At 42.3% G+C, this 71,039-nt stretch overlaps 3 protein-coding genes across 3 annotated transcripts; 2 read left to right on the top strand and 1 right to left on the bottom strand.

Moving 5' to 3' along the window:
- The first annotated feature begins 11,089 nt into the window (after window positions 1-11,089).
- spega (striated muscle enriched protein kinase a) lies at window positions 11,090-32,083 on the top strand. The gene is made up of 35 exons (XM_041966102.1): window positions 11,090-11,121; window positions 12,134-12,297; window positions 12,971-13,059; window positions 13,225-13,400; window positions 13,484-13,673; window positions 13,944-14,017; window positions 14,157-14,315; window positions 14,419-14,608; window positions 14,839-15,068; window positions 15,154-15,273; window positions 15,364-15,468; window positions 15,806-16,012; window positions 16,128-16,251; window positions 16,922-17,094; window positions 17,574-17,686; window positions 17,861-18,029; window positions 18,381-18,480; window positions 19,507-19,707; window positions 20,140-20,197; window positions 20,278-20,355; window positions 20,462-20,634; window positions 20,787-20,813; window positions 20,920-21,072; window positions 21,208-21,250; window positions 21,352-21,417; window positions 21,510-24,249; window positions 24,329-24,496; window positions 25,756-25,878; window positions 26,994-27,158; window positions 27,244-27,928; window positions 28,329-28,568; window positions 29,604-29,827; window positions 29,956-30,031; window positions 30,269-30,418; window positions 30,502-32,083. Exons 2-35 carry the CDS (start codon window positions 12,145-12,147, stop codon window positions 30,737-30,739), a joined length of 7,980 nt encoding a protein of 2,659 aa, XP_041822036.1. The 5' UTR covers window positions 11,090-11,121; window positions 12,134-12,144; the 3' UTR covers window positions 30,740-32,083.
- Window positions 32,084-33,092: 1,009 nt separating this feature from the next.
- Window positions 33,093-46,156, top strand: LOC121627336 (carboxy-terminal domain RNA polymerase II polypeptide A small phosphatase 1-like). The gene is made up of 7 exons (XM_041966190.1): window positions 33,093-33,988; window positions 40,830-40,978; window positions 41,146-41,247; window positions 41,769-41,825; window positions 42,451-42,543; window positions 42,823-43,008; window positions 43,255-46,156. Exons 1-7 carry the CDS (start codon window positions 33,916-33,918, stop codon window positions 43,381-43,383), a joined length of 789 nt encoding a protein of 262 aa, XP_041822124.1. The 5' UTR covers window positions 33,093-33,915; the 3' UTR covers window positions 43,384-46,156.
- Window positions 46,157-47,562: 1,406 nt separating this feature from the next.
- obsl1a (obscurin like cytoskeletal adaptor 1a) lies at window positions 47,563-62,740 on the bottom strand. The gene is made up of 24 exons (XM_041966280.1): window positions 62,624-62,740; window positions 61,152-61,558; window positions 60,273-61,061; window positions 58,800-59,069; window positions 58,194-58,454; window positions 57,464-57,769; window positions 56,743-57,009; window positions 56,381-56,656; window positions 55,846-55,960; window positions 55,314-55,474; window positions 54,918-55,190; window positions 54,549-54,824; window positions 54,135-54,410; window positions 53,751-54,026; window positions 53,384-53,659; window positions 52,288-52,557; window positions 51,925-52,191; window positions 50,302-50,568; window positions 50,004-50,116; window positions 49,721-49,874; window positions 49,291-49,452; window positions 48,663-48,767; window positions 48,283-48,549; window positions 47,563-48,111 (listed from the first exon to the last, which is right to left on the bottom strand). Exons 2-24 carry the CDS (start codon window positions 61,465-61,467, stop codon window positions 47,831-47,833), a joined length of 6,024 nt encoding a protein of 2,007 aa, XP_041822214.1. The 5' UTR covers window positions 61,468-61,558; window positions 62,624-62,740; the 3' UTR covers window positions 47,563-47,830.
- Between the last annotated feature and the right edge of the window lie 8,299 nt (window positions 62,741-71,039).

Genomic DNA, 71,039 nt, shown 5'->3' with positions numbered 1-71,039 from the left:
TCATGTTACAGTGGCTTTCTTATCATTAGGCGGAACCTTCTGGAATTATCTAATCAGGATCTGACTTGATGTGAGGCGCAATGAGGTGCAACCTATTTTGTGGTTGCCGTCCTCCTCCTCCACGAGCTCTCTAACCAGTAAACATATCTGTCAGCCACCCAGCAGTTTGGCTGGTGATTTTAGACACTAATGGGTACGAAGAGGATTGGTCGTGTGGGTGAGAGAGATGCTGGTTTCCATAGTAACGGTGCTCTCCCGTCTGCCCTCTCTTGCTGCCACTATGGAAGCGAAGTTTTCCGCTCCTGCCGAAAGCAAAGCTATGGTAAACCTGCCTGTCTTGATTCATCTTTAGTTTGCTTGTCTTTTTCTTTTCCCATCCCATCCGTCCGTCCACAGCTTCCTGTGTTCACCCTGCTGATGTAATATGATCTCACAGAGATGTTTCAGGCAGGTTGTTTTGACCCTTTCTGTGGTTTCTGTTTCTCCATCCTTTTCCTTTTATTGTGCTTTCACCCTCCTCAAGAAATTAGCACTCCTCATCATATTTTATTTGTCTGCACTGCCACCACAGCCCCACATTTGTCTCTTTGTGTTCCTTATAAAATCAAGACCACAGTCAAATGACTGTGGTCCATCTTTCTTTTTGCTGGCACATGTTACATTTTTGTGGTCTTTCTGTGACTGTGTCTCCCATTCAGAAGTTCACTTTCTAAGTGGTTGGTTTCTCCACTGCTGCACAGAAACATCAGTTCATGTTGTTTCATGTTTGCTCATCCTTTGAAAAGGTCAACTCATAATTTTGAAAGCTAGTCAAATTTTAGTTTAGGTTTGGAGTTATAATGTGAAGATCTTTTCCAAAAAGAAAGATAAATCAGTCTTAGTTTTCTGACATCATTCGAATTTTCTGATTCTTTTGTGCTGTTCGAAAAGTTGAATTGTAAATCTGCTTTGTTTAAGAAGCGTTGTGATTTTGTTCGGTGACATGGGTCATATTTATTGTTATTCCAAATGGAATAAAGTAAAAATAAAAGGAACAAAGCGACCAGTCTAAATATAGAAACTAAGCTCACCCTGCTTCTTTGTGACCAAAGTCAAATGGATCAAAACTCGAGGGAGAGAGTGTCTATACATACCCCTCCCCTCCATGTCAGCCATGTATTTTTATAAGCCGCAGCTGGCTTCATGTCACGCTTGAGCTTCAGCCCATTTATTTCACTCCAGGGGCTCTCCGCGGCTCTTTTCAAGGACCCATCAAACTCTGTGCTGCTAAGTAAATGTGAAATGTCATTTTCACCGGGACTCTGATGTTGTTTTCAGCCTGCTCTTCTCCTAAACCTCAATTTCTTTTTCCTGAATTTCCAACTTCGTTCTCCTTCTTTACTCACCTCTGTGTTTGACATCTCTTTATTTCAGACTCTGAGACCACAGAGGATGAGACCACAGAACCTCAGATGGAAACCAAAGAAGGGCCCGGGAGGCACCAAGACAAGGCTGGACGGAGAGGACCTTCAGGTAGTACATCTAAAAACATGCACAGTGTTGCACTCCACAGATTAGCTCACATTTCAGCTTCTCTTTAAATGTATATTTTTACAGTTGCAAAAACATTATACAGCAAAAAGAAAAGAGTGCAGCATGCACATACTCAGCAGCTCTTTAAACCTTATTTATGAGGTGATAGTATGATTTACTGCAGCACCAACATTGCTGCCAAAAACATACTTCTACAACATTATGATTCAATGTGCATTGATATATTTAATGGAGGGCTGCTATTAGCTTGGCCCAAGACGTGCCTTGGATAAAATCCGATATGGCAGAAAGCATGAATCCCTCATGGTGTGATGCAACTGTGTGACACACTGCCCTAGTTTCCAGCAGGGAACCTGTCTCAGGTCTGGATCTGACTGTGTGGCTCCACAGGGAACATGCAGCGTAGAAAAGTGAGGCTGGATAAACGATGCTGAAGCTAATGGCACCAGTCACTTCACTATATATATGTTTTGTGCTTTGCCAGAATTCAATTAGGATATAAATGTGGAGCATTAAGTTTGAATTGAGCTGTGTTGATCAGCTGACATTGAGCTTCAGTAAATTCAGTAAGTGGATGGACTCAGTGATTAGTTATTATATGAGACTTGTCATGCCATGTTGTTCGCTAGATTTCATTTCCACACAATTTGGATTGTTGACTTGCAGGTCTGGAGAGCTGAAACGATCAGTCGGCTCATTGATTAATTGATTGACCAAGAAAATCAAAGGCTGCTTATTTGGTGATTCATCATTTGAGTCATTTTTTAAAGGAAAGTGTCAAACATTTGCTTCTCCAGTGTGAGGACTTTTTTGTAAACTGAGCATTTTTGCAGTTTGGACTGTTGGTCAGACAAAGATTTTTAACAAGATTATTCAAACAAGATATTGAAGGACGTCACCTGAGATTAAATATTTTTTATGGAAGCAGAATTGGTCGAAGCCTGATCCAAATTTCCTACAATGTGAGACAATGAAATGAATCTTGTGTGTGTTTACGTATGTATTCCTGTAACAGGCCATTGTATTGATAGGGTTTAGACACAAGCTCACATCTCATGAGTGTGAATATTTGCTCCATTGGTCCACTGTGACACGACAGAATATACCCTGTTCAGTATTTCTTCAACAAATCATTATTTGTTTGATTAATCTGTTGACTATTTTTGCATTAAGCAGTTGATAATTCCCTCACAAAAGCATCATTCTGTCTTTGTTTTCATTCATTAATTTCACTTTTTGGATTTGTATGTTTGCTTTCTATTGGATTTTCTGGTCTTGATGCAGAATTGGTGTCTTTTTTTTTATTGTTGTTGTTTGTTTGTGGGCCTCAGGAAGAGTGCTTTGTGGAAGCTAATGGGGATCCAGGTTTAGAATAAAGAAATAAAACAGCGAAAAGGTTTAAAGAACAGAATGAGATTGGAGTGTGAGGTAATTTCACTGGCCTAAAGGCCAATGTGATGAAGCCTAAAGACAAGAAGGGGGCCAAAGAAATGTCATATTCACTCACTCATGATCTCTTGATGCATTTCCTTGACTGGCAGATGTTAACCAATCATAAGCTAGTGAGCCTTTTCCTGTCAGCGTTGCACAGGAAAGAATTCCTGAAAGAGCATTTACTTATTTGCTAAAGTGGTGTTGCTGCATTGGCGTCAGAGAGCCTGCATGCCCTCACCACCCATTCCTAACCAGGCAACAGGATGTCTCAATATAGATCAGAAATATTGACACCCTTCTCCCGTACCACAAAGAAATTTTATATTCTTCCCTCGCTCGTACACGGTGTTTGCACTTTCTAAGCTTTCGTGTTGGCGGACTGACTACACCCTCATCACGCCCCTCCAGAGACAAGCAACAAAAAAAAAAAAAACACAGAAAGAGAATATCAAATGAGGGAGAGATGAGGTGATACATCATTTGTTCTCTTCAAGGATGCCTCAGCTGCATACACAAACCAGAATGAAACCAGAAATACATTTTCTTCCTATGAAGAACCTTCAGTCCTGGGTTCTTTCCAGATGGATGTCGTTTAGATCCTGTGGACATGTTTGAGAACCCAGCACTAAAAGCCCGCTCTGTATTCTGTAAGTAAAAATGAAAGGTGCGACTAAGTTGGCTGGCAGAGAAATGAAAGCAGCATTTTGAAGCTCAATATGTCAAGGCCCTGAAGTGTGTGATAGTTTGCTTGGTGGCCCCTCAGAAACGCCTGAACTGATGTACGTTGTTTTCAGATTGTGGCGCTGAGTCAGTATCCTTTGTGATTGCAATAGGAGTCTGTCGTTTTATATCCTCAACACCATCGCTGTTTCAAGGTTTCCGTCGTTAGCGCAAGATGCTGACTGCTCTTTCTTTTCGCTGCCGAAGCATTCCTGTCTCCGTTGCTCATCACTAAAACGTCAGTCATTACCTGATTTGCGATCGGGGAGGATCTAAGTGGTGCACGCTCCACAACGTAGCCCTTACACTTTCTGTTTCATTTCCTGTTGTCAAGCAATCAATACACTCTTTATCCATCCTGCCCTTTTTTTGATGCTAACGATGTTCCTGCTGTCCGTTTTACATCAGTTAATTTTCTACCAGCTCAGGATTCTTCCTCCTTTAATTGATTAATCTTTCAGTTAATTAGGTAATCTTCTCTAACATGCTTTTTAGTTAGCAAGCATAAACCTTGATTATCCATGCTTTCCTATATATTTTATGCTTCAAAAATAAAAATGTAATTAAAAGGAGAAAAGAACAGTCATAGAAGAAAGTCCAGAAATTAAATTTAGAGCTTAATGGAGTTAAGCTATAACATATTCAATTGACAAAAGGTGTGACATTAAACAAATATAGACTTAAAGGTTTAATACTGATGTTCCACCTTTCCATAATTAATTAAAAATATGACAATTAATTGACCTTTTAATTAACACGATTTAAACGCTCTCTTAAGGTTTATCTGTCTCTTACCATCTGTCTCTCACATAGAACATCACCAGATTTATCCTTTAAGACCAAAACCAACAATGAGTCAGTCCTAAAGTACTGCCTCCGGAGCCTGATTTTTCTTGTTCTTCTGTGCCACAGAGCTCCATTGTTGCACAAAAACAATTAAAAACACATCAGTGAGTCACACTGTTGCACTGGATGACATGTTCCTTCATTCGAATGATCGCAGGCACTGTAGTTTATTTTGAGTCAATCCTACATGCTCTGTCCTGCTGTCCAATAAAACAGCTTTCTCAAAAATATCAGGACGAGTGGTCAGTAGTGTAGGAACCAGTGGGCTCGGGTCTGAGAGGAACAGATGAGGAAGCTCATGCGGACAGACGAACACATTTTTGGTTTTCATCTTTTTATTGGATTTAATTCCAAACAACCTTGACCTACAGTTAGAAGGAATTGGAGTTGTTGTCTTTGTCATACGTGATGGCCAAACTTTAATAAAGCATCTCCCTCCTCTCTCTCTTCTCTCTCTTGTCTTCCTCCAGGTGAAGGAGGCGGGATGATGGATTATAACCCAGATGCTTCAGATCGCAGGGCGACCCTCCCTGGGGCCTATGACCCTGTGGTGGAGCGAGAGCTCCGCGCCCTGGGCTCCCGCCCTCCGGGGCCCCACTTGGACCCCACAAACCCAGCCAGGCAAGCCCTCGGCGGGGCTCCCGCCGAGGGGGCCCCCCCTGTCCGTCACCTGGGTGTGGAGCCGCTGATCCGGGCTTCTCACGCTAACCTGGCCCGGCCTGTTCAGGGGTCAGAGGAAAGTGTTTCTGTAGGCAGCGACTACTATGGGAGCATGTTCAGCCTCTACAGAGGGAGAACATTTTCCATGCCGTTATAGCACATGACATCTCACTTTTAGGATTCCGCTAAAAACAAGAAAGACTGGCCACAAACCCCAAATTGCAAAGAAAACTGACACATCAGACAAGACATTATATCCTCCATAGACCCAACTTGCAAAAATTGTACTCCATATGTTCTAAGTTGCAAAAGTGACTCATTATTTACTTATTTCATATATTCCAGCTTTTTTCATGCTTTTATTTTGATATCACACTTTCCTTTGACTCATTGTTTTTTTTTTGCTGTGAGTGTGGTTTGCTTTCAAGTCTTATCAATTGTCATTAATATTTCTTATAGCCATTAGAGAGGACACAATGGTACAATCTGCTAATATGTATTATTCAGCACTTCTGAAAACTGTGATTACTCTTTTTACCCACTGCATGTTTTCTAGAGCAGCCCCTCACTTTTGGATTAACACCATGTCTTTATAGGTTTGCTGTGGCATGCATGGGTTGCTGGCTTTGATCCAAGCTAATATTAGCATGAATGTTCTCACAAATTAATGATCATGTGATGCGCAGTTTCTTTTTAGGCATGATGTTTTTGTATTTGAAGTTAAAGCAGGGGTATTTTTCTGCCATTTTGTAAGAGCTCATGTTGTAAATATGCACTTTTGTTGCTGCAACATGCCGCCAATTTATAATTCTTACTGTTATTAGAGTGTCTTCCACTTCACTACAGTTAGATTAAGTTCCTTTGTGGACAACATTATTTTATTTCTGTTCCTTTCTCTGCCATTTAATTTTACACTGTCTACTATGTTGCTCTCTGAAAATGAGACACAAAGAGCACAGACAAAACACAAGGAACTCACTGGTGAACATGAAAAAATAACAAGACAAAGTGACTCAAACAGAGTTTCTTCTGCTTCTTTATTACTCGTTCAACACCTACAGCAACTGGACTAGAGCTCTAACTTCACTCCTCCATTTCCCCTCAATCCTCACACCTCTAGGACTCAAACAGCTGACGAATCACAGAGGCCCTCCCCCCATGCCTCCCTGTCTGCTCCCCAGCCACCTCCCAGTACACACAAAAACAACATCAATACCCCAAACCAAGAACTGGATAAAACCAAACCTTCAGATCTCCAGTCTTATAAGACAGACCAGGCATCAACTGTTAACAGTGTTGTCATGACACCCAAACTAGCTCGTGCTGGGCCCAAGATCTTTGACAAGGTCCGTGCTTTTGAGGAGCGAAGGGCTAGTGTGGATCTTCCCGGGGGAGTCGGATCTGTACTAGGATCTGGATTTGGACGCCCGGCTTCCTTCGACTTGGATGACAGCGGGAAGAAGAAAGAAGGCCCTAGCAAAGAGGAAGGCCATATCCTGCAGGGCGCAGCCCAGAAAAGGGCAGCGTTCAAGCAACGGGCCTCTTCTTTAGAGGACAAGACGAGCTACTCCCAGAGGGTCCAGAGCTACCAGAGCAAGTTCGCCGAAGAGCTACAGAGGATCAAGAAACTCGTGGGGAAGCCAAGCTTGAAGAAGGCGTATTCCACTGAGCAGCTGTCACAGAAAGAGGGGCTGACCAGGGGGAAACTAGAGCCCATCCCTCCCCAAGTGGTTAAAAAGTTGGAGGCAAGGGAGCGAGCTGAGCATGGCAGAAAAGATGGGGAGGGGGACCGGAGCAGCACATTGCAGATTTCTCTGCAGGCCCAAGGCAAAGGTCTGGGGAGTCAAAGTAACGACTCTGAAAAGCATAAGATGACACAGCCAGATTCACAGGGGAACCCAATGGACAGCTCATCACGGCGAAGCACGGGGAAAATCTTTGTTACCATGGAGACGGCACCAGTTCACCAGTTACCAGGACAACCATTGCCAACAGCCACTAGGACAAGCCTCACCAGGTTTGGAGAATTATCTTTACTGATGAATTTGTGTGCTTTCAAAATCATAATTTCGTGTGTCTTGTGTATTTTTCTTTGTGAGGTTAGTTATTTCACCACAAATATGGATGCAACGTTGAAATTCATGTTACACTACTTTGAATATTTATTCCAAGATTATCGGTATTACATAACAGTTTTCTTGTCTTTGCACACAGGGAAACCCAACAAAGCTCTCTGGCAGCTGACAAAGACACAGTTGTTGCCACATCTCAAAAATCCTCCTTCAGACATGTAGGGACGGACTCAAAGACGGACACAAAGACGGACAACAAAGCAGACCCTCGATCACCAAGCCCACATGGGAAGAGAGCATCCCCAGTTACTGTGAGGGAAGCAGTATCCCAGTATCCGCCCAAGCCCCCCCGGCTCAGCCCATCACCCACTCCTTTCATCAGCCCTCTCCTGAAAAGGAGGAAGGCGGAGGTTGGTCGGACGTCTCCAGCCTTGAAATTGAACATCCCCACTATCCTGGTGGAGGATGAACCCATGGAGACAGAATGTGTGGCAGACAGGGATGAGGGGACCAAGACCAGAAGAAAAGAGGGCAAATTTCGTAAGAGCAAGAAGGGCCGTTCTGTTCAACCCGGATCTCCAGAGGAAGGTAGGACATATCTCATGATGACTGTTGATTAGTGCTTTTGCAAAAATCTTACATTCAGCCAAAACAGGCAGCAGCCACCAGAGATGAATGTTGAAGCCGATGCACAACTGCATTATGGTGCAGTTCCCTTAATGGCCACATTTAACTCACATGACAGCTGTTTCCGCTCTGAGATAAGAGGAAAAAGGTGTTTCCACAGATTAAAACATCTCCTCATCACTCCATGCAAATCTGATGCAACCTTCCTCTCCTTAATGCATGAAACAAACAGAAATGTCTTATTTCTATCGTGTTTTCTGCATTTTTTTTCACAGTTTGAGGTTTGACTTAATTCTTTTAATTACATCATCTTGTCGTGCCCTCCTCCACTGTAATTATGTAATAGTTTTCCAACTGCAGAATTTGCACCACCTGCTGCTTATCTTGATGAAGCAACTCCTTATAATCATGATGATGTAGTGGATGGAAACAAGCATTGTCATTTGCCCATTTTCTCGAAATTTGGTTAAAATTTGGGATACATTTGGCAAGAAAACCAGCTAAAGTCAAAGAGGAAACTGTGAAATGTCTGTCAATGTGTTATATGGAAGTATATTTTGGGGTATGCTTGCCTTAATTGATAGGCGTCTTTTGCTCTATTAGTCGAAGCAAGTGTTTCCCAACCTACTGTAGGGGTGGGATCCTCCAAGGTTAAGGGGTCAGGATAATGATTAACAAATGAGTAAAAGCATTAGATTTTTTTTTTTTACACACAAATACAAGACGTACAACATTCTGACGCCATGCACAGTATATCAGTCTCAAAACAAAGGTTTTAGTAGCATCTTTGTGATGGGTTTTATAAGCAGTGAAACGAATAACCGTAGTATACCTATGTAAACTCTAATCCCAATGAACTTTCAACACTTTTTGCAACAGAGTTTTAAAGAACTGGAACAAATAAATACTGTATACTGCACTACAAATAGCAACTGTAGAGTTAGCACTTAAAGAAGGAGATATGGATCTAAAACTGGACAAAGCAATTGAATGTCATGTTGTCCACGATGAAAAATAAATCCAATACACAGATTTGCTGCAGGGCACAGACTCATTGATAGAACTCATTTCACATGAGGACCTGAAAAAAGAAACTAGCCCGTGACTAATTTTAGGGGCTGACCCATTTAGGAGACCAGGTAACAGAGTACAGACCAAATAAACCTGACCTGTGGTTTTCAGGGGGCTCATCTGATGACTCCTACCTGTCATCTGATGAGGAGCGAGCTGAGGGCCCAAGGTTTGACAGGCCCCTTGAAGACACCACAGCATCCAGCGGCACCGAGGCCATACTGACATGCTTCATCACTGGGAGCCCACCCCCAACAGGTACAACTGAGAACATGCTGAAAACAGTAGGTTTTGAAATTAAGGAGAAATTGCATAATAACAAACACTTGACAAAAACAGAGTTTGGGGGGGGGGGGGGTTTGTATTTACTGTGTTCTTCGGACCTTGTCTACTGAATAAATACTGCGAGTGGTGAATTCCTGCAGCAGGAAACACAACAGTTTTTGTCTAGGCAAATCAAACCCAGTTGAAAATCTGTTTAAAAACCATCTTTTAAAAAATCTAGGTGTTTTTCAGTCATAATCTGCAGGAAAACCAAAACCAGTGAGCTTTATTCATGACACATCTTTGCAAGGTGGATTGTGCTAAATCTGCTTTTTCTGTGGGAGGTTTTAATGGGTGTTTGTCATCTGTTTGAATGTGTTTTTTTTTCTCTGCCTCCTCAGTGACATGGAGGAAGAACAATGTGGAGATACGGAGCGATGCCCTCCATGTGGTTAAGGCCGAGGGTGAGAAACACAGTCTGGTGATAAAGCAGATGAGGCCGAACAACGCAGGGTCATACTGCGTTACAGCTGTCAACCCGGCGGGCAGAGCATCTTGCAGCACCATGCTCTCTATCCAATCAGGTGAGACGAGGTCCGAGATGCAAGGATATCCCTGCACGTAATGGGATTTGCTTTTTGGATTTGGTGCTGCAGCGACACATTTACAAGCATGTGGCACAAATTTAAATGAGGACAGAGACGCTGAGGCACATGGAAACAACGCTCTCCTCGAAATACATGAACATGTTGACTCACACGCAAACTCGCTTTAATCCACTGCCAGCCCTCCTCCGCCTGACATTCTGTCTTAATGACTACAAAGGCCTGCTGGAGCTCAGCATCCCGACCGGGGCTCCTCGCTTGCAGCGATATCGTTGCCATGGCAACCCATTAATTCTTAAAGGCACTGAGCTCCCCTCAGTGCGGATTCAAAACGCAGGCCTGCCCCGTCACACAAAGGTCTCCTGAGTCTTAAAGGCAGGCATGGCATTCAGAATCGGGAGAAAGCAAAATAAATATTCCTTTTGGAAAAGATTTCAGTTACAAATGTGCCTGCGGTGGAAGTGTGTGTTTATATCGTGCGGTGAGTGTGAAAAGCTTTTACCTCTCTCACAGTGTTGATTCAGCTCATGTAAATGCAACCTGCACTTCACTGGTTTTGTCAACAAATGTGAGCGAACACTCTGGTACGGTCTCACCAGCAGCATGGGCCCTGTGTTTCCATATTAGGCCAGCGGAGTCTAACTTGCAGGAGTATTTTTAGCCGCCCTCTTGTTCGCTCAAGTAATTGCAGTCTGCTTTATGTCCCTGTGTGAGATTACTGCTGCAATCATGGAGGTTTTCATCTGTCCAGATTTCACGCTGCAGGCCTCGGAGCTGCATTTGTCAAAATGTGGTGGGAGATTATGTGAGTTATTTTAGCTGGTTTATCTGGGAACAGAGTAGAGTTTTGGCAGGGCACGCCATAATAGAGAGAGAGAGAATGATGTATCGGCAACAAAGAATGTCAAAGCTCAATTTGGTGAAGGAGATTAACTCTGTATTCTCTTTTATTTTCTGCATAAAACATCAAATAAGATTTCCCAGCTGTTTATTCATTTCACAATACTGTCATACCCTGTGGAGGTTGCTTAAAGAAATCAAAATTCAATGAAGCTACACAATATTTACCTTCCCAGATGCTATTGTGTGATCATCAGGATGTCAGTAATGTTAGGGAATATGGACACGAGAGTGATGGTAAGCAGAGGAGAGAGTAGAGGATAAGGCTGAAAAGCAAGGTTAGCCGGCTTGGACAGTGCAGTGCGGTGTGTAAGAGTTGGCAGGTTTACGTAAATACTCTCGGGAGCTATCCCCTGGTGCACAGACGCTGCTCAGAGATGTGATTCTAGGTAGGTTATTTTACAATTTTCTTTTTTAAAACAGTGCTAACCTCCCTGCTTAAGCATAGTAATTTGTGTTTTTGTGCAAAGAAGAGATCTCACGTTTCATCGCTACAAGTCAGTTCTCGCATACATGCTTAGGTTTACATGTGTTTTTGGCATCTGTGCATGTGGACAAGCCTGCTTTTGACTTCTTTCACTTTTAGTTTACAGCAGATTACCGTGTTTCCTTTTTTAGACTGAGTGAGTTTAATAGCAGCACTTAAGCACATTCATCTGTCCACTCTGCTTTTGTTTTCTCCTCAAAGAAGGACATGGTTTAATTCTGTTCCACTGATGGATATTATTCATGTCCAGTTGTCGCGGTGTTATCTACATATGTCTGAGTATTGGGTTTTACAGAAAAAGTGAGAAGCAGAGTTGAAAAGAAAGCAGCAAGGCAAAGAGAGAAAGATAGAGGAGTTTAAAGAGAGGTACTGTGCGGCAGCGGCGCTTTATACTCCTCTATACAGCAGTGAATTAATTCTGACTTTAGTAGAAGCTGCCAAGAGTCCAGACACAGCGTCTGCTCTGGAACTCCATGGGAATAAGCGAATGATTGGGTCAGGGATTAAGGGATTAATTCATTATCTGTTCAGTTACGGTCACTTCAGAGAGGTCCCTATGCTGTGCATGTGTGCCTGTGTGTGTGTGTGTGTGTGTGTGTGGGTGCACATGGCAAACTCATATCTAACTCCTCGCTCTATGTTGCCAACTGCTCAACTTGGCAAAGATACTAATCTCGAGAAAAGCAAGCAAAGACTGTAAACATCAGAGCCCTGACAGATTGTTCCCATCTAAAGGTTTAAGGAGCTGCCCTGGTGCTGTGTTAACCGTATTTCAAACTGATTGCCACTTAATTACACAAATTAAGAAGTGTGCAAATCAGAGTTGACTTTATCATGAACCCAAGTAATGGTGAATTCGGTATAGCTGGTGTGTGCTTATACATATGTCCAACATCACTCTCCGTTTCTTCCAGAGCCAACCCACATGCAATGTGGGAGACCGGCCGGGGCCTTGGAAGTCAGTAGTCCAACCCAGTCAGACGAGGAGTATCTGAGCCCTCAGGAGGAGGCGATGGAGCTCGGGGTCTCACCTGCTCAGAGTAAAAGAGTCCACTTCAAAGAACCTCCTTCATTTCAGGTGGGAGGGTCTCACAACCAAAAGCTAGACTTGTTTCTCAAATCTGATCTCTCGGTCCGACTGTCCAGCAGCATTATTGATGCAGGTCACCCAAAAGCATCTTCAATTTCCAATACTGACTTTTGCACCGTAGAAATATGCAGCTCTTCATCACACCATTGTCAGAAAAGGAAGAGGAGGTTGATGAAGACACTTTGGGCGATGTCATGATGTAATGTGACTTGAAGGACAGTTTTGAATCCAATTCAATCGCCTGACTGAAAGACACCCTTGAAATCCAGGCTTTCCTCTTTTTTTGTGGTCACTTGTGTTTATGTTTGAAATTGTTTTTATGTTGGAATTAGGGTTTTAGCCAACAATTATTAATGTCAGTGATTTATGTTCCATTATCAATCAATTTCTAAGTTATTATCTCAGTTAAACAATCAATTATTTTATCTTTGTCAGAGAATTGTGAAATAATACCATAACAATTTCCCACAGCCTCTGGTGACAAATTCATTTTGCTTGTTTTGTCTGACCGAAACCCAAATACATTCAGCTGAAACTGAGGAACTGGCGCCAGCAAATGTTTGGCATTCAAACAATCCATTGTCAAAATAGTTGTATGTAAATGTTCTGCTAGCCTCAAACCTTAAACCTTCATGCATCTCTCTGTTGTGATTCTTTAAAGGTGGCACCATGTGACCAGAGGGGAACTGAGGGTCAAGATGTCGTCATCTCGGCGAGGGTCAGCGGGCAGCCCAAACCCATGGTTTACTGGTAAGACACCTTTCCTGAAAGCCTTATTGCCAACAAATGTCTTCATAGAGAGCTGAAGCTATTACCTCAACCCAAGGTCACTGTTCACTGTCTCACACACACACACACACACACATCCTCTTTTAAACAACTGAGTACTGTGACAGCCACTTCATACTGACCCAGGTTGAGGGACAGAGTTGCGGTGAAGACAGCGGGGCGCTTCACAGTGCAAGAGACAGATGACGGCACCACTGAAATGACAATCGGCTCAGCTCAGAGGTCGGATGCAGGCCTTTACGTCTGCAAGATCGTCAACGAGTACGGAAGCAAGCAAGCGGAGTGCAGAGTGGAGGTCAAAGGTGAGCGATGAAGAACTGAATCTGTCTAGTAGAAACACATTGTAACAAGTATCTTGCAAATGATTCTTTGTTGCTGTTTTTAGCAGCGGCTGCAGCACAAACGACACTGAAAATCAGCAGGGAGGTCAAAGATGTGGCGGTGAGGGCTGGAGAGACGGCCATGTTCGAGTGTCACATCACAGGACCTCCAGATGTCGATGTGGACTGGCTGTCCAATGGGAGGCTGATTCAGCCGGCGCTGCTCAACTGCAAAATGCACTTTGATGGAAAGAGGTGGGTTCGTGTGTGTTGTGAAATCTCTGTTCTGTTTGTTTTGACCTCTTCATTGCATTAGTTTTGTTAAACAGTGCACATAAAGGCCTTTTCGAGTGGATGAGAACAATGTGTCCAGGCTGGGAAAATGTTGCTTAATGAAATCCCTTTGTCTGTTCATCTTAGATCTCCAAAATCCATGGCTGTAGCTTGCTTTACTGTTGGTGAAGGGGTAATTTTGTAAGATTATCTTTCAGATTTTCACATGAGTTATTTTGTTTGATCTGTCAGGTGCCGTCTGCTGCTGAATTCGGTCCATGAGGATGACAGTGGAATATACACTTGCAAGCTTAGCACTGCCAAAGGTGAACGACAAATATTTTTAACCTTGTTGTTTAAGAGAAAAAGGAAACTATATATTCATCCATCTGTTATTATATGAGTTGTGCTGAGGAGGTTATGGATGTGTTTCTTTCTGTTTGTTTGTTTATTGTTTGTTCACAGAGGAGTTGACCTCAAGTGCAACCCTGAAGGTCACCCCATCCAAGGAGCCACTGTTCACCCGTAAGCTGGACATTCTGGAGGTCATCGAAGGTCGCACTGCCCGGTTTGACTGTAAGGTGAGCGGCTCACCTGCTCCACGTGTCACATGGATGCATTTTGGTAAGAATCTCCAGTGTGGTGTGGTTTTTTAGACAACTCACAGCTATGAACTCCTCAGGGGAAATGCATTGCCTGATCATATTTCACTTCAATGTCCCTTCAGAGACGAGAGTAGAGGAGAGTGATAATGTTCGCATCCTTCAAGAGGGGGGTCGCCACTCGCTTCTCATCACCCACGTTAGCAGCGACACAGAGGGCTTCTACACAGTGGTCGCTCAAAACATCCACGGAAAGTCTGAGTGCACGGCGGAGCTCTACATGCAAGAGCCTCGGGCTGCCATCTCCTCTCACATGTAAGAGAAGTGATTCATATGGAAAACATCTCTTTGAGGCGTTGTGTCATTTTTAAGGCTTTGAAAACAAAACCAAGCTTTCAGTATAAAAGTCAGAGGAGACATTTTTTGTTTCAAAGGGAAAATCCTTCAGGAAAAGTGAAGGCACATGACAAAAATAAAATAAGCCCATCAATCCCTCAGTGTATGTTCTCAGATTTTTAAAATCAGCCTCTCCTTCCTTCCTCCAGGTCCAAGCTGGAGAAGATGCCATCCATCCCAGAGGAGCCAGAGGTGCTGGAGAGCGAGGTGGAGAAGAGGACCATGCCGGACTTTGTCAAACCTCTGGCCGATGTGGAGGTGATCGAAGGCAAAGAGGCGGTGCTGAAATGCAAGGTGGCGGGCCTGCCCTACCCAACCATCGGCTGGTACCACAACGGCAAGCGCATCGAGAGCAGCGAAGAGCGCAAAATGACCCAGTGTAAGAAAAGAGCCCCATTACAAACCAAGCTAAGCTAGCACAGCGAGGAGATAGTCAATGAGAAACTTGTGCGTCTGTTCTTCAGACAGGGATGTCCACAGTCTGGTCATTCGGAGCGCATGTCACGCTCATGGGGGCGTCTACAAGGCCGTCATCTCCAATAAAGTGGGCAAAGCAGCCTGCTATGCACATCTATATGTCACAGGTAGAGATGGAGACTTAATCTTTGATGCTACAGTTGACAAAATCAAATAATTTTGATGTAATGTCTATGTATTTATTCATTTGGAAACAGACATTGTTCCTGACCCCCCTGATGGTCCTCCCATGATAGAGGCTATTACAGGGAAAACTATAAGCCTCAGCTGGAAGAGACCAAAGAGGCTTGACTCTCCATTTGGTAGGTTCATTCAGTTCCTATGATGTCAGTTTGATTTTTTCTTTGGCCTAAATATTACACATTCATTTTGCAATCTCGAGGAAGGCTTTTTTTTTAAAAGTTAAATCTCCATCAAACACTTACAGGGAAACACTATTTATAGCATGCACATCGTAGATGTTTATTTGCTTTCTTTTCATTCTGAGATGTTTTTAAGCCCCTTTGGATTTCATAGCTCATCAGCACATATTTGAAAACAAAACAAAATCTTTTTCTCTTTACATCTTCACTATCTTCACCTCACGATGTGTTTTACTGTCACCCAGATTATGTAGCTAAGCACCATATGTATCTGCAGATTCTGGCTCCTTGCTGTATGTGGTCCAGCAGCAGCCTCTGGGCTCTATCCAGTGGTCTGTTGTGGCGTCCAACCTGAGGGAGACCAGCTACACCGTCACCTCCCTGTCCAAGGGAGTCCGCTATGCTTTCAGAGTCCTGACATCCACCGGGAAGACATTGAGCAAACCATCACCCTCTACTGACCTGGTCCAGCTGCTGGACAGAGGTAATAAGGCTGCTAAAGGCTTTAAGTTGCTACGACTGCTCCAAAAAAAAATTTAAGGAGATAATATTCAAAAGATGAATGAGATTAAATCTTTTTTTGTCCTTTACCCCTGTAGGACCCTATCTGCGGAAAGCACCGGTCATTTTGGACAAACCAGACATTGTTTATGTGGTTGAGAACCAACCTGTAGGTGTCACCATCACGCTGAACCATGTACATGCAGTTGTCACCTGGAAAAGGTTCGTCTGTCTATCTTTAGTGACACACGACACATCTGAATGTGAAGGATAGTGTGCAGAGAGAATAAAACAGGCAGTAATGCACCAGCCTGCACAATAACATGCAAGCTTGTGACTGAGGTTGTGCATGAATGTGTTGTGTTGAATCTTTGTTTAAATAGTGAGACAGTGTCTGATTTATTGCTCATTTCAAATAAAGAAAGCCTGGCAGAGGAAGTCTCTCGGGAGCCGGAGCACTGCTGGTTTTCATCCCACTTCTATTCTCATCAGGGACTGTTTTATAAATTGGAATAGAACATGTGAAGCAGAGAACTGGGACTGAGAAGAACTGCTGTGCAGTGGTTCACATTGCTTTGACTGAATTTAATTCATTTTGATATTAACATGTTGTCTGTGGAGCTCTGCAGTTTCTTGGTGGAACGCTTTGTTCTCTGTCTGCTGGCTCTACGAGATGCTCTTTGCAACCTGCTGGTTTATTTTGTGCTACCTTTGTGTCAAAAACATAACTTTTACTTGTCTTTTAACACGTGCCTCCACTTTTAAGTCAGTGAGCGTCAAGATATTTGCTTGTTTGTAGACTCCGATGCATGTGCAAAATCACTCCAATGCAAAATCTCATCTGGTCTGGTGTGGAGCTCCATCTGTGATGTATTACCTCTGTCTTCACCAGGAGGGGGGTGGCGTTGGTCAACAGACCGGGGATGTATGAGATGAGCATGCCAGACGACGATCAGCACTCCCTGAAGCTTCAGAGAGTCAGGAGCACAGACGTCGGCCAGTTGGTGGTCACAGCCAGCAACCAGTTTGGCAGCGACCTCTGCACGCTTCAGCTGGCCATGGCAGGTGAGTGTAGTTCAGCAGAGCACCACGTGATAAATTTAGCATTTCAGCTTGAATCCCAAGAACCTACTGCTTAACTCTTGGCAGCAGTAAATTCCAACAAGGGGAAGCTCTGTGTAATTTAAGTTCAGCTTTTGCTGTTATTGAAGTTAAGGATCATGATTTTAGAATAGCTTCTCTGGATATGGCTTTACTGTTTTAAAATGAAGGCTGCCTCATCAATTTTGGGATTAACGTCATTTTAGATGTGTCTAAGAAAATTTTATTTCTATTTACTTTGACTAAAATAACATAAAAATAAGAATATATCTTATGGTTATACAGAATATACAGGAAATTAAACTGCAAAAAAACAGCAAGTAAGTCCAGTCCGGAGTGTTCTAGTTCCCGCATTTAAATATGAGACCACCTGCAATGTTTAGTGTTTAAGATGTATTTTCAGGTATTTTTGGTTCTATGTTTTACTTCTTGTTCTTTCGTAGTGCCTCCTAAGTTTGAAACCATCATGGAGGATGTGGACGTGCACATTGGGGAGACATCCCGTCTGGCTGTTGTGGTTGAAGGGAAACCAGATCCAGATATTCTGTGGTATAAGGTATGATGTTTGAGAGTGGTGCCAGAATATCTATGAAATTGTTTGAAGACAGTGTGATAGCAGATGTCATTTTGCAGAGGTGCAGCGAAAAAAAGGAAATTATAATTTCAAGAGAAAATATGACACTGAAATTAGCTACAGCAACCGAATGAATAGTTGCTTGTTCTGTTGCAGGATGATGAGCTTCTCTCTGAGAGCAGTCACTTCACGTTTGTGTACGATGACCCAGAATATTCCCTGGTTGTCCTCAACGCCCACCCCGAACACTCCGGCGTGTACACCTGCACTGCGAAGAACCTGGCCGGCTCCAACTCCTGCAAGGCTGAACTCACAGTTCATACAGGTCTGCGCTCCAACAAAACATCAGCATGTAGACAGATTCATCCCACTAAAAAATATTATTTTTCTGAGAGATTCAAAATTAAGAAAACGAACATTGTTTCATGATAAATTCTAAATCAGTTTCAGTTTATTTACCATTTAGGCGAGATTTTATTCATTTGCTGGACACACCAGCAAAAGCTAGTTGCTGTTGAAAATTACGCCTCTATATCTACACCATATGGGCGGGACCACAAGGTGTTTTGAGACTACAATATCAAACCATCTGTCACTATGCTGGCACACATGTACATCCAAACACACACACACACACACACACACACACACATAAAAATGTTGGTGCTCCCTGCAGAGCGAAAAGAAGCTGCAGAGCCAATGGAGGACGAGGGAACCATTCTGAGGAAGATGAGGCGTTTGACGGATTACTACGATAGCCACAAAGAGATAGGGAGGTGAGTGTGCATGACTGGCCGCATGCTCCTGCTGTCTCGCATCCCTTTACACAAGTACATCGGCCTTAATGGCTGTTTGAGCGCTAGGGGTCGGGCAGTGTGAGGGCGGGGAGTCGCACCTGCTGAACAACAGCAGACAGAAATGAGGGATGAGTCACCAGCCTGAGTGGAGTGAATGCATTAGCCCACAGATGAATCGCTTCGGTCTGACTCGGCGGAGACAGACATTTACTGTGGATTGTAATCGGAACGTCAGAATAGGAAGATGGGAAAATCTGTTTTCCAATAGAGGATGCATTTTGGTTATTAAGCAGAGCGGCAAACTCAAATGAAATTCAGATTTATTCGACCAAACACCAGAGAGGAGAATGAAAGTTAATTATACACAATGTCCCCAGTCCCCTGTAGGAGCTCTACCTTATCATTAAATTAAAGGGAAAAGGCAAACCATCAGTAATTCATTGGTAAAAACTTTTTCATTTTATTTCAGATCAGTCTCACTTCAATGAGCACTTCCAACACAAAAAATTGCCCTTGTGTTGTTCCTTTTCCTTTTTCTCGTTCCTTCCCTTCATAATCCTTCATTCCAATTGGCTGACAGATTTGCGTTCTTTTCAGATGCACAGCCAGCAGCCTCACACCTGTCCCAAAATGATACATCTTAAAGCATATTTGTTGCAAAGCCGAATACCCTTAAGTCAAACTTTTCAGCCTAGTGTTAGATGATTCTCTTAAGAATATAATGGCCAGAAATTGCAATACATGAGCCTCAAAAAATAATCTAAAATCAGAGGTCAGCCACAGTGATTTGCTGAGGGTTGCAAGCTGAGAAAAGCTAATTATTAAACGTAATGAACTTTCAGACAGATCACACTGGCTGGTATGATTATTAAATAAAAAGCGGCAGGTGCCCCTTAAAAGTGTTTTTTGGCATTATTTTTAGATTCTGGTCCAGTATAAAATGAAAGTTTTCAACAGTTATTGGTAGTTCATTAAACCCTAAATGTTCCTCGCTGTTTGATGCAGGGGTGCCTTCTCCTATGTGAAGAGGGTGACTCAGAAGAAGGGAAAGGCCGAGTTTGCTGCCAAGTTCATTTCTGCGCGAGGAAAGAGGAAAGCCTTGGCCCTCAGAGAGATGGACCTGCTGTCTGAGCTGGACAACGAGAGGATTCTCTATTTCCACGATGCCTTTGAGAAGAAGAACGTGGTGGTGCTCATCACAGAGTTGTATCCTTTCAATGATAGAAACATTGCTGTTTCTAGTAGCCACCTGTTACTGACCTTTGACTCTTTGACAACAGAAGCTCTTGTTGCAAACATGTTCATATCTTTAAAGTGGAAAAAGCATTACCTTTTGTGCACGACTGTTTCAAATTTCATCCACTTTATTGCTGAACAGAAGTGCACTTAAATGCATCTCAAGGACACTAAAGATCTGAAGCATTAATCCTAATGTCTTCTGCAGTCCCCTGGAGGCATGAATGAAGCACAGCACAGCTTTTTCTCTCTGACTCATCGCCGATGAGTGGAATTAGCAAGAGATAGGATGTGTGGGAGTTTTGCTCATTTATAATTCATATCTCATGCACCTACCACTTGGACTGTGCAGTCAAGTCGCAGCTCTCTCTTTTCTTTTTTTCCCTCAACTGTTGTGTGAAGATGTCACGAGGAGTTGCTGGAAAGAATGGCCAAAAAAACAACCGTCAAGGAACTGGAGGTTTGTGTGTTTCTGCTGACTGCACTGCGCTACCATTATGTAACATGACTTTTAAGTTCATTCCTTGTCTTTCTCTCCAGATCCGCTCTAGTATCCAGCAGGTTTTGGAAGGTCTTTGTTATCTACACCAAAAAAACATTGCCCAACTTGATATTAAGGTAACTGTCCATCCCACCTCTGGTATTGATTTGATCTGATTTTTGATTTATTTTATTCTTTTACAAGTACCTAACATTGCTATGTTTGGACACACCCTTCCTCTAGCCTGAAAACATTTTAATGGCAAGTCCCGGGACTGACCAGATCCGCATTTGTGACTTTGGCAATGCCATAAAGTTGGAGGCTTCTGAGGAGTACTACTGCAAATACGGCACGCCGGAATATGTTGCACCAGAGATTGTTAACCAAACTCCCGTCTCCACAGCAACAGACATATGGTGAGCCACCTGTTCTCCAGCATGGAGAAGTGACTACACACTGCAGGCTCCTGCCTTCTTATCTGCAACACAATAACATCTTTTGTCTTTCCTGTGCTTTCATTTTGTTCCTGGAAATCCACTTGTCATCCATCTGCCCTGCTCTCCCACAGGCCTGTTGGTGTCATCACTTACCTCTGGTATGTTACATAGATCCATTACCAGAGTATGTACTATGATTGTTTCAATCTTAACCAAAAGAATTATATGTTTCATTTGTTGACAATTGTGTCTATTTGCTTTCAGCCTGACAGGTGTGTCTCCTTTTGCTGGTGAGAATGACAGAGCCACTGCCTTAAACATCCGTAATTACAATGTGGCGTTTGAGGAGAGCATGTTTTCTGACCTCTGCAAAGAAGCCAAGGGATTTGTCATCAAGCTTTTGGTGGTGGACAGACTGTAAGCATCTTGATTACTGGCCTATTTTTTTTTTTATCATATTCATATAAATATATGTATAATTTACCATCACCTCATTTCGTTGAAGAGCAGCAGCACACTCCATCCTCATATGCATAATTTTCCCTCTCCTAGGAGGCCCAGTGCCATCGAGTGCCTTCGTCATCCTTGGTTCAAGGTGAGTTATAATTGAGAAAATATATCATCCAGCCATGTCATGACATTTGTATTTATGTCTCCACTAAGGTTAATGACAACTCCCCTCTTTTTGTCTTGCAGTCACCAACGAACAAGAGCATCAGCACAGCTATGCTGAAGCAAGTTTTGTCTAGAAGGCGATGGCAGGTAAGCTCCTGTGAAAATTGGTAGACATGCAGTTAGTATGTGAAAATGAAACGCAGCATAGTAACAAGCTCTCTCACGTCGTCCTCTTTCAGCGTTCCCTTATCAGCTACAAGTCCAAGATGGTGATGCGGTCGATCCCAGAGCTTTTGAATGACTCATCCAGCCACGTCTCCATTGCTGTGGCACGGCATTTAAAAGAAGGCTCCCCACCACCCTCTTCTTCCTCTGACTCGGATGCAGACGTGGATGAGCTTCCCTTTATTCCTATGCCCCTGTCCATGGTCTTTTCAGGGTCCAGGGTCTCCCTTAATGAGATCCCCGGGGATGAAGGTGTCACTGTATGGCCCAGTGTTGCTGCTGATGGGACAAGGAAAAAGGACGACATGGAGGTAGCAGGTACGAGAGTAGGGACTAACAAAAGTGTGAAAAATGAAGTGGAACCCCCAAATGAGGAGAAAATGGAAAAGACAAGACGAGCTCCCCTTAAAAAGGGATCGAGTGTGGAGTCTGAGGATTCACAGACGAAAGCCAGGCGGGCTACCATGAGGAGAGGCAGCTCTGCTGATTCAGCACTGCTTCTCCACATTGACCCAGAAGAGGAAAATTCCAGCAACGAAGAAGCAAGTAGCAAGAGCCTGAAAAAGGCCGTCTCTATGGAACTACCCAATCGCAGTCCAAGCCCTGGAGCAACGAAGTTAAGCCAAGAGGATTATGCCCTAAAACTGGAACTGATGAGACAGCGATTGCTCAGGGGAGGAAGCATGGACAAAAAGATGAGCGGCCTGCGGGGGCCCTTGTTTGAAACACTCGGCATGGAAGATGAGAGGCGGACAGGATCTCTTGATCGCAATTTGAGGAGGTCTAGAGCAGGGCCATCAGCACTCGTCAGAGCAGCGTCTTCTGAGAGTCCTGGGGAGGACGTGCCACAGATCAAAGTTTTTCGGAAAAGTGCCTCCTTCACTCAGGGGGATTCTGAGCCCATGCCCCTGCACCGCAGGTTTGGAGCCCCCTTAGAGATCCCATCAGTGGGCAACGGCAGCATTGAGGGGAAGAAACTTCAGGAGGCGACATCAATGTCCGCACTAACAGAACAAACAACACTGGAGTCTACATCTGTCTCGCCTACAAAGAGGACTTCCTTTATACTCCCAACATCAGGGAGACTGGACCAACAGCAAAAACAGAACACTGTGAAAGAACGTGAGGATATGCAAAGTATGAATGAGAGGCACAGGGATGGGATAACAGAGAAAAGGACCAAAACCCAGTTAGAAAAGGCAGACAAAGAAGAATCTGAGTCGAGATCACCCTCTGTTATTACTCCTATAATTGTGATTGAGGAGGATGATGAAGAAGAAGAGAGGAAAGAAAATCAGGAGTTGCATATTCATGAAAAGGACACGAAGGCACACGAAGAATTACCACAAAACGGTAAACCATCATCTGCATATGCAAGTGCCATTCAAGCTGCTGCCTTGTCTCAAACACCTGACAAGGCTCAATCCAAACATCCCACTGCTGCAGCCAAACCAGATGATACAAAATCCACAGATACGCCCACATTACCGGAACACGCAGCAGTATTTGCCAAAGTAGCAACTGCCGACCGATCTCCTGGTTCTGTCTCCACATCATCAAACCCTGATCTTCCTGCCGTCGCCCACCAGCCTGTACTCAGAACAGACATCAAAGACATCGACTCAGAGGAGGTCTTCGAAGCCAGGTTTAAGAAGCGGGAGTCATCTTTGACCCGTGGCCTCCGAAAACTGACCCGAAACAAATCAGAGGAGAAATCACCTGTACTGAGCCGGAAGGGGGTCGAAGGAGGTGAAGAGGTTTACAGGCCGGGGCCTAGGGGGGCACCTCTTGAAATGGTATCCAAAGGACTGCAGGAGAAATCCAAATCTGTTCAAGATTTGAGAGAGGAAGAGAAGGAAACAGGCCTTGGTCTAATTGGGAGGTTTTCGCTGCGGGCCAAGAGGTCAACATCCGCTGATAAGAAGGGTGAGAAACCAAAGGAGGAAAAGCATCAGGATGTGCAGGAAACTGCTGCAAGCAAGAGGGTTTCGTGGGCTATTGGCCGCAGTAAGTCCCTGGATACTAAAGAGCTGAGCAGTGCACAGAGGCAGCTGGATGAGAGAGAACAAAGAAAAGCAGACGAGTCATCGGTTTCTGCTATGAGGCGCAGGTTTGAGTCCAAAGTGGCAGGAATCTCCGCCAAAATACGGACCCAGTCAGAGGAGAGGAAGGATAAAGAGGGGAGTCAGAAAGAGCCGGCGCAAAAGGACTCAAAGAAAGTCACAGATTCCCCTGTCGTGGCAATGCGACAGAAGTTTGAGAACAAAGTGGCAGGAATGTCCACCAAAACCCGCAGTCAGTCTGAGGAGAGAAAAGGAGAAGCAGAGGGAAAGAGGACCCCCCTGTTCACCCGCCATCGTCATTCCCAGTCCGAGGGGCGAGGACTCAAAGGAATGGGCATCCCAGAAAATCAGCTGGCAAAACAGGCCGGTGCCGGTGCATCCAAGGAATCACTTGAATCCTCTTCTAGCATCCATTCCGAAAAGGCCTCAGAGAGTGACAGGCGATCGAGGTGGGACAGGTGGGGTCTGACAAGGGGCAAGAAAGACAAAACCCCCTCCCAGTCTGATCTGCCCTCATCCTGCCCCAAAGAGGAAGGTCTGTCAAAAAGCCAGCAGTTTATCCGCTCTGCTTCGGATTTCGCCCCTGTGTTCCACATCAAACTGAAAGACCACATCCTGTTGGAGGGGGAACCGGTCACTCTCAGCTGCCTTCCAGCTGGAAGTCCACATCCAGAAATCACATGGATGAAAGGTACCCAATATGTTGTCTAGTGTTATTGTGGTTTTTATCCAGAAGCTGATGATTCACTAAATTTTTTTGTGGATTCCAGATCGGAAACTGCTGGCGGTGGATGACAGACTCAACCTGATCTCCCACCCAGATGGCAGGCAGCTTCTTATGATCATGAAGTCCAGCCGGAGGGACGCTGGAGTTTATGAGTGTGTAGCCACCAACCCCATAGCTACCATCACCACCTCCTGCACATTGACCATAGCTTGTGAGTAGCTTGTTCAGCCCATAGCCGCTTGAAAAGCGTTGTTTTGTGGTTAATGTGTTATTTTATCAAATGGGGAAAATGTCAGCGCTGCCGATTGCGATATGGCGAGAGTTTTTTTTACCAGAGGTCTAACTGCTCTTTTGCCTTTCACACAGAACATACAGTAGTTATCATCATAATGTGATGTATTTTACATAATTTAATTTTAATAGCAGGAAAATGGTATGAATATTAATGTCAACAGATTAACTTTACAGTAGATTATCTTAATGGATTTTTGGCTTTTCTCATATTCATTGTGTAATGGGAACAAATGATGCTTTGAAATCGGCCGTGGCAGGTCACATTGAAGACTGCAGTCATGCCTTTGCACATATAGTTTGAAATGAGAACAACAGTGCTTAGATTCTGCCCATGCTGCTCACAATTGTAGCAATAATAATGGGACTTTTGAGGCCCAGACGTCAGTTGCAATCGATTGCATTTGAGCTTTATTTTTTATGGCTATGGACATGTTGTATTACTAATCTCAGCCACTGATACTATTTGTCTTCTCTTAACAATCCATCAGCAGTGTGAAAAATTTTTCAGACAGCTTATCTCGCCTGAAGCACTGGCTCCATTGTTCATGCCGGTGCACAGGCCTAATGGGAAATTCGTTTTGAAATGAAAGAATGACTATTTGTGTCACGTTTGGTTTGGTGTAACGACAAAACTGAAAGCATCGTTTGGATCATTTTTGTGCCCCGGGCTTGAGAAAATGAACATCTTGTCTTCTCCTCTTTTTCATCTTAAACATGCTTAAATTGTGACATTTTCATGTCAATAAATGACATACTCTCTTATCGATTGTAATGTAAACTATGCCCAATTCATACTGTTCTAAACACACTTACAACACGGAGAGGTCTCTTACTTCCCAGTAAGACTTACAGGAAACAATCTGGCAGATGTTTGTTTGGAAAAAACTGAGCATTAAGAATGAGACAAACAACCCCCAGCTGCAGAAAGTCAAACATTACCAACATAATGTCAATCGCAAAAGACATCTGAACATTGTTGATTGACAGTTAACCTCTGGGAAGTGCAGTGAATGACCAATGAGTAATAGTGGAAAAAAGAAATCCAAAAATTAATGTACAGATTGCACTTTAAAAATCACAACTGGCCACTGAAGAGCTTCACCACACGCTGCTATTATCTGTTATATGTTCCACCATGCCAGTGCTCACGCTCCTCCTTTTCCACCCCTCCTTCAGGTGTCCCAAAAAGGCCAGGAACCCCTGAGGTCCCCCAGACTTACAACAACACAGCCCTGGTGCTCTGGAAGCCAGCAGACACCAAACCTCCCTGCAGCTACACCCTGGAAAGAAAGACAGAAGGTGAGTGGGTACTGACTTGAGCCACGAAAGTTCCCCTCACATTTTGTTATTCATCATTGAGCAGCATTCAGATCATCCAAAGACATACCCAAATGTTTGTTTAAAATAAGCTTGCTTTGCTGTTATTTGTTTTTGAGGTAGTTTTGGTGCTTTAAAAATCCCTTCCTGTGCAGTTGTTAGTATGATGTGATATAGCCACATGAGGAAAAATCAAATTAAATTCAAGTTTTCAAGCTCCAGGGAGGTATCAGTGTTTGAAAAGCTCTGACAGTGTTTGGGTTTGCACCACTTGGGGAGATTGTTCTGGGAAGTAAGTTTCCAAATCCATAGACACCAACTAGAGAAAATGAGTCAGTCCTCGAGGGAATAGTGACTGCACCAGTGCTGCTGTCAAAGCTTTTTGTCATTAAGCGCAGTGAATCATCATTAACTCATGATGTGGTGGGTGAAAATGAAGTCACACAAACTTGGAGGTGCAGCCTCAGAGTTTGTGAATATTTGTAGAACTTTTTTGTTCTGAGAGATTTCATTCTGGCATGTGTTGTCTTCTGTCATCTCATTCCAGATGAAATCTTTGCCAGAAGCATTTAGCGTGCACACACCACCTAATTGACATTTTAATTCAGGTCTGTTTGACCATGCCTGCACAAGAACTAAGACACTTAGGGAGGTAATTTTTCAGTGAGCAAACTTAGCATTAACTTGTTTGCAAATACACACTTTGCACATTGTTTATAATTCCAAGCCTGAGTGTGTGTGCAAATCAGTTTGGCCATGCTGCCATCTGGTGTTCAATATGTGAATACAACAAGTCATTTTGTTGTTCAAAGTGAACAATCGGAATCAGCTTTCCTGGCCAAATATGTGTGGACATATGCACATACAGCTGAACAAGGACAAAAAGATTAAAGAAACAAAGGACTGAACAATAAGTTAAGCAGTGCAACAATGTAATCAACAATATAACAAAACAGAGAGAAAATCAGCACTGTTTTTCATTTTTCCTTTTTACTTCTTTGACATTTTTTCCTAGAAAATATTCTCTTCGCTCGATCCATAAAAATCACAGCAACGTGTTATAAAGCACATTCATTTCTTCTCCCTCTGTCGTGCAGGTGATTCTAACTGGCTGACTGTTGCCACTGGAGTTGTCGACTGCTACTACAATGTCACAGACCTACCAGCAGGTGGCACCTTTAGGTTCCGTGTCACCTGCACCAACAAGGCAGGACAGGGACCCTACAGCAACTGCTCAGCACCAGTCGGCCTGGACTCAACGGGTATTTTATACGCTGTCAAAATGTCAAAAATCAAAAACATATGTATGATCACAGTACTGAGAAAGAATGTGGTTGTGTTTCACAGCTGGAGGAGCTTCACCTGCCGTCGCCGTCGTAAAGACAGCTCCACCTGAACCAGTCCTCACCTCCTCAGTGACTGTGCCTCCACTCAGACCAGTCCAGAACAACACTCCCAGGATACCTCCCACCACCATCGCTCCCACCTCCACCTCCCCAAAACACACAGCCTCTCATGCTGCTTTACCTCTTCAGTCTACATCGCTGGTCACTCCCACCCCTCCACCCTCTGTGCCTTCCAGCCCGACAACAAACCCCCCATTACCTCCTGCAGGCACAATAGCTGAGGACGCTCAAAAACCAAACTCCACTCTTCCTTCTTCACCCACAGTTAAAGCACCCCCACCCTTTGTCCTCCCCAAACCTCAGAGTCCAGTAAACGTGGTGTCTCCTATGACGCAGACCCCACCAGTATCGCCGCCACCCCCTCTTGTAACCTCTCCGTCGATGCCAACCAAACCAGCAGTGGCCTCTGTGCCCACGTACGTCCCCACCACCACCGCCACGGCTCGCGTGGCTCCGACTCCTGTGTCCTTTTCCCCACAAGTGCTCCAGGCCTCCAGCCTGAGCCCCATTGGTGAAGGAGCCAGTACCCCCACAAGAGGCACCCCATCAGGGCGCACCACGCCCTCCACTGCTCTCCGACAGGGGGTTCCACAGAAACCCTACACTTTCCTGGATGAGAAAGCCAGGTGAGACACTTATTGATTTGGGCCTGATTTGCAATATGATGGAGACATAACGAGGAAAGGTTTCACTGACTCAATCAGTGTTGCAATAAACTCTGCACTGGAACCTGCATGAAGCAGACTTGAGGATCTGCTGACCCACATAAAACAAGTTAATTAGTCCTGTTTTTTATGCACTTTCAGAGTTTCCACAATGCTGAAACTTCTATTCAGGGGAAATCTGTACATGTTTAGTGTGACTTGCAACAGCTAAATTTAATTTATGCTAAATGACAATTTTGATTTTTAGGGGTTTCAGTTTTAATATTTCCTTCTGAGCAAAGTCAAGTCTCCTATTTTGTTGCAGTTTTTTGTCATAATAATTTCACGTGGGTTGTTTCTCTTTTTTTTTTGTTTTTGCCAGGGGTCGTTTTGGAGTCATCCGAGAGTGCCGCGAGAACGCGACGGGAAAATTATACATGGCAAAGATCATTCCCTACAGCCAGGAGAGCAAGCAGGAAGTCCTGAAGGAGTATGAGATCCTGAAATCCCTTCACAACGAGAAGGTCATGGCTCTGCACGAAGCCTACGTCACGCCGCGCTACCTGGTGCTGGTAGCAGACTACTGCACAGGCAAAGAGCTGCTGTACAGCCTCATAGACAGGTGGGATGGGCAATATGTCACCTCACACTGAGATACACAAAGTCAGGCAGACTTACATAGCAGGGGGTAGGAACGAAGACCTTTTCCTTCTTGGATGCCGTCCAAGCCAGCAATCACTACTTTAAATCAAGGCTAGTTGTACTCTAGTGAAACTTTTTTTTTTCATAGTGAAAACATATTTAATGTGACTTAGCTGCTTTAATTAAACTGTGCTTCAGGAAATCTTTTGTGATGTTCATGATTTTTAACACTCTGTTTATTGTGTTTTTAATCTGTCAAACATACAAAACATCATGAAGAAACAAAGAAAAACTGACAACTATAAAGTATACTTCATAGATGAGTAGCTAAACTAAGACAACTACTGATGGTGCACAACTTTAAGATAAAATAAAATTATTGCTTTGAAAAAATCCTCTGTGGTCTATTTTTCAGGAAGTCCTTGAATGATCCCCACATTTTCCATTTATTGCAAGTTTTCCACAGAGAGTAAGGTGGAAAATCCTTAAATTTAGAGAATTTTTGCCAAAACACAGCAATTGTGTGTTTGACATGCAGATAATAAAAATACCTTAAGTTACATATTGAAAGAAATGTAACACGTAGAATTAACTTCGGGCACAAATGATAATCATAATTCAGGGTTCAGTAAAATAATGTTGTGTTTTAGTGGTGAAATTCCTTCTTTGTAAAGATTTAAATCAAAGCTCAGTTATATTGATTACAAGGGATTCTGTGTGTCTTTGTTTACTCTGACAGTTTGTTTGGAGGATCAGTGCGTAAGTCAGTTCTGTTCAATTATTCCCCAGTGAATTTCTAAAGAGTCTGAGAACCCAAACATTGCTGCTCCTTATTGGACAGCACTTTAATACCAAACTACTACCTCGCTCCTCCATCTTTACACACTTTACATCTGGAAAATGATCCATATTTTCATCTATCGTTGGTGTCTCATGGGGCATTCTTCTTATGTTGCTCCACTGGTGATAAAGGAAAATTTAAATGATTAAAAGACTGAACCTCCTTTTTGCTCAGGTTCCGTTACTCCGAGGATGACGTGGTGGGTTACCTGGTCCAGATCCTGCAGGGGGTCGAGTACCTCCACAACCGGCGCGTCCTCCACCTGGACCTCAAGCCAGACAACATCATGGTGACAAACCTCAACGCCATCAAGATCGTGGACTTTGGAAGCGCCCAGAGCTTCAACCCCCTCAACCTCAAACACCAGGACTCAGGAGCAGGAACTCTGGAGTACATGGGTGAGTCAGCTGACAGACACTGTTCTTGAAAATTTAAAGCAAGCTCACTTTTTAAGTGCCATAGATGCACAATTAATTCAATCTTAAAATCTTCTGCCTTTTCTTCCTTGTGATCAATGTGATCCAAGCTCCTGAGATGGTAAAAGGTGAAGTGGTGGGTCCTCCTGCAGATATTTGGACTGTTGGAGTTGTCACCCACATCATGTAAGTGAATCGACTTCTCTTCACCTCACATCAGTTCAGACCAAAGGTGGTTGAATTCGTTTTTGATGCAGCATGGTTTAACGCTCAGTGTAGATATCACAAAACTTTGAAGGGCACAATAAGAAAAGTATGATAAGCTACTTCCTAGTCAAGAGCCCAAGTACTAAAATAGCCAATTTTCTCAATGTATTTTGTTAAAGAAGGTTAAATTTTGTAACTTTGCCCCTGAACACTTAGGCTCAGTGGTTGTCTGCCCTTCGAAGATAAAGACCCTCTCCAAGTCGAATCCAAAATCCTGATGGCGAAGTTTGACCCAACAAAACTGTACCCAAATGTGTCCCAAAGTGCCTCCGCCTTTCTCAAGAAGATGTTGAGCAGTTACCCCTGGTGAGTGCCCGCAAGCTTGTTACACTTCCTTTAAGAGAGAATAAAACGTTAAGTTCTGTGTATCTGTGTTTGTGTGTTGCCAGGGCCCGTCCGACTACACGCGACTGCTTCACACAGGCCTGGCTGCAGGACTCCTACCTAATGAAGCTGAGGAGACAGACTCTCACCTTCACCTCCGGCCGACTCAAAGAGTTCCTGGTGGAACAACAATGCCGTCGAACAGAGGGCGCCACCAAGCACAAGGTGCTGCTGCGCACCTACCAGAGCTCACCCCAGTCCCCGGCGTCTGGGACTGCACCGCACGTTTCCAGCCCGAAGTGACATGACGGAGAAAATGCAGCACCAACACATGAGTCTGCAGGGTTGGATCTGCCCACAGGGACGCAGAATAACAACTTTTTGCATCTTAACTGCTGCATGTAGAATGTCAGCCTGCCGAGTGAGGAGCAGGTGAAGACACAGGGGACAAGCAGATAGCTGGATAATGCTAAAATATCCAAAGAAAAGACAGGAGTCCACGTGTTATTATGGGAGACTTTAACATTCAGCACGAATGGAGCTCTGAGATGATACAAGAACACCAAGGGAACGAGAAGCAGACCGCCATCATGTGTTTATTGAATTGTTTATTAAAGTTCAGAACTTCTCATAAACTGTCGATCCACTGAAAGGACACAGGATGTTCTTTGTTCTTCTTGATTGATTGCACAATTTCTCAGCCACATTGTGAATTTTGTAATTGCACATTAATATTTGCTTTCGATAAACTTTGGTCTCCACTCTGCACGATCAGCCTGGAACATGTGTATCATCAGCGTTTCCACTGTGCGACCTTGTTTATGTCACTGACTTTAGTGGTGAACAACTCATGTGAATGTACCATGATTTACGCTGCTAAATTATTTTTGCATTGACGTATAGTTTTAAAACTCAAAACCAAAAATATTCTTTTTTTTTCTTGAAATTGTTTACTTTTTCCATGTTAATTTATTTGCATGTGTGTGCGCGCGAGCATTTTTGAGTCACTTTGCAAATTGAGGCGAAAAAATACAATAAAAATACGGAGTGTCTTTGTGATCGGTGTTAAGACTCACACAGTAAAAATGAGCTGCTTTAGGGTGAGCTAGGAATATTTGGTACAACTTCTTGTTCTGTGGTTAAAACTGAATTCTATCTGTTTTACAACTATGAAAAGCAGTCTGTAATGTAGATAACATTTTGCTTGGAAAAGACATACACACTGGTGAATTGCTGTAGTTTCTCAGTATTACCCATCAGTCAGTCAGGTTGCTCCAGTCACGATCAGCCAGTCAGTGCCTAAATCGGATTCATATCCAAAATATTTATCCTGTAAATGCATCTCCATTGATACTAATTCACAATTTATGGATTATTTGAACAAAGCAAAAATCTGACTGCAATATTTGGACTTTACAGATGCATATAGATTCTTACATGCACGCATACATTTGTACATGCACACATACAGCACAGCACACGCAGTCCTTGTAATAATAGAACGTCTTGTGTATTGATCTATCACAGTGTTCCTTTTTGTATGAATTTGGACGGTTGAAGATTTGTAAATGTACCAATTTGCGGTGTTTATATGTGGAAAAAGTTGAAAATGTTTTTATGAGATAGTATGTAATAAACTATTGATACAATTGGGAAAATTAACTTGTTTTTCTCTCTTTGCAGGATGCAGATTTTAGCTTCACACCTACACCCAATATTCAGAGTAAAATGGATTTTTGAGTGTAGTGTTGGACAGTTTTGACTCATCAAGCACAGGTGTAACTAATGGCCTCATTCAATTCAGATGTGCCAGGTGCCATTGTTCATGGTGGATCAATATCATCGTTTACAGGCAAGACAGAGTTGTTATTTTACGCCATGCTGTTCCTATTTTTTGAAGTCAAACTGCCTGTTGCATTGCAAAGAAGACCTGTGGTCCCACAATGCAACACACAACAAAAATGGGTTTGCTTCTCACAGTTGGAAAAAGGAAAAATAAGAACAGCGGTGTGATGGCTGACGGATCATTGCTGGCAAACTGGTAAAATTAAAGGTAAGCTTGCAACAACAGTACTCTTGTTTAAAAACCTTTCGTAGCAGTACAGCGGAGTGTAAAACAATATATACTGTGATATATGCCAAATTGAGTGATATTAGCTTAATGGATAAAGTTGCAGATCAATGTGCAGGACTATTTCAATATGTATTCAGGGTTGGATGGATTTTTTTTTTTTTTGGGGGGGGGGTTGCATCTATTTGATGAAGTACTTTGATATTTTAGGGACTTCGTTTAGTAAAGTGGTATCTTAAATATCTGCTGATTCACAAAGTTTCTAAATTGATTCTTGCCTGACAAAATGTACTGTAAAATAAAGTATTATTTTTATTACGAACATTTTCAGAGAAAACAGCAGCAGTACAATTATTTAGGGCTGAGAAATGACTGCAAAACATTAAGTCTTTACAAACTAATCCATTTCGTTTAAAACAGCGTGTCAGTCAAAGTAAGCGGAAAAAAATCGGACCCCACACCAGTAGTCAGACGTCCCACTGCTGCTGTTTTGTACAACAGAAAAAAAAAAAAAACTATGCCAGACACAGAGGCTGCACTTGTGCGACGACCCCTTACTTTAGGCAGTTTCAAGGGGACCCAAACTGGGCGTTTCTTTGCTGCGACTTCTGCAAAGTTTGGTATCGAGAAAGTTTTTAGTAAGTGCGGTTATTACACAGCGACTATAACCCGATAGAATCACACACCGAAACTTGTCCGTCAATAAGTTGGAAACACGATGTAAACGGTGTCATAATGTACATTGGTGTCTTTAATGCATCGCAGTGCCGCAGAACTAGCCGTTAGCCGCAGTCAGTTTGCTAATTGTAGCATATAAATAAATTGCGGATAATCTATTTAATCTTTAAAAAGAATGGCAACGTGCAATAGCAAAATAAACTAGATTTACAGTGTAAAATGCGTAATATTTGTTTTCCGGTAGTATCTAAGAATAGCATATTAGACTGCAAGAAGTCCGGTCAGCTAGCCTGTTAGCTTAGCGAAGTTTTGAGTAACTTTGTTGCGGGCTACTTTAAGGGATCATCGTCAAACTTGTAGATGCCAGGAAAGGGAGGGTCGTAAGCGGCCATTCCCTTACTGCGCCACTTTAAGTGAAATGGGAAGCCTTGAAACCTCCATGTTTGTATCTTGAAATTGCGAGCGGAGTTGAGCACCATATTGAATCAAAGTTGGTATCTCCTTGACAAATGTTTTACAACCTCCAGACTTTCAAACTTCAGCGGCTTTCCGAGCGGACGACCGCAGCCGAAGTGTAATGGACGCGCTGTAGTCGACTTGTTGCGATGTTTTCCGGGCCGCTTCGGCTTCGTGTTCGTGCATGTTAAGTTGGTTTAATGCGGCAGCGAGTCGGCGAACAATCTCTAACTTTAAAGTGTGAGGTCAGCACTCTGGACCAGACCTGGATGTGATGGACAATCCGTCCTCAGTAATCACCCAAGTCAGCCGGGATGAAGAGGGAAGTAAAGCCGCAGGAGAGAGGGGTAAGCGCCTTTTATTTCTGTCCCGCTTGGGCTGTGCGCTCATGTAAAAAAAAAAAAAACTTTTTCAAAGTTCACGATCCTCAACCCAGAAACCACAGACTACTCAAGTTTACTGCAACAACGCAGTAAAGTCACAATTATAAATACCACTGCGAGGAAAGTGGACTGAAAACAAGCTCGAGCACTGAAACTGTCACTGCTGTGTTGGTCTTGGGTTATGGCTGCGGCCCTTTGGCCTTTGATTAAATGAAAGGAAATGACGTACCAACGCTTGATTAAGATGACTGTAACATTGTAACAAACCCACTTTAAATCCTCAGAATATTACAGCGATTAAATCTGCTTATGAAAAATAAAAAGTATTTTCAAATATGTGTAATAGTGGCGTCAATGTGATAATCTGATGCTGTGATGACATTTTTTGCACTGAGAAAGTAAGAAGTGTGTTTCATCTCCTCATATCTCGTTTTTCTTGTCACATTTCAGAAAGGAAAGCCTGTTTTCCACCGTGAGACGTTAGCAGTTCTGTGTTCACTAACATGGATTTGTGGCGCGGCCACTGTACACACACCAGTGAGATACCACAGAGTGTAAATGCAGGTTACTGAATAATCAGGTGGCCTGGCGGTCATCATCCCTGAGAAAATGCCGCCATCTCATGTTTTTTTTTTTTTTTTCTGACTTGTGTCACTTCCAGCCTGTGAACTGTCACGTGCAGTGCAGACAGCACAGATATTAACACTATGTCTGGAGTGAAAGACATTCAGACACGCTGTGCACACACAGGTATGGTCCTGCATCCTTTCACATTAAAGGATAAGCTGAAATTTCAAGCAGTGGCCTCCTTGTAAATGTGTAGTAGCTGTTATGTAAGTGTGTCCCCATGCTTAGTAGACACATTAACTCACTGACACTCAGCTGCTGTCTCCAAACATGTTTGCTCTACCCTGCCCAAAGAGATCGTGACATTATAAAATCCATCCTTTCTTAGCTTCAGCAAATGAAAACTTTTACTTTCAGTTTCGCTGCAGTTTCAGGTTGCATTAAGAGGATCTGTGCAGTTTTGCTTTCGTCGTCACCCACCGAATGCAGAGACACTGTTAGCTCCAGAGTTGTAAAAGTACCTAACAAAACGTCAGCTGAAGCACTGATTCTGTCCCTCAAGGAAGCACATCAGCTCTGCGCTTCAAAGCTTATAGCTGAAATGACGTTTACCTGGGGACCTCTATTAAGTTGTAATAACTGTGGAGGTCGTTTGTGATCTTAATCCTGTGCGATCAGTGAAGCACAGACACAGAGGTCAAGTGATGATGTTAGTCCTGTGTGAGTCTGCATCTCTGAGATTTTGGAGCCTCTTTGCAAGATTTTTTTCCTCCGCCTTTTTTCTGCCTCTTTCCTGGTCAAGAATTATAAACTAAAGCTTTGACAGCGTTTTGGGAGCATCATCTGGAGGCTCATTGCTTTTGTCGTCCAGGAAGCAGAAGCGAATGTTACGCAGAGCCTTGACATCATGCTTGGGGGACAGTGTAGGTAAATTTGAGTGAAATGCTTATTTGCGTATCCTGTGCAAATGCACTGCACTAAACATCGACATCACATGAGGTCCTCTTGTCATACTCATGTGCAAATAGGGATTTAGTTGTAGCAAGTGTTTCCCAGCTTTGGGGTCAAGACTGACCAAGGTGTTGCTTAACATGCTTTCAGAAAAATTGGAGATTACTATGATTGTGTATTTGCATGTCTTTTGATAAATAAGCACTGTTGCAAACTGAAATCCAACATAATTTTGAAATAATCAAAACAAATCTGTGGTACCTCACATGACTACTCTGGAACCACACTGTAAGGTGAGAATTTCGGGACCTAAAAATGGGGTCAAAGGCCGGAAAAGGCAAGATAACTCAGGGGTCCACTGGTAGAGACCCTCTGAATGCTGGTAGAGCAGACTTCTTACGCTCAAGGCTAGCCGGAGTATGCATGTTTTGGACATCTGTATATTTGTAGTATTAGGAGTATCTTGGTGTCATTAAGGGCATTAAGATAAAAATCCAGCATTGGTCCAGTTCATCTCTTACCTGAAGTTATGGCTTAGTAGCTTCTGTAACCTGGCCTCAAACCATGCTGGTGCATGCTCACATATCAGACAGTCAGTGCCATCTTATGAAATATCTGCCACAACTGTTTGATCACAAACCGTAAATCTGCATGAAACTGTTCCTTCTTAGCACATTTTATTGATTATTTTGGCGAATACAAGTCCACTTAGTCTTCATTTTTAACAGCTGTTTTAGAGGCTGCTCAATTCAAGGAATTAAATCATTAAAATTAGTTGAATCCTTGTTACCAGTTAAGGCCAATTTTAAACTGTTGTCAACTTTGTCACGACCAGCATCAGACCCACTTGGTTCAGGCCCTTCCAGTTTTAGGTGAAACTGCTTTCCATTTGTTTGACATCACAGCAGCCACAGATAATGACCAACTTTAAAATGTGACTAAAGTTCAGCAGTCAGGGAGGTGGAAGTGGCCAGGAATGGGAGTGGAAGCGTTGATTACAGGAAACCATGGACACTGTCAGATCCGAAAATGGATTCTGAACGGATGAAATGATCTGATAAGCATCTTATCATGAGTGCATGATTTAGTGTGTGATTGATTCCCCACTGATGTCATGCAGATTTACAGCAGTATTTGAATTATTAATTTTCTGTAAGTTATGGGACAGGACATAAAACGCTGTGGTCGGCATTTCTGCCTAATCCACCGGTCATGTTCAGGAAGTAGGTAGAGCTGCATTTAATCTGCTGGTATTTATAATTACACAATACACAATATGTAACATTTCCGCATTGAAAACAACTGGACCTGTGCTATGTTATATCTGTGTTGGGGTGTGTAATGTTTAACAACTCCCATGATCCCACACGACTTCACAACGTCATCAAACTACATCTCTTGTTTTCATTGTTTTGATTGAGAGACCTCTTTTTACAGACTGTGCATTCAACAGAAATGTTCCTAAAAGCTGGTATTTGCTTGCCCAACATGTGTTTCTTTTGCCTACACATGCTTTTTCCTGCATTATTAATACTTGAGACTTAACACAGGAATACACATCAGACGCTTGTTTCATCTTTGTTTGAAACCAGATGTGTGTGTGCAGGGTTGTTAAACACAACGTTAAAAACCACAGCTTCAAATACGATAGGATTAGATGCCACTTCTGCATTTATGATGCTTTAAATTTTGGAATTGGAGCACATGGGTGGGTCACATCCAAGTGATTTTAGCATTTGAAAATTTATAGAAAATTAATGTGGCAGATTTCTTTGACAATCAGTTCATTGTTTCAGTAAATTTTCAAGCTACTATGCCAAATGCTGTCTTGTTGCAGCCTCTAAAACAAGAGGATTTGCTCTCTCTTGATTGTAAATTGTGTTTCCGTGGCTCTCTTTACTGTGCTTGTAATGGAAACCTATTTTAAGGACGCCAGAATTGTCTGAACATTGTTTTAGCAGCAGAGCAGTGAAAAGCTTGGAAAGCACCGGCTGGATGGGGCTGCAAATACAGCACAACCTTTTCAAGCCAGATAAACTCACTTCTGATGCATTATAAAGCACATTTATTCGGCAGACACAGCAACAAGCCGTGTCCTTTTTGATGATTCAGGTTAAACAAGTAGTCAGGGGATGTTTTCTCAGACTGCCTGCAGTATGTTCCTCTCCAGCTCCCTTCTTGTCATCTTCATAATGCCCCCTTTTTATGAATTAATACACGCTCTGTGTTTTGTGGTCAGCACCCAGTTCGTCCTTTTTCCCGGTGAAAGGCGTGTGATAGAATACATGAGTACTGAAGCCAACAGAGACTCGAGGAAGCAAATGAGGACACGTGAGTGAAGGCTGGAAATTTAAATTTATAAGGATGTAAGCGAAGGAGTGTGGGATGAAGGGAGTGAAAAAGCAAACAAAGGAGTAAAGAACAAAATGAGTAAGGACATGAGGGAGTAAATAATAACACAAGGGCCTTATGAAGATTCCTTAAAATCTGGTTTATTTTGGCTTCATCACAAATTTCCTCTTTCTGAAGGTTGTATTTTTGTTGTTAGGTGACATTATCTGGTCCAAATTAGACTTTATTTTTTGAGATTGCAGTTTATAACAGTTAAAGAAATATTAACAAAATGCCTGTTTGAATTCATAAAAGCTGAAAAATGGAAGATGACACTCAGACACACACAAACAAATTGAAAGCTTGCCTTTTCGATTTGACGTGAATTCGACTCGCCAGATGTCACAAGCCTCCTTCTCCTGCTGTGCTAAAACATGGTGGCGAGCAGCTTCCTCCGCTGATACCGTCTGTTTCCTCTTCCTGTTTTGGCCCGAGCGCGGCAGAGGCCAGCGGAGGGTCAGCCGGGGTTTGAGTCCGCAAATGCAGTAGGAGGGCACGGCGGAGAGAGAATGAAAGAGGCGTGAGAGATGCACAACAGAGGCTTGTGTGTTGGTAACCCAGTCACGTACGGGCAGACAGAGAGAGGGAGTACGGTGCATAAAGAGGCCGAAACAAAGTCTACCAGACAGAAAAGCGGGGAGGAGTTTTGATCAGAGATTTCTGGAGAGCTTTGGCCCGACAAACATTTGTGAGACCGGAAATAGTCGGTGACTGTCATAAACTTTCATGGGAATGACTTAAACAAGCTAAATAAAGCTAAGAGCGTGACGCCTGAAGCTCCTGATGCCACCTTAAAATTTCCCCCTCTAAGACGTGAGCCCGCTGACCTTTCAGGATGACGTCATGAAGATGAAGTCATGAAAGACAAAAGGAACAAACTGGTTTTTGGGTTATTCAAGTGCTAGTATTCAAAAATGTTTGGTGCATCATTTTATACACCTTTCACTCAGTCTGACGGGGGCTCTTTGGAAACTTAAGATCTATTCTTGATTTTCAAATAAAGTTATGTCTGCAATGATCAGACGATGGAAAATTAATCAGAAACTCGTTTGACAGTAGAATATTCCTTTTTTTTTTCAATTATTGTTTATTTGGAAAAGCAGATGGTACAGTACTTCGCTTCTTCTACAATTCAATGTCCACATCAAAGTTGTGGATGCAGGACCGTGAAATGCTAATCCAGGTTTTTAGTAACATAACAGAACAAATATAACATGTGTGCGGGAGTGGGGGAATCCCTCCAATTAGAATATTCCTTTTAGTCATTGATTTAGCAAATGCCAAAAACTTGCTGGTTCCAGCTTCTTAATTGTGAGGATTTGATGCTTTCTTTATCATATGTGATAGCAGATGGAATATCTTTGGATTTTGTTTGACAAAACAAGACAATTGAAGATCATCATCCTGGGCTTCGGGCTTGTTCCTGACAAAACAATTAAATGAAAATAAGCATTAGCTGCAGCCTCACTTTACACATACGTATGTATTCTGTAACTGACAGAAGAAAATGATTGATCCAAAAATTGCCTCATTTAACAGGAGTTACATGCTTAAATTGAAGATATAAAACCGCACAATAAACAAGGACTGAGCTTTATACCTGTTGAACTGTACAGGTGCACAGCTCCTCCTCTGTCACACCTCACTGATTGACAGAGCTCAGGGTGTGAGAGCAAAACCTCATTCGCCAAGTTTGTCTGGTTCATCGTGTCATTGGCAGGGATCAACTGGGGCTTATGTTGTTTGAAAAAGCAGCCAGAGGGTGAGAAAAAGTCTGACACTTGGAGTCTAACTAGTTTAACACAAACTGAAAAGCAGCTTTAAGGCAGCTTCAAAGCTGATTTTCACCCTGTTCGTTTGTAAAGTGTGCCATGAAGACAGGAAACAATCATCCTCCTTTTACTTATTGGACTTAAACAACTCACTTTGGATTGAAAAGTGGAGTAAAATATGTTGCTTGTCGCTTGTTGTATTTAGTGTTTTAAATTGTTCTTAACAGATGAAGGTTATTTTGTTGTACATTGACATTTAAAATAGGCTATTTTAATTATCTGTCAACTGTTACATGCAGTTTCCACTGGTGTTACGCTTATATGCAAATCAGGCTAATTTTAAAAAGATGTACAAAGGGCATACAAATACTAAATACAGCATACACAAAAGCCAGGCACTGCATTCAGTGTTACATGCATTATTATGCTGAGTGAGTATTTCGATACGGCCATGTGACATCTGCACTCCTCTGCAACCCACAACAAACTCACGATGTGCTTATGGTGTCTTTATTGAAGTGTTGGAGTGCTCAGTGTTCATTGGCTGTTTGCTGCTGACATCAGAGAGGTGGTTACGCAACAGCTCCTGGCAGGGACGTGTGTCTCCAGGAGGGTTTGTGCACATGACAAAAGTATGAGGAAAGCAGCTAGATGTGCTTTTTTCCCTGTTTTCACACATTCACCAAGATGGAGTCACCAGTTTGTGGATAAAGAGCAGTTATTACAGCTCACGTGTCTTATTTTCCATAAAGGCTGAAATCTCAGTCTGATCTATATAACTATTGATTACTCATTTAGTCCATCAAACTTTCTAAATTTCCTCAAGTCTAAGGCTGTGTCTCCAGATATTAAACAGTCCAAAACATAAAGAGACAGTTTATAACGATAGAAAACGGTCGAAAAAGCAGCACATAGTCTCAAAATGATGTTTTTTGCTTAATTTGGTAATTTAAATGAATCGCCTGTTATGATAATTTAGGGATGCACTAATCTGACACTGCTCAGTCCAGCATGCCTCGTGCATGATGGGAAATGTTGGCAGTCACTTCGAATTCAATGCAAGGTATGCACACCTGTCTCTGCATCCCAAACAGCTTAGTGACCTCCTCCACCACTCTCTGCAGGCTCTTCCCCCTCTCTGTCTTCCAAGAAGCCCAGGAGCAGAGGCCTCTTTTCCAGCCTTTTCTGCTGCCTGTGTCGGGACCAACCTGAGCCCCCACCAGTCAACAACAACGCCCCTCTGCTGGTGGAAGAGAACGGAACCGTCTCCAAGGTGTGTTTACCTTTTGTCTCGCTGCTCGCATTTTAGTCCTGTTTTGACAGCAGTGGAAAGATCAAATCTGTGTTGATAGGTCAGACAGATTTCACCTGCATTTTTTCCCTCCATCTTGCACTCTCTATTCTGTCATCTTTCAAATATTCATTTTGTGTTATTTTTAGATCCAGGTGAAACCACTTCTGCCTCCAGTGAAGTCAAAAGACTCTGGAAAGATCTGTGTGGTCATAGATCTGGATGAGACGTTAGTTCACAGCTCTTTTAAGGTAAGAAGGTTGAAGAACAACATTGTTGCATTAATTACTTGCAACTATGCAAAATATACACTCAGTGTTTTTTAATTTTCTTTCTGATGCAAGGACTGAGGAGATATGAGTTGGGCTTTTTTTTAAAGAAGAAAAGGGCTTTAGACCATAGTTGTACCCTTTGAGCACATGACATCATGAGATAGTGATGTATAATAGTATAAAAACTCATGTGGTTGTTGTTGGCTCTGACAGTGACATTTCTGCCATCGCTGGCAAATACCAAACCCAAACTAGCTGGTTCTTAAACCCTGATAAACACAGCCGCTCCTCTATGTACACACACACTGCAGACTGTTTACCTCTAGCTGTGTTTGTCCTCCAATAATACCAGTCTTTTTTTATCTGGTGAGGATGGAGCGTCTCACTCCTCGTAGGAAGCTTTCTTGATGTTTTTCACTTGATGTTTTTTAGCTATGCCTGCAGTAGAGAAACTTTTCTGCCTTGTTTGTTAAAATCGACTTTTTGTGTCATTCCAACAGCCTGTGAACAACGCAGATTTCATAATTCCTGTGGAAATTGATGGAACAGTACACCAGGTAATGGTGGCCTCACTCAGTAACCTCAGCAAACCTCATTCTGTAACTTGTCATCTGCGGTCCGCCAACATGGCAGTTCCCTGCTGTCGCTGTGGTCTTGTGACAGCCGTGCTCTTAAGTTCAAATTGCTGAGTGTAGTAGGTGCTGTCGGCGTTTAAGGGATTTGAAGATGGCTGCTTGGAGATGGATGACATACCGTGGGTCTGGGCCTGATTCAAGTAATCCAGGATAGGTTTGTTCAGACAAGCACAGCCTATTCCGGATGACTTGGTTCAGGAACGCTTCCCTCTGCCGCGGACACCGCAGAAGGAAGAAAAAAATGGCGAAGGAACAAAGAACGAGTCCAGGATTTTACTTCTGGAGCCAAATGCTTGTCTGCCTGTGATCTGTGTGGGTATATTTAGTTTTATATGCAAGTCTCAAGCGCCTGTAAGGTTTGTAATGTCTGCTACATCCATGTGGCACAGTAAACCCTCAAACTGTCCAGTCATCGTTTGCACAGATAATATCTAACACCAAAAGACAGCGTCATAGTTCCTCAGGCAGCGAAGGGGTGTAGAAACATGTTTTATTTTGAAGTGTTAGTGGTGTAGGAACCTGGTTTAAAAATTCCTCTGTACTCCAGGTGTATGTCCTGAAGCGGCCCCATGTCGATGAGTTCCTGAAGAGAATGGGAGAACTGTTCGAGTGTGTCCTGTTCACTGCCAGTTTAGCCAAGGTGAGAAACGACTGTGTGGCGTCCAATTGTAAACGAGTGCGCACAATCACATGTTTTTTGACATTGCATTCATTCTTTGCCAGAAGTCATTGTTGCTGGCTAAATTTGGTAGCGGCTGTTGAGCTTGCTTTGTTAAGAGAGGCGGGTGGCATGTGATTGGCTGAGAAGTTGGTGAGCAAAGAACACAGCTGTCACAAAAGTGACATCAAAACACACGAAAAAACAAATCGTATGACAGGCTTTAAAGTCCTTGTATTGTTTTTTTTATTGCGGCTTCAGTACGCAGACCCCGTCTCTGACCTCCTGGACAAGTGGGGTGCTTTCCGCTGCCGCCTGTTCCGGGAGTCCTGCGTCTTCCACCGAGGCAATTACGTCAAGGACCTGAGTCGCCTGGGTCGAGACCTAAACAAGGTCATAATCGTGGACAACTCCCCTGCCTCCTACGTCTTCCACCCCGACAACGCAGTGAGTATCCCCAGACAACACACAGCACCTCAGTCATGACGCTGTTGTGGAATTATTCACCTGCCTGAGAGAGTCCCTGACATGACTGACCCAGAAAATGCATCATCTGTTTCTTGTTTTACGCACTGTTTCAGCTTATAGCAAATTTGTGCATCACAGAAATCCCCCAAAAAATCAGTGCTGGAGTGTAAAGGATCGTGAGTAACGTTCGTGGTGCGGTTGCTGATATTTTGCGTTCTGGTCCAGGTGCCTGTGGCCTCGTGGTTCGACGACATGTCCGACACCGAGCTGCTGGACCTCATCCCCTTCTTCGAGAGGCTGAGCAAAGTAGACGACGTCTACTCAGTCCTCAAGCACCAAGGGACCGCAAGCTAACAGTGTTCGACTTCTTATCTCTGCTCTGAACAAAAAAATGGCGTACAGAACGGAAATACACAAACCAGCGAGGCTCCAGCTATCATTGCCCACCAGAACACAGACTGCTCCACGGCTGCCAGAGCCTCCAGAGCATCATCACTGCAACCGTCTGGTCAAACAGAAAACTGCCTGAAATTTGCCTTGTAACTTTTGACCTGTTAGCCAACCACGAACCAGCTGATGTGAGTGGATGGATGGATGGATGGATGGATGGTTAAGGACATTTCTGCAGTGTCGCTGAACTTGCAGTAGAGTTAACGAAGCAGATGTCTGTAGCTACGGATCCTCTGGACACAGACTGAGGACTGGAGAAAGACCGCTCATGGATTCAGCACTGTGCGCCTGCAGGATTCGATAAGCAGGAATCAAGTGGAAAGGAATTTTTGGAAAAGTGCAAATAAACTTGATCAGTCCTGTCTGGAAGCGCAGATGGTGTACACGTACTGTAGATGTCTTTGGAGTAGCATTATCTGTGTCACGCACCCTAATATCAATTATCACACTATTTGTCTGCAGTCAAAAGCATGTGATCCTCGGGTATCATTTTATTTTTTAAAAATCTTGACAGTGTTATGGATGAATCTGATCAAAAGAAAGTTGTGTGTTGTTAAACCCTGAAGTTGGGCTGTCATGTCAAATATGATCAGGAACAAACGTATAACAAAACGATTGGACAGCACTTTACAAGTATAGTCTGTAGCGTATAGTACAGTCCTCCCTTTCAGAGGAGTGTAGTGTTGATTTTAGCATGATTTCTAAATGCTGAATGCAGCTCAAAAAACAGCCTTATAATAGCAAATAATTGGGAATCATTGTTTGTGATTTACTTATACAGATGGGGAAAAATCTATGCAGACCATTTGAAAATTTTGAATTTTTCTATTTAAATTTTGTATAAATCAAAAATGGTTAGCCCCATGAAACAAGCCAGATCCTGTTAGCAAAGTGTCTGCACATGAGCAGATGATGCCTGCAGTATTTTCCCTTAAAACCTGACACTAATACGAATATCAAACCATCTGCACACAACGGTTAAAGAGCAGCTGCTGTTTATATCGGACGAGGATTTCCATTGGTGGTGTAAAGATTGATGGACGGCCTTAAGGCAATACATCTGCGACTGTGTGTCATTCGATCTCCTGAATGGTTGAGTCCAGAAATAAGAGGACCAGGACTGACTCCTTAAAAATCGGTCATTGTCAATGTTGCATCATAACAGGTGTCTGATCAGTTCAGTTCTTTGTTTTAAAGCCACACACAAAACTTGAATCTTTCACAGAATTTACAGACTGTATTTGAATGGTTGTAAAAAACAAACAAACAAAAAAAAACGTTACAGTATGACTTGTCAGATTGGTTCTCATAAGCTTCACAGTACTATATTTTGTTTTTTTTTTGTTCCTAAGCGGTACACATTGGCTGGAAACAATTTCAGGACTTTGTTGTTAATTGTGTGTCGAGGGGAGGAGCTGCCATGAGGATATGTGAGATGCTGTGCCTGGTGAGAGCACCTTTGAAAACAAAAGGTGGTTTAATTCAGTCCAGATTTAAAGGAGAAATCCACCCTAAAACACTTCAACGCTGTTACTGAACAGCTATTGGTGAATTATCTCACACCTCTAGGTCCTTTCTGTTATTTAGCTGGATGGTCTAGCCCTGACGTAATGGTAAGATAATTCCAGTGCAGCTACGATGGAGTTTGATTGAAAACATGAGTATTAAATGTCAGGTCCTGTGTTGTTTGGAGAAATAAATTTTGTTTCCAGAAGTAGAAGTTTCTCAACAAATGATGCAAGTGATTTGAGGGTGGAATTTTCCTTTAAAATTTCATCGAGTACACGGGGTCCTCATTGAGTGTGTATTATTTTTTAGCTTCCATTCAAACCTCTTGGACTGGTCTGTTTTAAGGAGTGTTGTGGCCTCTAACAGGCCTGTCACATTCATGTTATCTCCCTCAAATGCGTTGACAATAACATGTTGACAGTGATGAATGAAGCAAAGGATTTGACTAAGAGCCTCTAAGAAGGCTTGTGATGTGACTTCACCGAGGTGGAGCAGGGGTGACCATTAGATCCACCATGTTAAGAGCTATTACATTATTCTTCTATGTTTAACAAATAATTGCCAATCAAATTAGCCTGTTTCTTTTCTCAATAATTGCTGATTTTCTCTCTGTTTTGCCCAGATGTGGTCCTCTGACATAATTGTTTTTTTGCTATTTTCATGCATGACCTGGTTGTTACCTCATATTAATCAGTAATATTTGGATCAGACACGCCAGCAAATGACTAAAATGGTTAGTATCTTACTGTTGTAGGCACATAACAGGGTAATTATTTTGATGTTTGTTTCATGTAAGCCATCATCACATGTCTCAATTTAGGTTCAATGCTGATTACTGTTTTTTTTTTTTTTAATTCATTGGCAAACAGGAGTATTTATAGCAGCATTCAGTCATTTAATTGCAAATACATAAAACAAGTGTTGTGTCACTATGGGGGCCCATTCACTGATACTGTACTTCTTACACATTCAGTAGATATGTATATTTTGTTTTGCACAGTAATAAAGCAAACAAATTTTCATTAATATATGGAATATTCATGTTACTGTACTCATAATTGAATAGATGTAACCTAATTTTTTGACCTGTTTTATCATGCCAAATTATATATGGACTCTATGTAATAATGCCATTTTTTCCCCATAAATGCTAAATGAAAGATGGTCCAAGTGCTGTTTTGTCGAGCATTTGTTCTTTCCACAAACATTATTTTCAGTTTGTATTTGAATAATCTAATCTTAACACATTTTCTACTAATTTAACTGTTATTCCTGTAAATCACATAATGACTGAAATTAGTGCTACATTTGACAAACGCTGTAATTCTAATATCAGAATATTGCTATGCAGCCTTAGCTATGTTACAACGTTGGCATTTTCTGCCAGCAGGGGGCAGCATGACAAGGTGTACACGCGGCGTTGTCGTGCTGTAACGTTTATCACCGGTTATTAGCTGTTGGCTAATCTGTTAGATAACAGTTACCTTAGTAGCTACGCAGCTAGAATACATGAACCAATATTAGAATTTGTCTGGTCGTGTTGTTGGCTGTGTGATGAAGGTAAGTCCTATGTTTGCTCTCATATTAGCTGGTTTTTGTCTCTACCAACACCAGAGGGGAATATCTGTTTTTTGAAGCTGCTAAATTCTAGTCACAAGTTTGGTCGTAGCATGAGAGGATAGCTAGCTAGCTTGTGAACTTGGTGCCTCGGAGGTAGTCTAAACGGTTTAACGTTGTTTTTAATTACTAACACCAGTAATTTTAAAATAGTGAAACATGGATAATTTCTCACAAACTATTCTGTATTCCAAGAGTTGTGTCGAGTGTGTAACTTACTGCTAATGATATAGCTAACATCATTAGCCTAAGTTATCACAGGTGGTAGGACATGATGACATTAATTAAGTAGTCTACCACCTTGTTGGCTAATTGTTTTTATGGCACAAAAGAAGAGAGTGCTATAGCAGGAGTGTAACGAGCAGAATTGTTGTATGGAAGCAATGAGGTCATGTGAGTTTTGATTTTAACAAATAACTGACTATGACGGCTGCCACTGACAGTATTTTCATAATAATAGACTTTATCGAGTTTATCAATTAATCAGTGAAATGTACTTCTAAAGGCTAAAATGGTTGGAAATTGTGGAGAAGAACCCCTTTATAATCTCCCAGAACCCAAGGAGATGTTCTATATCTTATTTTATCCAATCAATGCTCCAAAACCCCAAAATATTCTGTGATATATGATATAAAGCTGAGAAAAGCAGTTTCAACCAGTGAGTGTCATTTTTACTAAGCAAGTGAATGAAATGATCAATAAATTATTCAAATAGTTCAAGAGAAATTTTCTGTTGGCTGGCTAATTGATTAATGGATCAATTGCTTCAGTTCTAACATTACCTCTGGTTTTTGTTATTAAATAAAAGTACCACAGATTATTTAGCATTGATGCATAGATAAGACAGAATTGAGTGCCACTGCATTTTCGTGGGTGACTCCTTAGTCAGAAAACATGAATGTATTTGACGCCATGTCACCACTGTTTTTTTGTCTTTTATTGTAGTGAGATCTTCATCAGAATGAGAATATGAATGAGAATGCAAAGTCAATTATAAATCTTAATCAAATATCATCCACACTGTAAAAAAAGAAAAACTTGACTGTAGTAACATGCCTCAGATTTAAAATGCTTAGTCTAATTTCACTGAATACCCTCAATTTGAAATAAACTGAGCTCAGGGAAATACAGGCCATCCAGGCATAACAAATGGATGTTGAAAAGTTTCAGGTGATCTGAGCGAGTCCTGTTTTTGCAGTCAGTCTCTTCTTTCTTTCTCTCAGAGTCACTTTCTCTCCTTTACACTGAGTGTGGCACTGCTCTTGGCCTTGCCCATGGTAAACTTTACAGCCCCACTCATGTCCACACTGGTGTTTTTCAGGATGAGTTTGTGGACCGTCCCGTGGTTTTCCAGGCGGACAGAGGGTCCTGGCTGAAGGGTCTCTCCATTCAGAGTCCAAACAGGAGGCTTGTTTATGGCGACGGACACCTCACACTGGAAAGATGCAGGCTCAGGCTCAGTTACCTCCTCGTCCTCTAGCTCTTTGACCATTACAAGGGCTTGGGCTGCAGCAGCACAGAGGGAAAGAAGACTTATAATGGTATGACGGAAAACAAGTCATTTTTTTATCTGCCTTAATTGCCAAAAACCCATCATATTCAATCACACTTGATAGTTTTTGGAGTCGGAAAGGTAAGGATATTTGACACAAGTTCTTTGCTCTGTACCCAACTTACCTTCCACCATCAGTTTGGCTTTGGATGTGTGCTCCCCAACCTCAATGCTGTAGGTGCCCTCATCCTCCATAGCCACCTGCTGGATCACTAGTTTCAAGGAGCAGCCGTCAGCCAACATCTCCACTCGATCTGAGGGAACCAGCTCCTCCCTGCCCTTGTACCAGGTGGCGCTGCAGCGAGGCGACGAAACCGTGCATTCGAGGATCACGCGGTGTTTCTCCAGGGCTGTCCGATCTCGAAGGGGTTTTACAATGGAAACAGGGAGCTCTAAAGTGAGAGGAAGATTTTTGAAGTTTTCTGTGTGCTTGTAAGTTGTTAAGCTTTTGCCATACAAAAAAAAAAAAAACACGAAAAAATGTATTTGGTAAAAATGGACTTGCCTTCTACTTCAAGATATGCTGTAGATTCAACATCCCTGGATACAAAGCGGATTTCCCCAGCATCTTCAGCTTTGACGTTACACATCAGTAGAAAGTGTTTGGTCCCTGAAGGAGAACAACAGACTTCAAGAATTGATCTATATTCAAGCTGTTATGGAAACTTGTGATGATCCATCACCATACTCAGACACTTTATGTTGTTTTTTCCTTTGTGAGTCTATGTGTATTTGTATGTCTTTGCTCTCTGCTCCTTCCCAGGGCTTACTATTCCATATTTTGGCCACCAGAGGTCATCCTTCACACTAGTGTCACTGGCAGCTTTTTATTCAATGTAATCAAAATTTTCCTAAATTTATTTTCAAGTTATTTATTATTATCTCATGATGTGATGCTGTGTGCCCATTAATTTGTTGTAAATCGTTTGCACCTGTCTATTTAAGAGGTTGCACTGTGGCAGGCACTGAGCTTGCACACTGAGGAATGAAAAACAAACTCTCCTATTGTCAGTCCCATCGACCTTTGTTAGAGCTAGGTGCTATTGAGGTGATACGTTTTTTTTTATTTATGTCTCTGTCATCTCATTAGACCCACTCAGTCTCATCAATAATCAACCCCCTCTTTCTCTGACCTTCAGTGCGGATCTTGATGGTGCTAGTGGGCCGGATCTTGTGGCCGTCTTTGTACCACTCTCCGGTAACATCCTCCAGAGACACTTCACACATGAAGACAGCATTCTGGTCCTCCTGAATGTAAAGGTCCTCCAGATCCTGCACTATCTCCAACTTATGCTCTGTAAGTGAAAAGAAAAAGAGAAAGATGATGAGCAGCTTTGAAGATTTATTGACACATTAGGCTGTTTCAAGACAGCAATTGTCAATATAGCCTATAGGTGGTATAAAACAAGCTCAACACACTGTTTCAGTCTCTGCACACACTACACAACATACAACTCAGAGGAGCCCTGAAGTCATTGTAATCAGTAAAAATCTTCATTTCATTTCTTTCATTTTTAACTTTATTGTAATATGTGTTGTAGCAGCTCATGTTCAGACACCCACCATAAACCTCCAGTGAACAGGAAGTGCTTATTTCCCCTGTGTCACATGTGTAGGTCCCAGAATCAGCCTGGGAGCACTGCATGATCTGACAGAACCGCTTCCTGCCCATGGAGTAGATCCGACAGTTCTTCCCCGGCTTGAGCTCCTTCCCGTTCTGATTGACAGAAGCAAAAAGACAAAGGCATTCCTTGTGAGTCTGAAACCTTTTGACATCATAATTTTTCCAATTCACCGAAACACAGTCAAAAGCAATGAGAGCATTTACTGCATTGATTTGTTATACCTTAAGCCATCTGACTTCAATGATTTGTCTGGAGAATTCACACTCCAAAGTGGCGGGAAATTCCTCCTCCACTCGGACATCAGTGAGAGCTCTCAGGATAGACACCGGAGTCTCTGTCAATTTCACAAATCCAATCAACTTTCCAACAAAATCAAAAACTACACTTAATCAGGGAGTCAAAATCTTTCAAATGGAGATCAGCGGCCTAGAACGGCTCGTTACACTGTGTCTTACAGAACAGGAAGTCAACATCTTTTTGTATTTGATGGCTTTTATGAAAAACAAGGCCAGCATTTACCTTTGATAGTAAGCCTGGCAGTGGTGCGCACCCCTTCAGCTGAGAATACTATCGTGCCTGTGTCCTCGAGGGTGAGGTTGGACAAGGTGAGGCTGTGGACTCGCCCATTGGTGCTCACTCGCCACTGATTATTTGGTTTCACCCTGATGCCATCTTTCTGCCAAATTCCCTCCACATCTGTGTGGGAGAGCTCCACTTCGAAAGAGGCAGTCTCTCGTTCAAAGGTTTCTTGGTCAGTGAGGCCCTTAGGGATGGAGATTTTGCGGGCTGGATGGGAAAAGATGAGGAAGAGGAGTGTAGTGAGAGGAGTGTTTTATGAATACATGCAATAATGTATTTCTTCTCAGGAATGGTATCAGGATTGAATGATACCATCCAGATATAAAAAAAGATGCATTTGAAGGATTACTAAATTGTACATTGAATCTCATTATTGCATTTTCAATTTGACCATGGTTCTTTAAGGCATTGCTCATGCTTTTGTTGTACGTTGAAAGAATACTGTGTTTCAAGGACAACAAAAGGTGGTTCAAATTTAGACCCAGCTCAATTTATCACATTACAAAAACAACACCTACAGGAGCTCCGTCACAGTGTCACTCAGTTCGCTATTGTATAACACCATGGCTGTGTTTCAAAAACCTTTTCACACATACAGGTCTAGCCCTGCTATTCTTAGTGTCTTTCTGCACTGTGACATACTGTGAAAAACACCTAAAATATGTACCGTCTTTCGTTTCCCAGAAATCATCTGTGTGAGATAAAATTCCACTTACAAAGTGGTACACTATACTGACTGCTGAGTAAGTCCTGCTTTTTTTAATGTTCTTCAAATGTTAAAAAGTATTTGAAAATATTGTTTGGATAATATGTGTTTTCATGGTGAAAATTGTTAGTTGATTAATTAGTGAGACAGAAAATGAATGAACGTTTTGATTACTGATTAATCATTGTGGTAATTTTTCAAGCAAAATATCTGTTGGTACCATTTTGTCAAATGTAAGGATATGAAGCTTTTATCTGTTTTATGTAACAACAAATTGCATACCTTTATGTTTTGAACTGCTTTTCAGACTAAACAAGAAATATGTTGTCTTCTTGGGCTCTGGGCCTCTTTTATGAGTATCTTTTACCATTTTGTGATATTTTGTAGATTAAACATCAAATCAGGAAAATATATATTAAATATAAATTAAAATATTCATTTGCAACCCAGTGTCTATGTGGGTGCAAGTTCGATCAGAGGTTTCGCCTCAGAAGCTTGCCAAATCTTCAAGTCAAAATTAAATGGCCCACTGGACTGAATGTGTAGAATTGAAGACATTTTTTCCACTTTGTAAATTCTTCATCAGTTGTGAAGAGTGGAGACTTTGAGTCTGACTTAAAATATTTGGTCAAGTTCTGAGAGTAGTTAGAGATTGCCATTTATCAAATGAAAATGTATTAAAGCCGTGAAGGAATTTACTGTATAGCATAGGTGGATAATTAAATGTCTGTGCCTGTAGAAGTTCAAGTGTATGAGATTAAGAAAAAATTCTCAAAATGAAGGGAGTCTTTGTCCTGGACGGTGTTCCACACCCCACCCCACCCCACATCATCCTCGCCCCACCTCGCTCTGCTTACGTTCTACATTGAGCTTGACCTGAGTCCGGTCATGCAGAGTCTCGCAGCGATATGTTCCCCGGTCTGACAGTGTCAGGTTTTGGATGGTCAGGCTGCGTGTACAGCCATTCTGGGCCAGCGTGTGTCGAGGACCGGGCTGGATGACCACCCCTTGCCTCATCCACTGAACCTCTCCTGTCTCAAGGCTGATCTCTGTCTCCAAAGTGGCCTCGCCGAACTCTTCTGCCATGACGGCCTCCATTTTCTTAGTAAACATGACTTGAGCCTCTAAACATGAATGAAGATAGAGGAAAAAAAGGTTACAAGGAACTGCTGTATATAATACATCGTATTCTCTCTTTTCTCTTCATTAAATGGTCTTACCCTGAACTTTGAGGCTGGCTTTGCTTATTTGTCCCTCAGCCTCTGCTGTAATCTTCGAACAGTCCAACATCTGGCACTTCTTGATCACCAGGGTGTGGCATAAGCCGTTCCGGTTTGCCTGAAAACGATCGCCCAGGGTGATGGCCTCATTGTCCATTAGCCACACCAACTGGACATCTTCAGGGGAAACCACACACTTGAAGGTGGCATCTTCTCCTTCAAGCACAGTGGTGTTGTGGAGCTCTGTAAGGAACTCCACCACTCGAGGCACTGAAGAGAAATAATGTTCATGAACCTGCTACCTCGTGTAAAAAAAAAAAAAAAAAAAAGACAGAAAACCTCAGTCCAGGCATACTTACTCTCTACTCTCAGTGTTGCCACAGTCTGGTCATCTCTGGACTCGCAAGCGTACTCCCCAGCATCTTCTCTGGTTAAACGGTGGATAGTCAAGCTTCGCTCAACTCCATCTGCCCTAATGGAGAACCTTCTGCTTGGAACCACCTCGATGCCATTCTTCAGCCACTGGACGTCAGCTTTTGGCTTGCATACCTCACAGCGAAGGGTCACCATACCGTCAGCGTGGGCAACTGTGTCTCGCAGCGGCCTCACAAACCTGATTCTCATTTCTGTGACGCAAAAAAAAAAAAAAAAAAAACAAGATTGATATGGCTTTTCAGTCCAAACTGAAATATTACAATATTATCAGATAACAAGGTGAAACCAAAATTTCAACCTTTCACCAGCAAGCTGAAGTGGATCTGGTCTGTGTTGACATCGCAGGTGTATTCACCAGCATCAGAGCGCCTCAAAGGCTCGATTGTAAGGGTGCGTTCATGACCCTCCGTGAGTGCTCGGAAACGTTCGCCTTCAACAGGTGTCCAGTCTTTCAGCCAGCGCACTAGTGCGCTTTCCTTAGACACATAGCTTGTCAAGGTCACGCTCTCTGCTTCGTAACCCGTCATGACAATGTCATCCTTCTTGTTCACAAACATAACTGGAGGGTCTTGGATGGAAAAAGAAAGAGCCAAATATGAGGTAATCTTGCTGTCATATTGATCATACCTCTGAATACAGCACTGTGGTGTAAAAAAATTACCTTGAATCTTGACAACGCTGATCATCTTGTCATCCACGGCATCACACACATATTTCCCAGAATCTGAGGGTTGGACATTTGAGATGATAATTTTCCTCAGGGTGCCGTAGCTTTCAATGTAGGTACGTGAATCACTGGTAAGCAGCCTGTCATTGCAGTACCACTGGACAGGGGCATTGACACGGGACACTTCACAGGCCAGAATCAGGTCCTCTCCTGCCAACATGTCCTGGTAGTCAATGTCATTTGAGTTGCCCACAATTGTCACTGGAGGCTCTAAGGTAAAGGGGAAGAGAGGGGTGATTTATCTGAGGGACAAATTTAAACCAAGTCCTTCAATTGATTAAATTCACTCAATCAATTGTACCTTCTACCATAACCTGGAAGCTGATATTGTCATCTCCAACATCCAGGAAGTACTCTCCTGAGTCTCCAAGTTCAGCGTTGAGAATGACCAACGAACGGAAAGTGCCTTCCTCCTCTTCGCAGTACCTTTCATCGACCTCAACACGACAGTTGTCCTTGTACCATTTGGCGACAGCATTGGCCCTGGAGAGCTCACACTCCAGCACAATGTCATCCGAAATCAGGGATTTAAGATTTGTCTTAATCTCTGCCTTTCTTAGGATCTTCACCGGAGGCTCTGAGGTGCAGAATTACATGTTGACACTCAAAAAATGACATTGTGGTGTTTAAAATCACATTCTCAAACAGAAATCATCTCCAATGCTGACCTGACATTGCCTCTTACCTGAAACTTTGACCTGGAAATCAAGTTTGGCATCAACAGCATCACAGGTGTATTTCCCAGAATCCTCTGGGGTGGGAGAGTGGATGGTCAGACGATGGAGGAGCCCATCCTCTGTGAGGGTGACATTACTGCTCTCCTCTATTTCTCTGCCATTTAGCCACCACCTGACTTCAGCGCTTGGCCGGGACACCTCGATCTCCAACACGATTGGTTTGCCAGCAAAACTCTCCAGTTTGTCAGGCATGTTTTGGGGACGAGTAAGCGTCACTGGTGGCTCTTAATCAAAATGAGGATCAATCATCAATTATAAAGGAGAAAGTCATAAATGATAGAAATGCTATTAAAACTGTAGAAATTTGTTGAGCATCCATTTACCATGAGGCTACAAACATACCCTTGTGTCCTCATTCTTACCTGTAACAGTCACAAGGAAAGCCACAGAGTCATCTTCAGTGTCACATACATACTCCCCTGTATCGTCCACAGTGGTTATGGGTATAACCAGCCGGCGTTGGGCCCCATCCACCTCCAGGATCAAGTTTGGACCCTCCTCAACTTCCAAGTTGTCTCTGTACCAGCGGACAGGGGCGTCTGCCTGGGAGATCTCACAGCTGAGCTCCATCCTCTCAGAAGCCAAATAAGTCAGTTCCAGTTCTGATTCACTGGGGGAAATGATTCTTACTGCTGGCTCTGGAGTATGCGGAGGATAGGATAATAACCTTTTTAAATACTTAAATATTTCACAGAATCAGAAATGAGCATGAAAGGAAATTTCAGTCTTACCCTTGACAGTGAGCTGGAAAAAGACAGAGTCTCCGTCTGTTTCGCACACATATTCTCCGCCATCCTCCACTGAGCTGTTGAGGACGGTCAGCCTCCTGTAAGGACCCTCAGTTATCAGTTGGACATTGTCGCTTTCCTCTACCACTTGGCCATCCTTGAACCACCGCACCTTCCCAGTGGAACGAGACAACTCGCACTGCAGGTGAATCTCCTCTGAGATATAGCTCTCCATCACAATATCCTCCTTAGGTTCCACAATCATCACTGGAGGCTCTGTGTTTGTAGTAACAGGAAGCAGAGTGAGGTCAGAGTTTTAAAAATGGCACCTTTCATGTAATTTCTTGATTTTCACAAAAACACTGCTTGGACCAACAGGAGTCAAGAAGTTCCCTGCACCTCTGACATCAACAGTGAACTTCATGCTGTTGTTTCCTGCCTGACAGATGTAGCTGCCAGCATCTGAGGTTTCTGCAGAGCGGATGATTAGCCTCCTCATGGTTCCCTCTGCCTGCAGAGTGATGTTCTCACTGGGCTGGATTTGACAGTCGTCCTTATACCTGAGACACACAAAATCAGACACAGACAACTGCAAATCACAATCTCAAATAGAAAATGAAATACAATGTAATAGAAATCTAAACTGCAGATGAAAGTGTAAATAGATTAAAAGCCTCACTTTCCAGCAATGGATTACGTGTTGTAAAAGTCAATTTTATTGCGATGTATCAGCGACTACAATGAAGATTATCTCTTATATGCAATGTGTGGAACTTGACTGCACAGTGAACCCTTCAGTGCACTGTATGAGGAGAAGGACACACAAGCAGGAAAAAATCCAAGTACCTCAAATGAAGCTTATGGTATATATGGTCCAAGCAATAAATACATTTTCCTTTTTCTAACAGGATTTCACTCCCAGTCGTCTTACCACACAACTTCAGCATCGTCTCTGGAGACATGGCAGAGCAGCACAACGGGGTCCAGCTCCATGCTGCTCTTATGAAGCTCCTCCTCCGGAACCGGACTGAACTCCACAGGAGGACCTGAAAAAGCAGAGGCAAGAAGGATGGATGTCAACAGCTGGCACACAAGGTACAAGAGGATAAGCTTGCCTTCTTGAAATTAGAAATGGTCTTACTACAATTTAGTTAAATCATAAAACCAAACATGGATTACCTTGCTGCTATAACTAGCTTTGACAAAGGTCACAGTTTCATACTGCTTATTAAGTTTGTAACGTTTTACTTTTTTTTTAAGCACATTTGAGAAGTTGGGAGTAGCAAATGTGTTGCATTTGTCTGGATAGAAGATTAATAAACACTGAAATCATTATAAAAACAATAAAACCTTTCAAAATATACTAATTTGAATCAACTGAATTATGCATTTTTATAGTAACACAATGTGAATGAGCAACTGAGTTCTTAAATACATCCAAAGGCCTGAAATTTATCAGCTTTTACCTGCAATGTCCACATTGAATTTGATGACATCTCCTAAAGTTTCACATGAATAAACTCCAGCGTGAGATGCATCAGCTGATTGAATCACAATCCTCCTCATGTTCCCATCTGATTGGATGTTTAGGCTATCGGCCACTTGGAGCTCCTTGCCATCTTTGAACCAGGATACTTTTGCGAAGGGATGGGAGACTTCACAGTAGAGTACAATGGCATCACCAATGTCCACCCTCTTATTGCTGTCTAAGTCTGACAGAGGACTGAATTTTACCACAGCAGCTGCAAAGAAATAAACACATGAAACTCAAATTAAATACATCCATCACATCCTCAGTTTGACAGAAATAACAGACTTTTACACCTACGTTTAACCTTGAGCACAGCTGAATCCCGGACTCCATTGGCTATGAAAGTGACCTCCGCTGTGTCCTCCGTAGTGTGAGTTTCATGGATAACCAATGAGTGCTTTGTTTGGGACTGTTGTATAGAATACCGTCCACCATGCTGCAGTTGAGCGCTATTCAGAAACCAGGTTCCAACCATTGTGGCAGACAATTCGATGGAGAAGTGGGCGTCTTCTCCTTCCACAACTTCACAACCTTTAAGGCAACTGCAAATCTTTGGTCCAGGAACTAAGGAAAATAGAAAAAGTAGAATTACAAATTGCTAAAAAAAAAATCTGTGTTTTTTATAACATTGCTGTCCATTTTCAAAGCAGTTTTGTCTTCCTGGTAGGCATTGGTTTCCACTGATAATTAATGAAAATAGTTTTGTTCGAACTGCATAATCGCAGCTGTGACCGACCAACTTTTCCTCGTCATCTGCGATTTTATTCAGCTGCTGAACAGCAGCTTTTAAATCATAGAAACTCATTACTCACAAGACTCAAATTGCATGTATTTAAGTACTGTCATTTCTTTCAGCGTATCTGCCAACATATAAGCCAATACTTAAGTATCTATGATACGCAAATATCTGCCCATGATTTCACTGTTTATAAGCCAGGTTCTATTTACTGTGTTTGGACAAAGTGAAGATTACAGAGAATAACACATGTACAATTCTACCTCACAGTAAGTTCCTCACCCAGATGGACAGCTTTGGGAAACTCCACATGGCCGCTTCGCCCATACTTGTTTATGCAACAGACACGAAACCGGTAATCGCCTTCGTACTGCACGCTGTCTCCAGCAACCTCAGCCGAACTGGCGGTCTCTGAGGTGAAGCACTTCTGCCACTCTTGGGAGCCCACTTCCTGTCTCTCCACAACAAAGACGGATCGGGTGGAGGTCTGGCTATTGGGGGCAGGAACCCAGGTGAGCAGGACGCTGTTGGGTCGATCCATGTCCATTTTGACTCCCACAGGGCAGATAGGAGGGCAGTGTCTTGTAGCTAAAAGAGGCAAAGGACAAAGAATATAATGAGTATGAATGATTATGACAGGAAAACCTGTGGGTTGTTTGTGGAAACCTTTCCACAAACAACCTGTGTGTGTGTGTGTGTGTGTGTGTGTGTGTGTGTGTGTGTGTGTGTGTGTTGTCCTAGAATGATGGATGAATTCAGAGCTCAAATATAAGATGAACATTTCCTCAATCGAAGAAATTAATGCCATTAATAACAATTTTCTTGTGTAATTTTAAAGATTTTACAGCAGACCTTTGTATGGAAAGTTAATCTACAAAATGTCACAAAGGGATCTTACAAGGACAATTCACAGCACACCTTCACAATTACATTTTGCAGTAGAACCAAGCTTAAATTCTCTCGCAAACCAGTTCTGGAAACAAGCATGTACGCTAGTGTTTCTAAAATGTACCTTTGACCTTGAGACGTGATGAGGTCTTGGATCTTCCTGCGACAAACGTCACTACCCCAGAGTCTTGATAGGCCACGTTGACAAAGACCAGAATGTGAGTTTTGCCAAAAGACTTCAGGATCGTCTGGTGAGTTTCATGTAGCTTAAACCCGTCTTTGAACCAGTGGATCTCCATGTCATCGCTCTCCACCTCCACGCAGAACACAGCGTTCTCACCCTCCAAGACCTCCAGCTTCCGGGGGAGTTTACGAACAATAGTACCTGTAAGTAGAAAAATGAGTGTATTTACACTCATTTTTAAGTTTTTCAGTAAACTCCATGTTCCACTTGCTTTGCATTCAGCTGAAAGATTTACAGTTTTACATCAAGCTGATACATTTCTCAAATGTAAAGCTGTGTTGTAATGCTTACAAACTATTGTAGCTAGTTTCCCCTTTTCCCTGCCCAACACTTGTATCCCAAAACGATATAGTGAGCCTTTCTGGAGCTTGAAAATGTAGCAGCTAATCTATACATGTGAAGGGTTACCCTGTTTTGTTGCCCATGATAATTGACCTTTATTTCACAAACCTAAAATACTGCATACCCACATTCAGTACAGCTTACCTTTAACTGATAGCTCCGCAATGCTCTTTGCTCCATCTGGCATCTCACAGAGATACACTCCATCGTCGTCTGTCCCAACATCATGGATGGTCAGTCTTCGTTTGGTTCCTTTCTGCTCCATCCCATATTTACTGCTGGGCATCAGCCGCTGGTCCTCCAGGTACCAGGCAGACGGGATCGACTCGTCGGGTACCTCGCATTCCAGCACGGCAACATCCCTCTCCCTCACCTCTAGGTCTTTTAATGGCCGCTTAAACCGCACAGCTGGGCCTGAAGAACGGGAAATGTAAGGTATGTTTGCAGTAATATTAACAACTTGATGTGAATACATGTTACAATTGTGAGTCAAGGCTTAATTTGACAAAAAAAACACGTATGTACCGTCTATGTTCAGAGACCAGTACAAATATTTATGGGGGGTTTTAAAACACAAAGACAAGCTGTTTTTCAGTGTTACTGTAGTAACTGTAGATTTAGGTAAGTGATTTCAATTGATTTTAGCTTTAACTGCAGCATTTTTGACTAAGACATCTCTTAGTGAAGTTGGTAGAAGTTGCAGTCATCGCCCTGTGGAAAGGAAATGACTGTAGAAGTTGAAACTGTCATTTCAGAATGGTATTCACTTTTTGAAACACTTCAAACACTAAATGAAAAACCTATTAGTAATGAAAGTGAAGAATGTATTGGATCCAATTCAATAACATCAGTGTTTTTTTCTGAAAATAACCTGTATTTTATTTTAAACCACAATGTCAGGTAATCACATTTTAAGTAGAAACTCTTTCAGTTCGCTTGAATCTCTTGGGCCACCACTGAATACATTTTAAGCAGTGGTCAGTTGCTGTAATGCCACTCTAATTTATCTGAGTATAAGGGACTGGCATGTTGACCCCAAGACTGAACTGCCTCTTATGATAGAGGCAGCTGGCACAGTGCAGGACTATACATATGAAAAGGTTTGTGACCCTGAAAATTATCTGCCCATTATGATGGGATTAGGACAAAATAATTATCCACTTTAGAAGTTGATGGCATGCATTTCAACAATGCACACAAAGCAATTAGCCTTCACAAGTGCAGCTTATGACCTCATGTGGTTGGATGCATCAGTGACATAATGAGTAATCCATTTGGACCCACTTACCAAGACAAGAATGAAGCTGGCACATAATCTCTTGCAGTGTGTTGTCTATTTGCTCTTACCACTGTTGTTTGGCATGATGATGATTTGGCTTTTGTTCAGCATCGTCATTTGTAATTTGAATTTTTTAAGATTGGAAATATACGTAACTTCAGGAGTTTTATAATAATTGTGTGGTGCTTATAATATTTCCATTGGTTTTACATCCAACTAGCAAACCATCAGCATTTTGAACAATGATGAACAAACAATTTCAAATAGATAAATGTGATTACGCAGCTAAAATTGCAAGAAAAGCAGATTTTCTGAAAGCACAGTGCGGTATCTCCTACCTTTGACAGACAGGTGAACAGCGCTGAGGGTGTTTCCAAGAGCATTTGATGCTGCACACACATACAGTCCTGTATCCTGCACTTTACAGTACAGAACCTTCAGTGTGTAGTAACCCTCTCTGTCCTCAAATATCAGATGGCGCCTCCCTGGCTCTAGGGGAACCCCATCTTTTTTCCAGATGATCTCTGGCTTGGGCTTCCCTGTCACAAAGCAGCGAAACTTGGCGTGTTTCCCCTCTGCCACTGCAAACTTCTTGGCTTTTGAAGCGTTGACAGCAACGTCCTCTGTAACCCTCGACAAACTGAGCCTCCTGCCCCTGTGCTTCGGTGACCACTGGCTGTTAGTCTGACCATTTGAGGACATTTTACTCTCCTCTCGCTCTGGTACAGGCTCAACAAGAAGGACTGCACCTGCCAAGGCCTCACCATGGCTGTTGGTGGCCCTGCAGGTGTAGACACCTTTGTCTGGCATGCGCGTCCTGTAGATCTTGAGCTGGAACCAGCCGCCATCTTGATTGCTCACACTGAAGTGTGCACTCTCGAAGATGTCGTTAAGCTTCTTCCCGTCTTTCTCCCATGTCACCTCGGGTAGAGGAGTGCCCCAGATTTTGCAGGAAAATGCAGCATCTTCTCCCCGATCCACGCGTAGAGAGAGTGGCTTGATGAGGAATCGAGGTTCATCATCAGACGTTAAATCAACCTGTTCTTGTTTTTCACTATTCCTGCCATTCCACTTGAGCTCTCCATTTGGCCCCTCTCCATTTTCTTTCCTGCATTCGCCATTTTGCACTGTGTAGTAGCCATTCAAGTGTCCTCCGAATTCTCCACGTTCCCTCATTGGTTGCTTCACACCATTGACCACAAATTGCCTTTGCCCACCTTCCTGTGGCTGGGCCTCTCCTTCCACTTTGAGGGAGGCTGCTGCATAGGTTTCACCTATGCTATTTTTGGCCTTGCAAATATACTGGCCAGCATCCTGCGGGGTCACTCCAGTAATGGTCAGCAGGTAAGCTTTTCCCTCCTCAGAGAGCTTGTAGTGTCCTTCAGACAAGATCTGGACATTTTTACGCTCCCAGATGACATCAGGACGAGGGTCCCCATCGATTTGGCACCTCAGTGTGGCATCTGTACCACACTGTGCCACCACAGGGCGTGGGTAGCCCAAAACACGGGGAGCCCCTCCAAAAATATCCATTATGATATCACCCTCTCTCAGGTTTGAATGAAAAAAATGTCTTCTGTTGTAGGATCACCTAGATTAGAGCCTTTTATCTTTGGTGAAGGAGCTGCAAGATAAACAAAATGTATATTTCAGCAGGCAGTCAACTTCAATGCGAACAAAGACCCAAAATAAAAAACTGCAGAATTCGGCCAGACCTCTTGATTGTGTACAAACCTAAAGTGACAGTCTAAACAGTAAACTCCTACATAATATAGGTTAGAGTTTTCTTGCTGTGACTGTTGTGACACATTGTAAATTTTGCTTACTGACTCAACCCCAGTGATTACATGTCACGTGACATACTTTCGAGAAAAAAAACTCAAATGTGCTTTAAAAAGGGATATTTTATAGCTCAGAATCAGATTCAATGCCAAGGAGAGCCAAGTGTATTCAAATGTTTCAGATTTTCAGAATACCAAGTCTTGTTCCCAAGGCTTGACTGAGTTTGATTACAGTGTTTATCACATGCTTGGTGGTTTAGTAAAGTGGGTTTTGGCAAATATAAACCAGCCTTGGTCCTCACAGCTGGTGCTGTAGCTCATTGAAGAGTGTATTTATAAAGTAGTCTCTCCAAAAAAAGACACTGCAGACCATGTGTCACATAGCACACAAACTGTGCAGTCACACACCTGCAGTCATTAAGACAAAACTGAGCCAATGGTGTATAGATGTATGTATGTAGGTATGCAGCATTTTTGTCATCTGCATGCTTTCTGATGGATTTTCTTGTCTCTGAATTGTTGCATTGTTGTCATGCAGTCATTATTTAAAGATAAATTACTTATTTTTCGGTAAAATACTTTTGCAGTCAAACAAATTATAGTTAGATCTTGAAGCAGCACATTAGTTTCTCTCACACTGACACAGTCTTTCTTTTGGCATTAAGAATTGCAACCGTCTGTATGACGCACCACACTCTCCCATCTGATGAATATCCTCGAAACAGCGTGGACCATGTAGTCATGTGCTCATGTCTTTGCTAGAAAATAGCTCTTCGGGTAACATGTCAGATATTTCTAAAGCAGGCCTGAATGTCAGAGACATATACAAGATGAAATTAACAGAAAATTTACCAGAAAACTGACGCTTTTCTAATTTTATCCATCCAACAGTCAAAAGGTAAACTTACCGCTCCAGTGAGTCACTCTTCAAAGCATTCCGTCACTGTTACGTAATTATTTCCTCAAAATGTTTGAGATGGCATCAGTTAAATCATATGAACTCAGGCCTTTATCGAAAAGATTCTTTGACTCGTAGAAATGGCAGGTATTTGTTCTGTTGCTCTGTAGAACAGTCAGCTCTGTGAGACTCTTCAGCTCGTTTCTTGTCTCTGTAGTTTGGTTTGTTGTTTGAGGACTCACATTTGACACACTTCCTGGTCAGTCAAAGCAACTGAGAAAAATTAAATCTTCCATTCACACTTGCCAGTCCGTAGTCAAAGGTATCATCTCTCTGTTGTGTCCCCAAGGTTTGGCGTTAGGTTGCAGGTGCCAGAGTGAAAAGTGACGACTGTCTTTTAGCCGAGGGCTTGGTTTATACGTCAGCTCTGATACTGTCATTGTCCAACAACTAAAGAGTGAGAGAGAGTTAGAATGGGGGGTTGGCGGCATTAAATGCTTTCACAGCTGCTGCCACTGCAAGCCACCCCCTAAAAATAGCAGCAGCTTCGATGACAGTGGGCCAGATAAAGTTAGGCTGTCCATTCACAGACGGTGGCTCACTAAAGATAGAGGGGAGGCAGAGCTCTGCGATGGATCACTCAGATTAACAGATATCCCGAGTTAAACCTCAGAAGAGAAAGGACACCCCACCTGCTGGAGCTCCTCGAATCATGATTCATGCTGACCCATGACTCAATTTCACCCAAATAAGGTCAAATTAGAGTCACATCAGAATTAGAATAGGTGATTGACGTGGATTTATTTGGTTAAAATAAGAAAAGAAAAACAAAAAACATTTGTGAACACTGCATTACAAAAACAATGGAACATACTTATTGTACCACAAGAGAGGTCCCAACTGCTGTTTGAACATTTACACTGGAAATCCCAATCTATTACCTTGGAAAAAATCTTTTTGGGAGGGGATGCAGTGGCCAAGTAGTGTATTGTGTGTAGGCTAATGGACTGATGGAAATGTTGTGCATGCATTTCTTGTCACGTTCGGGGGGCGCACAAAATGTTTCTGAAGGGGCCACCGTTGGGCCATTTGAGTACCCCTGCTCCACATGATGGGAATCGGAAAGAAATAAATATATATTTTTGTTACACAAAAGTGTGTCAAATCAAAAAAATATTTAGTAGTGCACAGTTGCAGAGAGACAAATTATGGCTTATTTAGGACATGATACACAGAGGTCAAATTCAGACTTGAGTCGGGACTTGTTAGTCTCAATGTGGGCCTTGACTTTGGACTTCATAACCAAAACTTTAGACTTTAGAAAAATACATTAGTTATTATTATATTTTTTACACAGTTAACAATGGCCTCCCGCCATCACAGATTTGAATCTAGTGTTGACACGTCGCCTGCATTCTCAGACAATACCTCTCAAGTGGAGTGTTTCAGACAGCCGAAGCCACTGATACACACTGCAAACTGTCGTCATACATATTTGACCTTCAGTGCAGTTCACACAGCTTCGATCACTTTGCGATTGTTGCTAACACGGATGTACTCTACAACTTTGAAAAACAGGAATATAATCAGTAGAAATTAAGTTAAAAGAAATACGTAACTTCCACTAACAAGCACGTGTCAGTAAACAATGATCGAAATGAATAGCAGAGTCATTTGGAGGACTCACACCACACTGGTGCCTCCATTTAAGGCTTGTGGTACCTCTGACATTCTCATCCATGCAGTCATCCAGCAGCTGTTAGGTACAATGACTGCACCAGGAATCAAAAGCATAGTGCTGCTCTTTGTCCTGAGATTGGGTCTCAATATCAAAAGCTGAAGAGGACGGAGGGAGCAGGCTTTTTAACAGGATTTCAGTCAGCCCTGTTTGAAATCAAGGACATTTTTTTCAGTTTAATCAACGCTCCATGCGTCTTTTTGCTAATGACTAAACCATGTTGCTGTAAAGGTATTTGCACTATTTTTTAGAGGTCATATAATTGTAAATATTTAGTCTTGATCAATGAAATTTTGAAGGTATATTATGCAGGAATTATGTGTGTTATTGTTTGTAAAAAAAAAAAAAAAACAGCAGTTTTTGCCAATGTGTCTGCCATTTTTGTAGCTTCCTCTTGGATGCACGTTGCTTGCGGTGTGGCACCTGGTTGTTCCCTAAAATTTGCAGCCAAGAAATGTCCTGACCAAAAAATTATAAGAAAATAAAGGCAGAATCTCTGCAGATAAAGATGCTACCACTCACTTATGAGACCAATCACAAATCCTGTGACAAGATCATGGGTTTTCCTGTGTGGCCCTCAATCATATGCATGCTCCAGAAACATAAAAACTTTGAGAACCCCTGGTCTAGAGACAGTTATACAATGTGTAACACCCGAAATGGGTTGCTATTTTGGAGATCAACAGATAAAAAGAACATCCCTGCATCTGAAGATAATTGTTTTGCTTAACTCTCTCACCTCAGAGGTTTTTGGCTTTGTAATTCTTTCCACACTGATGCAAAGTCACCTAATGTGGCTTTAAAGTCATCCAGGTGCCAATATCCTTGAGCAAGGTGTTTCGAGATGATGATTTGCCTAAATTAGTGAAGTAAACCCAACCACAAAAAGTCTCTGGTCGAGTAGGAGAATGAAAATCCATTCATGCCAGTTTAGTTTGAGGATGATTGTAAAATTCAAACCTGGTCTTTTTTATGTGTCACTAGGATCCCCTAGTGCTCATGAGTCTGTTGTGCATGGAGTGCTCAACCCGAAAAACCATCAGGCAGCACATTGACATGGATGGAAATGTCAATAGGTGTCATACACAATATTGTCCATTAGATGGAGCTAGATATTTATTTGGAGAAATGAGAAAACAGGAAATTAAACTCCACAGAATAGAAGGAACTGGATTAAGGAGGTTTACTCTTTGAGAAAGACAACTTTGACCTTTGACCAACCTAAATGAGGAGGGCAGGAGAATTTTTATCTGTTGTCAATGAAGCATACTTTTTTCTCAAGTGTTGTTCACAACATGTAAGTGCTCATATTAAAACATTTTTAAGAGCAGACATCCAGATTTAGATTATTCTTAACTCTAAGGCATGCTTTGTGACCATTGTGGATGTGGTTAAAATAAAGTATTTTACAAATAAAGGACTTCAGTGACTCGTTGTCCTCTAAGAAGAAGCAGAATCCTGTTTAAATTAAGAGACTTAAATTATTGTGATCTTGTCAAGTGGAAATCTGGAAATTGGAAATCTGTGAAAGAATTTTGGTCCCAGGGTGAAAACATTTTTATGGCACCAGAGACCAGAAGAAGAGTGTTGAGGCGCACGTACACAGAAAGAGAAGAGTGAATGAACACTATAGTGAGGAGAAAAAGGGGAGGTAGAGAGGTGGGAGAAAATAGAGAGAGACGTGCAGAGAGGGAAAACAAAGATCAAGCATTTTTGTCAGGTGACCTCTGACACTTAAGCTCCTCCTCCTTCTCCCTGCAACCTGCAAGCATGCTGGGAGCAACAACAAGGGATTCTGGGAAAGACAGGAGGAGGGATTTTTCTTAAATACAAACAACATCTGTGTGCATGTGTGCAAGGCAGACAGAGTGGTACATGTGTTCAATCACAAGTTTTTTTTCATATTATTAGTTTTTGATTTTTTTTCTCCTGAGAGTAATTTTAGCTCAGATTATACATTTGCCCCAGATTAAGTTGTAGTTCAAACTGTGGCATTGAAATTATTTTTATTGTGGTAAAAGCAGCTTTTTAAAATGATTGATTGGGAATTTTATTTCCTCGTTCAGTCTCCTTGTGGAAAACTGACATTTTCTAACTGTGCAGACCGGCTGAAAGACTGACTAACATAACACACATTGTTGGCTTTATCCTTTGACCCGACCGTCTGACCTTGGATGCTTTGACAGGACATGCGGGTAACTGTCATGGGGATCAACCACATGACCTTCAGGTAAAAGTACAGCCTCTCTAATCTGTACCTCTTACCTGCACTTCTCATTTTGACCACAATGGCAGACAAACAGTTTAGTTTGTTTTAAAAATAACAAATCCTCTAATCTTTTCAGTCCCTGAGGTTGGATTTACATCCTTGTGCTTCAGTAAGAGGACTTGAAATTTAAAAGCAGATTTATTCTCGTGTTTACATTTCATCAAAAGATGCTTTTGATGACTGAGCTCACAGTAAGGGAGGTTCAGATCTCAGAACCACTCCAGCCTTGACTCTGAAGCTCTCAACAGTTTGTATTGTGTGTAAACTCAGACCAGTATTTTGTGTTCTGCTGCGTATAGCTGATACACTCCTGTCTGAGGATTTGGCATTTAAGTCAGCTCCATATTGAATTTGTTTTAATAATGAGAGTCAGATGTTGTATTCGATAAATATTGCATTACTTTTCATGATAAGAAGCAGATGTGAATAAACATGGAAAAAAACGTCTCCCTGATGAGAAAACAGACACACACTTCTGACAGAGGGCAGAGGAGTACTGCACTGTATCGTCTCTTTCCACTGTGAACAACTCAGTGGAGGAATAGCCTGCCTGATCTGAACATGAGAGGTGCTTTGTTGTTGGACTTCTGTGCTAGTCATGGATATCATAATATTAATATACAGTTTGTTTGTCGTCATTCTTTACTGTTTTTTAGTTTACTGTAACTGTAACTGCATGTTTATCAATGCATTCGTGCTGTCAATACCTTGTGCGTATTTTAGCCTTTTATGTGCATTCATTACATCACAAATCTGAATTTGATGAAATTATTTGGTCTTCAAAACAAACTCCTAATCTAAGCATCCTACACTGGCAATGAACATGAATGACACAAATGACATTTTCTCAATCTTCCTGCCTGCATGTTGCACTACATCTCAAATGTTTGACATTTCATCCCGGTTCTGCGAATAGTGTTATGTGTTGTTACTGGAAGTCAGCAGCCCTCAATGCAGCAGAGATGAGAGCGATTTACAGCACACTGACATTTGCACTCAGGCGGAGTCGAGTGAAGGCTTTAGCGGCAGATGTGGATGTAAATTGCATATGATCACACACACACACACACACACACACAGGGATGTTGTGGCAGATGTGAGGAGAGCAGAGGATGCCGTCACATCACTGGCTTGCTGCTGGCAACCATCTGCTGACCCTTTACATCAGCTGATTTTTCTCCTCTGACTCTTTCACACTCTCACTTCCTCTCCTCTTTGCTTCTGGTCATGATTCGTCTCACACTTCTCCTTTGAGAGGGAGGCCAGGATTTGGCCAGAACTTAGTCGTTTAAAAGTCTACATTGAGTGACAATATAGCATTTTTGGGAAGAAGACTTGTGTCTGTTTCCCCCTGGACAGCAAGTATAAAACAATACCCCCACCACATGTCAGTCTTGTGCTCACAAACGCTGCTGTTCACAGCTCCTCATTGTGAAGCCCATGCGGTTAGTTGGTCTTAATTAACCGACGTTTCTAATTAGTGGCAGGTTGTCCAATATGTGTGTGTGAGAGAGAGAGAGGATAATTGAGAGAAAGGCAGGGATAAATGTGACTGCTACAAACATGTCTATTTAATACAGAACGGTTTTTAATCCATTTTGGTATGTTTAACATGTCATTTATTGGGTATTTTTTTCTGTTACACAGGTCAGTGTACATGGACGTGGATGAGAGCAGAAATCTATCTTCATTCTATCTCAATGTGCTCAGGAGGCCAGAGATGTCTCCCTCTCAAAACAAAGTTTTAAACATGCTGTTAAGTCTGGATAAAAAGTGACGTTAGATTATCACCCTTCATGGATGCGGTGGAATATCTTGATGCACTGAAATGTGCAAAATTATAGCCAGGGGAGGACTCATCATGGATTTATTAAAAGATAGCGAAGTTTTAATTATTAGTAAAAGCAAAACAGACAGAATTAATGTTAATGTAAGCTAAAATTCATGCACTCAAATTACCAAGACAAAGAAACAAAGAAATTCTGCTAATGTTTTGGTGCGTCAGTGTGGACAGACAGCTGTGGTGAAACATAAAATAAATAAGTAAGTAAAAGTTTTTATGTATTTGTGTGGAAATGAAATTCCCATGAGGTGAAAACGTTTCACTGCAGAGCCAGAACTTGTCTTGTCTGGATGGATAAAGATGCTCAGTTCAGAATTGATACACAGACAGACAGTCAGACAGACAAATGTAGACGAAAGGTATTTAAGGAACACATCCAGATGCGAGAGCTGTTGTTACCATGGCAGCCAGTGTGTGTGTGTGTGTGTGTGTGTGTGTGTGTGTGTGTGTCAGTTACGTTCCTTTCTGATAATGCAAGATTCACACCCCACAGATCCACTTGTTGCTGTTTTAACTCCTTTCCGAAGTAAAAAATAGTCATGTTGCTCTTTCTATGATAACCTTGCTGTCTTGTTCTTTTTTTTTTCGACTCAACTTGCCAGTTTTTGCTGCCTCCCACACTGGAAATAAATGGTTTGTGATGGAGTTAACAAAGCAAAGTCATTCATCAAAGGTTGTAATTCAAAAATAGTCGACTCAACCATAATTTTCTGTGAATTATTTTGGATGGATCGGCCTTAAGCCAAGGAAGAATCGATTAGCTGCTGGTGGTGATCATCAAATCGAATCAAATTTTATCCATTAACTGTAAAAAAAAAAAAAAATACAATAATATCCGATTGGTGTACTTGCAGAGGAAGATGGAAGATGAAGACAGAGGCAAAGAGGACAGTTTATGGAAAAGTGGCTTTAGTATCATTAGGTGTGGCTGGAATTTCTTTAGCTAAAACAAGTGTTTAGTGAAGAAAACAGAAATAGATCCATAGAACAGGAGCATCCTGAATCCTGAGAGTTTTATGGAATCTCACAATATTAGAGGTCAATTTATCTACATTAAATTGTCACATTCATTACATTTTCCTTCAGTCTTTTGATTTTGAACTTGTCTTCACATTCACCTTGTTTCCGCTACTTCTCTCCTCGCTGTTTCATTAACGACGAAGTGCTCCATTTCTCTGCAACTCGCTGCTCAGATGGGGAGAGATAATGATGAAACTCAGGCTTCCTCTAGGCGATGGGGCACACACACACATTGCGTGTCTGACTATACATGGCACATTGTCATCATTATTGCCGTTAGCAACACTCAAAGGGAATACACACACACACACACACACACACACACACACACACACACACAGAGAAGATGCTTTACTGATGCAATCTGTCAGTGTCCGTTCAGCAAAAAATGAGAGAAAGGAAGTATCATCTGCTGTGTCAGTTTTTCCAGTGTGTGTGTGTATGTGTGTGTGTGTGTATGTATGTGTGTGTGTGTGTGTGTGTGAGAGAGAGAGAGAGACAGGATAGACTTTCCCCTCTTTCTTCCCCCATTAGACTGTTTCTAAAAACATCTTTCGCCCCTCCTGCTGTCTGATTGCCATGGTTACCTTTACACCTGTCACGTGTAGACATTCACACACACACACACACACACACACACACACACACACACACACTCTCAGTCTCAAATGAGCTATTTTGTGAGGGTAGTGCGGTAGAAAAGCTAAAGACTTAACCATGTCCCCCCGCAGCAGCTTTCAGACTTTCCGAAACATCCCGATTCACACAATTTGACAATTTCAGATTTTGCATACATGCTAAATTTTGTCACTTTATGTAAAAGAGACACATGCAGCCATGCTTGTATAACAATGTTTAAGAGCTTCTTGTCCGTTTAACTCATCCTATGGCAATACTAAAAAGCACAGCTGTTGGCAAGACATCTTACATTTGTGCTCATAAAATGTGTGTTGATATATGTATATTTCTATTGCAGCTGAAATTGACAGCAGAGCCAGTTTCGTTATGTTATTAAAAGTAAAACACCAGAATGCAGTGTTTTTGTACTCTACTATTGAAATGCTACTGTTATTTGCTTTTTTGTTGTGGTGTGGACAATACTTTTGTCTTCATTTGACCAGATTAAATGAATCAGCAAGTTGTTTGCTCTTGGATTTGAAATTATGAATGGTTCGCAGCGAAGAGGTGTGGCTGCGGGTGAGTCATGAATGAAGGCACAAGGGAGAGTGACTGTAGCACTCTTCCTGATTGAACTTTCACTAAGCTCCATTAAATATCTTAAGCCACATTACCAGTGAATGTGGATTAAATAATGCCATGGCGCAAAATCCTTCTTTTCAGTTTGACAGTAAAGAAAAATTCATGTCCACTCTACTCCTAATATTTTACACTATTTGAAAGTAGCATAAAACGAGGATTCAGCGGTCAGCAGTTTGAAACTAACTGCCTTATTGGGCCGGTAACAGTGATGTCATCACTGGAATCAGGCAGCTAATGAGATACGTTAATTCATTACAGGAAAACATGGTGTGACTGCAGTGTGGGTGGGTACAGGA

The sequence above is a fragment of the Chelmon rostratus genome, chromosome 24 (assembly GCF_017976325.1).
Source record: "Chelmon rostratus isolate fCheRos1 chromosome 24, fCheRos1.pri, whole genome shotgun sequence".
NCBI lineage: Eukaryota > Metazoa > Chordata > Actinopteri > Chaetodontiformes > Chaetodontidae > Chelmon > Chelmon rostratus.
This window is presented reverse-complemented; position numbering and strand designations above follow the sequence as displayed.

Coding starts and splice junctions, on each gene's coding strand:
- spega (XM_041966102.1), top strand. CDS start 12,145: ATGCAATGTGGGAGACCGGCCGGGGCCTTGGAAGTCAGTAGTCCAACC. Junction 20,635..20,786: donor TCCACAGCAACAGACATATG/GTGAGCCACCTG, acceptor GCTCTCCCACAG/GCCTGTTGGTGTCATCACTT. Junction 30,032..30,268: donor GGAGTTGTCACCCACATCAT/GTAAGTGAATCG, acceptor CTGAACACTTAG/GCTCAGTGGTTGTCTGCCCT.
- LOC121627336 (XM_041966190.1), top strand. CDS start 33,916: ATGGACAATCCGTCCTCAGTAATCACCCAAGTCAGCCGGGATGAAGAG. Junction 33,989..40,829: donor TAAAGCCGCAGGAGAGAGGG/GTAAGCGCCTTT, acceptor CACTCTCTGCAG/GCTCTTCCCCCTCTCTGTCT. Junction 41,826..42,450: donor TTGATGGAACAGTACACCAG/GTAATGGTGGCC, acceptor TCTGTACTCCAG/GTGTATGTCCTGAAGCGGCC.
- obsl1a (XM_041966280.1), bottom strand. CDS start 61,467: ATGGATATTTTTGGAGGGGCTCCCCGTGTTTTGGGCTACCCACGCCCT. Junction 50,569..51,924: donor GGTCAAGCTCAATGTAGAAC/GTAAGCAGAGCG, acceptor TTTCCCATCCAG/CCCGCAAAATCTCCATCCCT. Junction 48,112..48,282: donor AGCCAAACTGATGGTGGAAG/GTAAGTTGGGTA, acceptor GTGCTGCTGCAG/CCCAAGCCCTTGTAATGGTC.